Source organism: Natrix helvetica (assembly GCF_964273705.1).
Source record: "Natrix helvetica genome assembly, chromosome: W".
Classification (NCBI taxonomy): Eukaryota; Metazoa; Chordata; class Lepidosauria; order Squamata; family Natricidae; genus Natrix; species Natrix helvetica.
In genome coordinates this window covers 26,404,588-26,476,676 of record NC_138555.1, presented here as the reverse complement: position 1 = coordinate 26,476,676, position 72,089 = coordinate 26,404,588, and the positions used below count along the sequence as shown (strand labels likewise).

Here is a 72,089-nt window from a genome sequence, read left to right as displayed (position 1 = left end):
GTTGTCTTGCTGATAGTCCACATAAAACCGGATGTATTGTTCCACCACCGCATTGGCTCTCTCTGCTGCGCAGTTCATGCTGGGATGAATCTCTGAGCTCAGTTCTTGTGTGGACCCAATGGATCTCAGGACCTCTCTCCAGAACTTGGTTGTGAATTGGACTCTGCGGTCTGAAATGATCCTCTTGGGCAATTCGTGCAGGCGATAAATATGTTTCACAAACATTTTCACTAATTTCTTTGCGGATGGCAATCCTGAGCAAGCAATGAAGTGTGCCTGCTTAGAAACCAAATCAATAACTGTCCAGATTACTTTATTCCCACTGCTGTCTGGGAGTTCCACGATGAAGTCCATTGTGACCTCTTCCCATGGTTGGTTAGGGCTCTCTGCTGCAGGTGCTGCAGGTTCTGGGCTCTTGGATTCAATCATCCACGGCTGGCCCTTTTCCTCCTCCGAGGCCTCCCCCTTGGTAGGAGTCTTTGTCACCTGAAGTTGGGGATCCTCTTCCAGAGGTTGTTGGCCCAGATGATTCTTCTGTGGTGGCAACTGGGGCCCTCTCTTTACCACCATGGCGATTGGTACACACGTTTGTTCTTCGGCAGTTCCCTCCTCCGAGGCCTCCCCCTTGGTAGGACTTTTTGTCACCTTAAGTTGGGGATCCTCTTCCAGAGGTCGTTTCAGCTTTGCCCCCTCCGAGGCCTCCCCCTTGGTAGGACTCTTTGTCACCTTAAGTTGGGGATCCTCCTCCAGGGATTGTTTGCCCTTTTCCTCCTCTGAGGCCTTCCCCTTTGTAGGACACTTCGTCACCTTAAGTTGGGGAATCCTCTTCCAGAGGTTGTTGGCCCAGATGACTCTTCTGTGGTGGCATCTGGGGCCTTCTTTTTACAGCTGTGGCGGTTGGTGCGCACGTTTGTTGCATTGGGGCTGGAGCCAAGCACTCTGACGTTCTGTGGCCAAGTTGACAGCAATGGTGGCATTTTATTGGCCCCCACGAGGAATGGAACCTAGTTACATCTCTAAACTTAGGAACCTCTTCATCACATTGGACTGCTATCCATCTTGCAGCTTCCCCCTTGGTAAACCCTTCTTCCCTTGTGGAGATTGCTTCTCTGTAGGAAGGTGGGGTAAGAACCTGTTCGGGCATTGCAGGTGCACATTTTCCCACCATCCATCCTGCAGGCCTCCCTTTGGCAATACCTTCTTCCCTTTTGGAGATTGCTTCTCTGTAGGAAGGTGGGGTAAGAACCTTTTGGGGCATTGCAGGGGAGACTGGAACTGGTGGGGAGGTCAATCCCTCGGTTGGCCACTGCCCAGATTTCTGCCATGGTGCCATCTGCTGAGGGAGGGCAGGTGCCCACTGGCATCCCTACCATCCATGACCTGGGGTTAAGACCCATCCCGGGGTTGCCTGATTCACAGGTTGCAGCTCAACCAACGATGGCTGGCTAGGGGGTTTGATGTGCCAAGGACCCTTCTGCTGGCTTGGAGGAGCTATGGGCCAAGTAGGTGCCCTCTGCTGGCTTGGAGCATTTTCCCATGTTGATGGCAAAGGAGATGCCCAGTGGCATCTTATCCATCCATACTCTGGGAAGAAAACCCAATCTGGTGGTGCTTCATTCACTGGTTGCAGCCCAATTTGTGGCTGACAAGTGAAAGATGCTGACCAAATCCCTTCTTGCTGTCTGGGTTGAAATTCCCATTTTGATAGGGAACCTGTCTCCCACTCAGTTGCTGGGTAATAAGTCATTTCATTTCTCGCTGTCTGCAAGGAGTCAAAATCTCCACTCCAGGTTTTTTTCCAAGACTTGCTTCAAAGCTGGGGGGAAGGAGGGGGACCATGCACTCATGTTTAGTTGTCCGAAATGGTCCGGGAAGTCCATCAGAGATGATTGCATGGGGATGGCTTGGATCTCCATTCCTTTCATCTTCTAGTCCTTTTCCTCCCCTTTTCACTGTTTCTCTTGCCAGCTGCAATAAATCTTGAAGCAGAAATTCCTTTGCCTTTGAAGATAGAAGCGTTCCATCTCAGCTTCTTATCACCAAAAGCTTACTCATAATTGTTTGCTGATATTTTACGCTGTCCCGGTCAGTGTTGGGAATTCAGCACCCCCTCACCAGCCCCCCCTGCAAGGGGGGGTTGCTAGTGATTTATTTTAAAGGGAGAGTTGGAATAATGTCAGCGTTCCAAATACCATGCATGAAATCAATCAGAGACCAAGGCAGAATCATCCTTAAAGTTCCAATTTAATCATACAGGCATGTTGGCACGTCTGTGGAATTCCAACTCTGATTCTCTTCCTGGAATTCCACCCAGTTCAAAGTTCATGATCTATCCCCACACCCATAATCCCATCACATGTTCCAATCATCATCTTCCACGCTGGCATCTACACCCCTCTGCTTCCGGTCAGGTGTCGAGGTGCAGAGACAAAAGATGACCTTGAGCTTCTAGAAAGAATCACAACAATACATTCCACAATCCTACTCCTTTCTATTTCACCCTCCCAACTACTACACTAATGAAACAGCATAAGAAAATAATAGAAAGTGTGGCAGGCCAAAGATCCTAAAAGAAACATAACTACAGGCCTGACAGGTGGCTCTTGATGCACTGACTCCAGCCTCAGTCCACTCCTTGTGAAAGTCCCCAACACTTTTAAATGGCATTTTCCTGACAATCCCCTCCAGGCTGTGGTCATCCCTGCTGCTTGTGCATTTTTTTCTTCCACACTTTTCCCTTCCACATAACTTTCTATTAATGTGCTTTGATACAGCACTTTGGGAACATCCAACTTCTTTTGCAATTACCTTTTGAGGCTCTCCCTCATTATGGAGGGTGTCAATGATGGTTTTCTGCACAACTGTCAGGTCAGCAGTCTTTCCCATGATTGTGTTTCCTACTGAACCAGACTGAGAGATCATTTAAAGGCTCAGGAACCCTTTGCAGGTGTTATGGCTGAATTAGCTGATTAGAGTGGGACACTTTGAGCCTAGAATATTGCACCTTTTCACAATATTCTAATTTTCTGAGATTGTGGATTTGGGGTTTTCATGAGCTGTAAGCCATAATCATCACAATTATGACAAATCACGGCTTGAACTATCTTGCTTTGCATGTAATGAGTCTATCTCATATATTAGTTTCACCTTTTAAGTTGCATTACTGAAATAAATGAACTTATGCACGATATTCTAATTTTTTGTTTCACCTGCAGATTAATTTCTTCGCTTAGTCTTCTATCTTCAATTTTAATTTAACTTAATTTTTTTTTGGGGGGGGGGGGTAGTCTCTTTTTCTAATAATAAAATTTCTTCACCAATTCGACACACTTTCTCTTTTTGCTTTCTTCCCATTCTGGAGCCATCCCAACTTCAGCAGCTTCATAAGCTGCGTTTCTATTGCTGGAAAAAAAGGCTATTCCTGGATCTTTCCAGGACTTTGGGGTGTCTCTGAGATCAGCAGGCGGTGCCCTTCTCAATCACCGTCTCTGCAGGACGGTTTAGGTCCGAATGGACTGTCCAGTGGCAGAAATATCAACTGCGATCTCAGAGCACCAAGATCGCACATCGTGCCGTCGCGACGTCAGCCCCTTTTTCGGAATGGAACTTTTTCAAAGCATTGAGAAAATATTTGACCGTATAGACCAAAAACTGGAAAATATAATACAAAGAATAATGGACAATGATAATAATAATAATAATAATAATTTAAATTTATTAGCCGCTCCCTTTCCGAAAAGGACTCGGGGCGGCGTACAATGGAGTAAAAAACATATAACATTTACATAAATCCATGACATACATAAGTACAAAGACACACATGTTCGGAGGAGGTTAACAGATACAATACATAGACAATTAAAAACCATTAAAATACCCTAATTACAAAACCCCATGTACAATCCAAATTCAAAATGTTAAAAAACAGACAGTCAGGAGGAGTACGAGAAAATTACGGTTGAGCCAGGCCAGATAGTTGGAAGAGGTGGGTTTTCAGTTGTACACGGAAGGAGCGGAGATCGGAAGTAATCCTGATGTCCCGGGGGAGGTCATTCCACAGGGCTGGGCCCATCACAGAGAAGGCTCTGCTCCTGGGTGTCGCCCCCCGACACTGTTTGGCGGTCGGCACCCGGAGAAGTCCCTCTCTGTGAGAGCGGATTGGTCGTAGGGATGTGTGGGGCAGGATGCGATCCTGCATGTAACTAGGCCCTGTGCCATGGAGCGCTTTAAAGATCATAATCAAGACCTTGAAACGCACTCGGAAGACCACAGGAAGCCAGTGCAGCTCGCGCAGGAGAGGTGTTACAGGGGAGAATCTAGTCCTCCCCATGATCACCCGCGCGGCCGCGTTCTGGACCAACTGTAGTCTCCGAGTGCATCTCAAAGGAAGCCCCATGTAGAGAGCATTGCAGTAGTCCAGGCGAGACGTCACCAGCGCATGGGTGACTGTGCGTAGGGCATCCCGGTCCAATAAGGGGCGCAATTGGCGCATCAGGCGAACCTGATGGAACGCCCCCCTTGCCACGGCTGTTACATGGTCATCCATGGACAGCCGGGCATCCAGGAGGACGCCCAAATTGCGCACCTGTTCCATAGGGGCTAGTTGCACGCCCCCAATGGCCAGAGATGGAAACACCTGGTTGAACCGGGGCGCCGGAAGCCACAGCCACTCCGTCTTGGAAGGGTTGAGTTTCAGTCGGTTGCCATCCATCCAGATCCGTACGGCCTCCAAACACCGGGACATCACTTCGATGGCCTCATTGGGGTGGTTTGGGGTGGAGATGTATAGCTGAGTGTCATCAGCATACAGATGATATCCCACCCCAAAACCACGGATGATCTCGCCCAGCGGTTTCATGTATGTGTTGAACAGGAGAGGCGAGAGTACCGAACCCTGTGGCACTCCACATGTGAGAGGCCTCCGGGTCGATCTCTGCTCCCCTGCCAACACACGTTGCGTCCGGTCAGTGAGGTAGGAGCCAAACCACCGTAACACGGTGCCCCTGACTCCCAACCCCTCCAGCCGGTGCAACAGGATACCATGGTCGATGGTATCGAAAGCCGCCGAGAGGTCTAATAGGACCAGGATAGAGGAACAACCCCTATCTCTGGCCCGCCAGAGATCATCCACCAATGCGACCAAGGCCGTCTCCGTGCTGTGCCCGGGTCGGAAGCCGGACTGGCGCGGGTCTAGATAATCATTTTCCTCCAGGTGGCGTGGGAACTGCTGTGCCACCACACTCTCTACAACCTTCGCTAAAAAAGGAAGGTTGGAGACTGGACGGTAATTGACTAGGTCCGTCGGGTCCAGGGAAGACTTCTTGAGCAGGGGTCTCACCATCGCCTCTTTCAAGGCGGCTGGTAGAGACCCCTCACCCAACGAAGTGTTCACTAGGACCAGGAGCCAGTCACGTGTAACCTCCCAGGATGCCAGTACAAGCCAGGAGGGACACGGGTCCAATAAACATGTGGTGGGTCGCAGACGTCCACGCAACCTGTCCAAATCCTCGATGGCAACCGAATCAAACTCCTCCCAAAGCGGACCCTCAAGACTCGCCACGGGCGTCTCTACTGAACCACTGAAGGGGGTCCATCCCATCCGGATTTGAGCGACTTTGTCATGTAGATATTTCCCAAACTCCTCTGCTCTACCCTGTAAAGGGGCTTCCCGCGGCCTCTCAAACAAGAGGGAACGAGTCACCCGAAACAAGGCGGCAGGGCGGTTATCTGCAGACGCAATAAGGGCGGCGCAATGTTGACGTTTGGCCGCTCTTAATGCCACAAGGTACGTCCTCAAGTAGGCTCGTGCCTGTGCTCGGTCAAATTCGGAACGAGAGGATCTCCAACGACTCTCTAGGCGTCTCCTTTGGCGTTTCATCACCCTTAGCTCCTCGGTAAACCAGGGAGCCAGGGTGGTTCGTCGCCGCAGGAGAGGCCGCAAAGGCGCCACCCGGTCCAGGGCCCCGGTAGTCGCACTATTCCATGCGTCTACCAGGTCCTCCACTCGGGGGCGGGTCAAATCCACAGGAGGTGGCCCAAGCTCCGTCTGGAACCTATCTGGTTCCAACAGGCGCTTGGGGCGGAACCATCTAATACCTTCCGGTTCCGCCTCCTCGCGGTGTGGGGTAGCACCAGGGAAGTCCAGCCGGAGAAGATAGTGATCCGACCATGACAGGGGAGTAATGGCTAAGTCCCCTATTCCCTGATCACTCATCCACCGGCCTGAGACAAAAACAAGGTCCAGCGTGTGGCCTCCCTCGTGAGTAGGGCCCTGAATTAACTGGGTCAGGTCCATGGCTGTCATGGAGGCCATGAACTCCCAAACCCCCTCAGACGCTTCTCCCATCGACGGCAGATTGAAATCCCCCATCACTATAAGGTTGGGGGTCTCAATCGCCACCGATGAGATCAGCTCAAGGAGTTCAGGCAGGGCCGCTGATGTATAGCGAGGAGCCAGGTATACTATCAGCAGGCCCAACTGCCTCCCTGGGCCCCATCTCACAACAAGGGACTCACACCTGGATGTCTGTGGCACGGTGAACTCTCTCGGCTCAAGGTCTTCCCGAATAATCACTGCTACCCCGCCGCCCCTCCCCTGGGCCCGAGGCTGATGAAATGCTCGATAACCTGGTGGGCACAATTCAACGAGGGGTAAACCTCCCTCGGAGCCCAACCAGGTCTCGGTTATTCCTGCGAGGTCCGGCTCCCCCTCCAAGATAAGATCATGAATGAGGGGGGCCTTATTAACAACGGACCTCGCGTTGCATAACAGCAGTCTCAGGCCTTGGGCCTGTGGAACCTGACCACCTAGTATGCAGGGGTTGGTACAAACGACCGGGAATGACCAAAAACCCCGGTCTCCCAACCGACTGCGCGTTCTTAATGTGTCCTCGCACCTGCCCCTCCCCACGACCGTTGGTATCAAAGAGCCCTGTAATGGAATGTTATCCTCCCTTTCCTGATCTGGACAATGAAGAAAGAATGGAGCCACCAGAAGAAACAGAGGGGAAAGTGGAGAGAAACCAGCAAGAAGAAGATAAGAAGGAGGAGATGTTACTAAAACTAATAGTGATTAAGGAATTTAAAAAGGAGGAAAATAATGTAAAAGACCTAAAAAGGGAATGGGAGAAACAGGAAGAGAACAAGGGAAAAGAGATAGGATGTCGAATAGATAGTTGTGGAATTAGACAGTGGGAAAGGGTAGAGATGGGAGAAAAAGTTAGATTGCATAATCAAATAGAGGGAATAAAAGACTTAAGGGACAAATATGGGAGGAAAACTAAAAGGAAAATGAGATTAAATGTTCGGATATGGATAAGAGATGATGGATAAGGGAAAATTGATGTAAAAGAATATATTTATGAATATATTTCAATAATGTGTATTAATATTAGAATTATACAGGTTAGACAATTATTTTAGCAGTGTGATAGATATTAGGATAATATCTATCTATCTATCTGTCTATCTATCTATCATCTATCTATCATCTATCTATCTATCTATCTATCTATCTATCTATCTATCTATCTATCATCTATCTATCTATACACACACACACACAAGTATTAATAGTAGAATTATATGGATTGAAGAATTGGAAAGAACACGAGTAGAAGTATTTTAAATGTATAAATGATTGTGATTGGTATTAAAACTGTATACCGAGATATTGAATAATGGAAGAATGAAGGATGATATTCTGATTTAATGAAGGAAATATGAATAACAAAATAATTGAAAAGCACCTCTTTGAAAATTATAGCGATATGAAGGGGGGTTAAAATAGGGATAGAAAATAGAGGGGAATGATAGTAATTATATATTAAGATATTAAGATATATAGAGTGAGGAGCTACGCATCGCAGCGATACCGCGGCTTTTTTCGGTCACTCCGGATTAGCCGCATAATCTGGATCGTTTGGACGGTCCAATGGGACCCAAGCCGTCCCGAAGAGACGGTGGGAGGTAGGGGAAAACCCAGAGGATCCAGAGACACCCGCAAAGTCTCTGGAGACCCAGGGAAAAACCCCTTTTGCCGGCGATCAAGAGCCAGCCCCTAGGCTGCCGAAGCTGCTGACAGCTCCGCAAAGCAAGAGCAGGAGAGAAAGAAGCATGCCGTTTTTGGTGAGACTACTTAAAGTTTTTTCTTTATTATAAAGAGGACACCCTAAAACTGGAGATTCAAGGAAAATCAAGTATAACCAGAGAACTAGCGGCGGGTTTGAACAGGGTTAATTGAAACTGTCCGGGGTTTCTTTCCCTTTTTAATACTGGAAGCCAGACTGGACTCTTGTTACAATTCAATGTGGATTTGTTGTTGAAGCTTTCTCTTTACTTCCAACTCCTTTTTTTTTTTAGAAGTGATTTGATTGGAACTATTCTCTTTTACTATTTAATGCCTTAAAGATTCCTTGCTTTTTTTCATTTTCATTTTTAAAAAATACTTCTTACTAAAGGCAGCGCTTTAAGGGGCTAGGGACTGGATACATTTTAACATTGCCATCTAGTGGATTTTAAAACAATGTTACTAAATCTTACTGCTGGAATTATTTAGAGAAAAACTCTTCTATTCAAGGTTAAGACCTGATAAGAGGCAAGAATCACAGTTGTTTACTGCAGGCTCTTTCTTGTGGATCTTTAGTGTCTGGAAACTTATCTTGGAAGATGAATGAAAATGTGTAAGAGAAAATTGGAGTGACCTTGGAAACTACATCAAGAAGGGGGGGAAAAACTTTGAACTCTCTTCTTCATGTTTTTGGCTGAGAGTGTTTATATTACTCTGCCTGGGATGTGATGATTCTTTTTCTTTTTTGTGTTGTTTGCTATACTTCATCCTTCGTTTTCTTTTGAAGCCCTGAAGCTCTGAAGCGCTGAATAATTTTTTGTGTGTGTTCACCTTCCCCCCCCTTTTTTTTTTACTTTTTTGAAATATTGGAGATATAACTTTTTCCCTCCCTCTTCCTTTATTCACCCTTATTTCTATAGATTGTCTTTTTGCCCTTTTTGTCCCTTCTTCCCTTATTTTTTATCATACCCTCTATATCCTCTTTATCTTAATCTTGACCTCTCTGCTTACTTTCTCTATCCAACCACTACACACTTTTCCTCTCTCCCCCTTTTTTCCTTCCCTTCTTTCTCCCTTTTTTCCTTTATAGTTTATTGCAACTGGATTGACCTACAAAAAAAAAAAAAGAGAAGAAGAGAGAATAAATTAGCAAGATGAGTAGAAAGCCAACACCAGTGGGCTCCACAACAATGACCCCTGCCTCTTCATCGGCAGGAGGACAAAGGTCAATACAAACTATGATTCAGCAGGAAAAAGAGAAGACTATATCATTAGATGCAATTATGCAAGCAATACAGAAACTTCAAACAAGCTCTGATGAAAAATTTGATACACTTGTAAAGAAGTTGGACAATGTGGAAACAAAGATGGAGACAATGGATCAGTGAATTGGTAACATAGAAAAAAACAGATAAAGCAGAGGGAAAGATAGAAGACATACAACAACGGGTTAAAAAACAAGAAGATAATATGCAAAAAATTGCTGAAAGAGAGGAACAAAGAGAGAAGAGGGATGAAGAATTTGACTCCAGACTGAGTGAAGTGGAAACAGAAAGCAGTGCAATAATCGGATGGGAGATGGAGCGTTCTGAATACTTCTTAAGATTTCAAAATATAATAGAAGAAAAGGGAGAAAATTTGCCACAAATAATATCTGAAATCCTGATAGAAATATTAGAGATACCTCAAGAGAAGATGTTGGATGGCATAGACGAGGCATTCCGAGTAAATACAAGATATGCAACGAGAAGTTCTCTTCCAAGGGAAGTCCATGTAAGATTTACTAAAAAAGCACTAAAACTACAAATATTGCAAAAAACAAGAGATAGAAAATTGGAATATAAAGGCAAGGAGATTGTAATCTTAAAGCAAATACCAAGAAGAGTGAGAGAGAAGAGAAGAAAATACTAATTTTTGACCACAGTTTTACTTAAAATAGGAGTTAACTACAGATGGCTGATACCGGAAGGTTTAATATTTCTATGGAAAGGACAGAGGTACAGAATTGATACAATTGAAAAAGCAGAAGCTTTTTATACAAAACATCTGAGAGGAAAGTCCGGGAAGTCTGGAAAAGAAGAACTACTGGTGCAATTGTTAAACACACCTATAATGGAAACTGAGAAAATGGAGGTGGTACTGGTACTGAAGAAGGTGCTGTAGGGGGTGTAGAGATTAGAGAACAACGGGAACCGAGATCAACCAGAGCTATAAATCCTATATATAAAACATAAGGATGGAAGGAACAAAATTGCTTTCAATTAATATAAATGGACTTAATTCAGCAATTAAAAGATGGAAAATATTTCATAAACTAGAAAAGTTAAAATTAGACATAATTTGTTTACAAGAAGTACACATCCAGCAAAGTCATGGCCATTTATTAATACAACCAAAACTTGGAAAAATTTTTACTTCTTTAGCGGACTGTAAGAAAAGAGGAGTGACCTTTTATATCAAAGATAAAATTCCTGCGAAACAAATCTATACAGATGAAGATGGAAGAATTTTAATGGTGGAAATTATGGATAATGTAAGGAAAATACTTTTAATTGCACTCTACGCACCTAATGAAAAACAGGATGAATTTTATAAAAAACTCCATAAGAAAATCTCTGACTTAGACTATGCTGATACTTGTATGATGGGAGACTTTAATGGTATTATAAACCAGAATATGGACCATAAAACCCATAAAACAACAAAATTAAATAGAAAAACACTCCCAAAGTCCTTCTTCAGGATGATGGATGAAATAAATCTAAAAGACATCTGGAGAGAAAGAAATCCTACTAAAAAACAATACACCTTCTATTCAAATAGACATTTATCATTCTCTAGAATTGATATGATTTGGGCCTCAACGGATTTATTTGGCAGTGTACAAGAAGTGGAAATTGAACCAAATATTTGGGCAGACCACAATCCAATGACAATAAGATGGAGAACGCAAAGAACAAGATCTAGATGGACCCTAAACAACATGATATTGAAAGAGAAAGACTTTGTAAAGAAAATTGAAAAAGAATTGACTTTCTTCTTTAAAGAAAATAAAAAAGAAGATACGTCCTTGCAGAATCTTTGGGACACAATGAAGGCCTTCTCTAGAGGTTTGATAATATACTATGCAAGAAAGAGAAATTCAAAGAAAAGACAAATGTCCAAGGACCTAGAAAAAAACTATAGTATACTGGAAAAAGAACTACAGAAATTTCCACAAAAGAAAGAGATCAAAATAAAAATGGATACAATAAAACACAAAATGGACTTATTGGAAAAGGAGGAACTGGCACAAAAAATTAGAGGTGCTAAACAGAACTACTTTGAAAATGCAAATAAACCAGGCAGGTGGTTGGCATATAAACTGAGAAAGGAGAGAGAGGCCAAGAAAATACAACAACTAAGAGATGAACAAGGACAAATGCACTATGGAAATGCAGAAAAGAAGAAAATTATACAAGACTACTACGCCAAGTTGTATTAACAAGAGAATATAAAAGAGGAAGTGAAACAATACTTACAAAATGCCAATCTCCCCCAAATACCAAATGATACTAGAACTATATTAGAAGATAAAATAACAATGATAGAGTTAACTGAAGCCCTTAAAAGACAAAATAACGGGAAGGCCCCGGGACTGGATGGCCTTCCTGTGGAATTTTATACAACACTAGAGGAATCCTTGGCCCTTCCCCTGCTAGAAGTTATGAACGAAGTAATGAATGAAAGCAAAATACCTAACTCATGGCTGGAAGCATACATTACATTGCTACCTAAAGAGGAGGCAGACCATATGCAAATTAAGAACTATAGACCTATTTCCTTGTTAAACTCAGACTATAAGTTATTTGCTTCTATACTGGCAGAGAGGCTGAAAAATATTTAAATGGGTTTATCCACCCAGACCAAAATGGTTTTTTTACCAAAGAGGCAAATTAGAGATAATATAAGAACAATTTTGGATATCTTGGAATTTTATGAGGCCCACCCAGAAAAGCAAATGGCTTTGATGTTCCTTGATGCGCAGAAAGCCTTTGATAATGTGAATTTGATATTTATGGTACAACAAATGGAACAAATGAACCCTGGAAAGAATTTTATTCAAGCTATACAAACGATATATCACAAGCAAACAGCTAAGATAATGATAAATGGAGAACTGACAGATCCCATTGAAATAAAAAGAGGCACGAGACAAGGCTGTCCACTATCACCGCTACTTTTTGTCTTAACATTAGAAGTTCTAAATAGAAGGATTAGAGAAGAGGAAGAAATAAAGGGAATGACTATTAAAAAAGAAGAATACAAGTTGCAAGCATTTGCAGATGATTTAGTTTTTATTCTTGAGGAGCCGCTTGAATCTGCACCTAAATTGATAGGAAAAATAGAGGAGTATGGAAAAGTCACAGGCTTGAAAATAAATAAAGACAAAACAAAGATTTTGACAAAAAATATACCATTAAAACAAAAAGAAGAATTGGTGGAAATTTTGGAAATGCAAATTACAAATAAAGTTAAATATTTGGGGATCTCTCTAACAGCTAGATGCAGTACCCTTAAAGAAGATAATTATCTTAGATTGAAGCAACAAATTGCAACAGATCTGGTGAAATGGGAGAATCTTCAACTATCAATGATTGGGAGAATCTCAACAATTAAAATGAACATTCTACCCAGAATCCTATACTTGTTTCAGACTATCCCAATTAGGTTGGGGAAAGACTATTTTGAAGACTTAAATAAAATGGTGTTGAAATTCATATGACAGGGGGGAAAAGCAAGAATAAAACGTAAATTGCTGCAAGATGCCAAATCAAGAGGAGGGTTGGGCTTACCTGACTGGGAGCTGTATTATCAAGCAGCTAGTCTGATGTGGATCAAGGAATGGTTAATGCTAAGAAATGTTAGGCTTTTGAACCTAGAGGGTCACAACTTGTTGTTGGGATGGCATGCATTTTATGGTATAAGGGAACTAAAGCACATGGTTATTTTAGAAGGCATTATATAAGAGAGGCTTTGTTATTAAATTGGGAGAAGGTTAAGAGGTTGCATTACTTAAAAATTCCAGTCTGGATATCAACCATTGAAGCTTTTTCATATTCAATAATATATAAAAAGGAACAAACAGTTAGATGCGCTGAATTATTAAATACAGAGGGTGAACTCAAATCTATACAAGAATTGAAACAGGAAGGTATTGAAGTTAATTGGTATTCATATGTGCAAATACATTCTAGATACAATGAAGATCGAAAAAAGAAGGGTTTTTATGATAAAATGACTGAACTAGATAAAATCTTAACAGGTAACAATGAAAAAGTAATTGAAAAACTCTATGCCTACCTATTAGAGGTGAAATTACAGGAAGAACAAGTCAAAGAAACTATGTTTATATTTATTTATTTATATTTATTTATTTATATTTGATGCTTCTAGACTGCCCCCTCTCCCAAAAGGGACTCGGGGCGGTGTACAGTCCATACAGAATATAACAAAATACAATAAAAAAGTTAAATATGTACAGTTGGCATGGAGGAGGTTAAAATGCAATTAAAAGAACTGTACAAAGCTGATATAAATATAAGTTTTAAACCCCTAAAATAGACACAATAAATTAAAAAACCCCTAAAATAACCCGATGATAATACATTTGCCAGGAGGGACTGTTGTAATTATGCCAGGCCTGCTAATCGGAACAGGTGGGTCTTCAATTTTTGCCGGAAGGAGCGGAGGTCAGAAGTGGTTCTAATGTCGGGGGGGAGGTCATTCCAGAGGGTTGGGCCCATCACAGAGAAGGCCCTACTCCTTGGTGTCGCCCGTTGGCATTGCCTAGTGGACGGCACCAGGAGAAGTCCCTCCCTGTGTGAGCGAATTGGCCGCAGGGATGTATGTGGGAGGATGCGATCCCGCAAGTAACTAGGTCCCGTGCCATGGAGCGCTTTAAAGATGGTAATCAGCACCTTGAAACGCACCCGAAAAACCACAGGTAGCCAGTGCAGCTCGCGCAGGAGAGGTGTTACGTGGGAGTACCTCGTACTCCCCATCACAGCCCGCGCGGCTGCGTTCTGAACTAACTGCAGTCTCCGGGCGCGTCCCAAGGGCAGCCCCATGTAGAGAGCGTTGCAGTAATCCAGGCGGGACGTCACCAGCGCATGAGTGACCGTGCGTAGGGCATCCCGGTCCAGTAGGGGGCGCAATTGGTGCACCAGGCGAACCTGGTGGAACGCCCCCCTCGCCACGGCTGCCACATGGTCATCCATTGACAGCCGGGCATCAAGGAGGATGCCCAAATTGCGCGCCCGTTCCACAGGGGGCAATTGTTCGCCCCCTATGGCCAGCGATGGGATCAGCTGGCTGAACCGAGGTGCCGGTAGCCACAGCCACTCAGTCTTGGAGGGGTTGAGTTTAAGTCTGTTGTCCCCCATCCAGACCCCGACGGCTTCCAAACACCGGAACATCACTTCGACAGCCTCGTTGGGGTGGTTTGGGGTTGAAATATACAGCTGAGTATCATCAGCGTAGAGGTGATACTCAACCCCAAAACCACGGATGATCTCACCCAGCGGCTTCACATATGTGTTGAACAGGAGAGGCGAGAGGACCGACCCCTGTGGCACTCCACAAGTGAGTGGCCTCGGGGTCGACCTCTGTCCCCCTGTCAACACACATTGCCTCCGGTCGGAGAGGTAGGAGCCGAACCACCGCAAAACGGTACCTCCGACTCCTATCCCCTCCAACCGGCGCAATAGGATACCATGGTCGATGGTATCAAAAGCCGCCGAGAGGTGTAATAGGACCAGGATAGAGGAACAACCTCTATCTCTGGCCCTCCAGAGATCATCAACCAACGCGACCAAGGCTGTCTCTGTGCTGTGCCCGGGTCGGAAGCCGGACTGGCGTGAGTCTAGATACTCGGATTCGTCAAGGTGTCGTGGAAACTGCTGCGCCACCACATTCTCAACAACCTTCACTAGAAACGGAAGGTTGGAGACTGGACGATAATTAGCTAGCTCCATTGGGTCGAGTGAAGGCCTCTTAAGTAAGGGCCTCACCACCGCCTCCTTCAAGGCGGTTGGTAAGGAACCCTCACCCAATGAGGCATTCACCAGGCCCAGAAGCCAGCCTCGGGTCACCTCCCAAGATGCCAGTACCAACCAGGAGGGACACGGGTCCATTAAACATGTGGTGGGTCGCAGCCGTCCACGCAACCTATCCAAATCCTCGGGGGCAACAGAATCAAACTCCTCCCAGGATGGTCTCACAAGACTCGCTGTTGGCGGCCCGTCCGGTCCACTGAGGGGGGCCCATCCGCTCCGGATCTGAGCGACTTTATCCTGCAGATATTCCCCAAACTCCTCTGCTCTGCCCTGCAAGGGTGCCCCCTGCGTCCTCTGTGACAAGAGGGAGCGGGTCACCCTAAACAGGGCGGCAGGGCGGTTATCCGCGGACGCAATAAGAGCGGCGCAATATCTACGTTTGGCCGCCCTTAATGCCACAAGGTAGGTCCGTAAGTAGGCTCTTACCTGTGTTCGATCAGATTCGGAGCGTGAGGACCTCCACCTGCTCTCTAGACGTCTCCTATGGCGCTTCATCACCCTCAGCTTCTCGGTATACCAAGGAGCCCGGGTGGGTCGCTGCCGCAGGAGAGGTCGCAAAGGCGCAACCCGGTCCAAGGCCCCAGCCGCCGCCCTATTCCAGGCGGCCGCTAGGTCCTCTGACCGAGCGCGGGTCAGGGCTACAGGTAATGGCCCAAGCTCCGTCTGGAACCTATCCGGCTCCATCAGGTGCTTGGGGCGGTACCAGCTTGGACCATCTGGTCCCGCCTCCTCGCGGTGGGGGGTAGCGCCAGGGAAGTCCAGCCGGAGACATGAGTGATCTGACCATGACAGGGGTGTAACAACAAAGTCCCCTATACCCAGATCACTCGTCCACTGCTCAGATACAAAAACAAGGTCCAATGTGTGGCCACCTTCGTGTGTGGGGCCCTGAATTAACTGGGTCAGGCCCATGGCTGTCATGGAAGCCATGAACTCCCGAGCCACCTCAGACGCTGCTCCCGTCGACGGCAGGTTGAAATCCCCCATAACCACAAGCCTGGGGATCTCAACCGCCGTCTCCGAGATCAGCTCGAGGAGCTCGGGCAGGGCCGCTGATGTATAGCGAGGAGCCAAGTATACAATCAGCAAACCCAACTGCCTCCCTGGGCCCCATTTCACACCAAGGGACTCACACCCGGATATCTGAGGAACAGTGAACTCCCTCGGCTCTAGACCTTCCCGTATAACTACCGCCACCCCACCACCCTTACCCAGGGCCCGAGGCTGATGGAATGCACGGAAACCTGGTGGGCACATTTATGTTAGCTTGGGGGGAAAACTTTGGGCATGGGATTGATTTAGAAAAATGGCAAAAACTGTGGACTCAAAACTATAAAATGACAATGTCAACTGCATATAAAGAGAATTTGTATAAGATGTTTTACAGGTGGCACTTATCCCCAACGAGAAAAGCAAGAATGTCTAAGAATAAATCCGAAATATGCTGGAAATGTCATCAGACGCCGGGCACATTTTACCACATATGGTGGACTTGTACTGAAGCTAAAAGATACTGGACTAAAATCCACAGGTGGCTGGAGAAAATGATACATAAACACATAGACTTAAAACCAGAACTCTTTTTATTGGGAATAATACCAGAAACATACAACAAGGACTTGAAATATCTGATTATAAATGTTTTAACAGCTGCTAGAATTGTATTTGCCAAAAATTGGAAAAATGAGAAATTACCAACACGGGAGGAAATTATTTGGAAAATAATGTAATGTGCTGAAATGAGTAAGCTCACATTTGAAATTAGAGAACTAGAGGATGAGCAATTTTATAGAGTATGGGATTTGTTTTACCAATGGTTAGATTAAAAAAACCTGGAAATGAAATTGTTTTTTAATGCAATAATAGAAAGTTATATTTACTGCTATGAAAGTTTATTTTATTTTATTTTTTATTATGAAATAGAGTACTTATTTACACGATATATGAAGAACAATAATGAACCTAATGTATAAGAGTGGGATGATTTGAACTTTTTTTTTAAAAAAAACAAAGTTTTATTCGTTTTTAAAAAAAATAAAAAGGAAAGGGGTAGTGGAATAAGTTACAAATTTTGGCAGTCACAATATGTAGAAGGTGTCCCCTTCCCACGTGCTCATAGTTTTCATTTATAGATTAGTTTAATACTAAATAATAATATTTTGTCAGCATATAAATTCAAATAATAATTTCAATCAGTTTATATCAAGCAGATTTTCATTTTTGTGATCTGAGTTTTCTTGGTATTGCCCCTTCTCCCCCAGTCAGCAGAGCTCCGGCCCCTCCTGTGTCCTGTAGGTCTGGTATAGGATCATCGGATTTATCTAGGAGTTCTTCATTTTTTTCCATAAAGGCCTGAGCCTCTGCGGTTGTGTTGATTCTAACTCTTGTATCCTCCCAGAATACTAACATGCCTTCAGGCATCAACCATCTGAACCACACCCCTTTCTGGTATAACTTCTTCGCAAGTTGCGAATAGTTTTTTCTTTTCTCTCTCACTTTCTTAGGGATCTGTTTCAAGATGGTTATTTCTCTATCCTGATATTTCAAAGCTTGCCCCCTTTGTGCACTCAGAATCTCATCTCTTGTAGTCTTTCTAAGAAATTTAATATGCACCTCCCTTGGGACATTATGTGTTCTAGCGTATGCTGAGTTTACTCTATAAACCAGGTCCAAGTCCCACCCCATCTGTTGTTTTTCTTTTTGGATATATTCAGCCAAAAGGTTTGTCATAATGTCCCTTAAATCTTCATCATCTGCCTCAACCACATTTTGAAACCTAAGGAAAAAGGACATTCTTTCAAATTCCATTTTTATCTGGTGGTTCTCAATCTCTTGGTTCCCCTTCTGCACCCCTTTCACCTCCCCCCTCATCTCAGCCGTCCCCTCCTCCAAAAGATCCAATCTCTGTGAATTTTTAATCGCCCGGTCTTGGTTCTCTTTAAGCTGCTCATTCATCTCCCTTAGTTGTGTTTTTAAGTCCTCCTGTCCCTTTAAGATTTGTTGAAACATCTGCTGGAAGTCCGTCTCAGAAGGTTTGGGTTGCAACAAAGAAGTTAAAGTCTGTTGTCCACTGGGACTGGACGCTGAAGATGTCGGGGCGGAGACAGCAAAGCCCGGCTTCCCCGGGGGTGGTCTTTTAGGTGGCATTATGATGAGCAGTAAAAGTACAAAGTCAATACAGAGAGGAAACAATTAGAGAGGAAAACCGCCAAGAGAGATAAGGAGGCAAGGAGTCCAAGCAGAAGGGAACCTTTTCTGGTTTCAGCTTCTGGTAATAGAGTAAAAAAATCCTTTGTTCCAAGCGGAGTCCAGTACAACAAGGGATTTATCTGAGTGTCACGGAGACAAAGACAGGATGCCTGAAGCTCCTATGGGTGGAGTCAGATTTCAGTGTCTGTGGGGACGACGGAAGTATGCCATCTTGCCCTGCCAGCTTCGGAGTTGGGAGGCATAACAAAAAGTTTTCAAAGTTTTCAAAGTTTTCAGAGGGATGATTTGAACTTCTAGGTATAATTGTAGGTAGTGACCATTCTATACTATAAAGATTTCTGCTATACTAAATGGACTAATGATGATGTAATGAACAATGGATACACATATGAATTGAAATACTTAATGACTATATGGATTGATAATTAACAATGGAAAATTATATTTGGAGTTGTGGATGATTGATGACATTATGGTTAACTGAAAGTATAAATGTGCAATATGAATTAATGGGAATCTTTTGTTTTAATCTTTGTTTTTACTCTCTAGAGATAGGCGATATTATAATTCTACATAGACTTATTGTTGCTTAATAAATAATTATGGATTCAAGGAAATAAGGGCTGTCACAAATAAAAGAATATTAATGGTAATTTGAACACATAATACTCAATGAAATATTTAGTTATGTTGAATGGATAACAAGTGACTTTATTTTTAATTGTAAAAACTGTTGCACAAAAACTTGTAACCAAACGACATGCCTGATGAAATTGAGGAAAGTTGTTTTTTCGCCTTGCTTTTGTTCTGTATATGTTGTCTTGTTTTTTTAAAGAAAAATAAATAAATAAAACATTTATTTTAAAAAAAAGATATATAAAAGGACAGAAACAAGGTTTAGAAATGAAGGGTGATAACAAAAGACATGTATAAATAATATGAAATAATGGAAATGAAATGTAATATTTAGGAGTAATAAGATTATGTTTATGTGTACTGAAATGTATGATACCTAGATACCACACCATTCATGCAGTGATATGTTTAAAGAATATAAAAAATAAAAATTTGATTGGAGAAAAAAGGATATACATTCAATTTTGCAGGTAATAAGATTGTTGGCTGAGCAGGGACAAAAATTGCCAGGGAAATGATTGAAGCCTGTGAAATGGGCCCCTTGTCAGTCAACAGAAGTGCTGATTTACCACCATCTTATCAAAGTACTTAGGAGCCTTGAGGGCTTGACAGCAGAAGGAAACAACAGTATTAATAGCCAGCCATCAACACTCCAATCAAGAAGTAAAAAAAACCACATACAACCAGACACCACATAAATACTACCCACAGAATAGCCCAAAGCACACATTCTGCTATAGAGAACTTCCCCGAGGATGGGCTCTAGTACACATCCGAAAGCTCAGAAGACTAAACCTTTGGGCCCAGTGACTTACCCAGATTGGATCCTGCAATATTATCCTGGGACATGTATGTTTGCCTTCATTCATAGGAGATATGAATGTTGGAGTACCGGCAGCACGCAGTACACAAGGGTCTCCCACGACTAGGCCAGGAGAGACACCCACCAACACACAAGGGATCAACAGTCCCTCCTGCCACCCCTAGGGAGAACCTGCAGTCCCTGCCTGGAGCCTGCTTCCAATGTAGAAAAGTGGACCATTGAGCAGCAAACTGCCCAGCCCCACAACCCATGTCAGCAACAAGTGGCCCAGCCGAAGGCCAAGGAGGTGCAGAGGAAGGGAAAAGAGAAGATGTGGGTGGAACAGCAGGTTGTGGAAGTCTCTTCCCCCTCTAGAGAGGGGGGGGTACTCTGACCCCCAGCATGCCTCCATCAATAACCAAGAAAGAAAACTCCCAACTCCATTGTTTGTGGAATTAAAGATACTTTTACTGGTTATGAAAAGATAGCAGAGAAAGAAAAGCAAGATCTGAGTCAAAAAGGTGTGAACAAGAATATATCAAACGATTACTCAGCACCCTCCCCCCCAATTACCCCAACCCAATGTCCAATCTGTAACTCCCTAAGGTGTCATGTGGGGTGCATCTTCAAAAGCCTCATCAAGTTGGCATGCGAGACAGTTGGCCTTGACCAAGTCCAAACACAGGCCATCAGCATGCGCAGAAGATGGTGAGAACAAAACTTCCTTCTGCATAACTCCTCCAGTACCATACGATTCCCTTCCCAAATGCCATAAGCCCACACCCGCCCCATTTCTATGGCAGCTGATAGCAAGCAAGTGAAACAGAGTCTGACATCCAACCTGGTCTTCTACGAAAGTGATGACAAGGGGGCGAATGATCCGATGGTAAGTGGAACCATCACCCCTTTGACTGCCTGGGTGGAGATACTTGTGCCTCATTCAGGGGCAAGAGGGGTCTTTACGACCCTGGTAGACTCAGGTTACACCCGCTGCATGGTCAGCCTGAGAACAATGGAAAAGAGCCTTAAAAAATTGAAGCAACCTATGAAGTTTGAGCAAGTTGATGGCTCCCTTACTGGGTGTCTACCAGCCACTTGCCTAACCGAACCAGTAACTCTGAGATCAGGAAGCCACGAGGAGACTATATGTTTCATAGTAGTCCCAAAAATGGCAGAGACAATGATATTGGGGTTGGCATGGCTGAAAAAGTGGAATCCAACAGTTGACCGGAAAGACAACAACTGGTGCTAGAGGAGTAGAGCAGGTGGACTGCAATGTGTAGGGGCAAAGTACAGAGGCAGTGAAAGCCCTGTACTTTGAAAGATAGGGGAAAGATAGAACCCATCAACTCATTAACCGAGGGGGGCCAAGGGGGGCCGACCATCCCTAAGGAATACCAAGACCTAGTGGAAGCGTTCAGCGAGTGAGAATCAGCTGTACTTCCTCATCCCCACTGACTGTTCCATTGAGATACTGCAGAAGGCAACATTACGTAAGCCAAAGATGTACTCAATTACTCCAAGAGAGATGGAGGAGCTCAGGAATTTTGTGGATAAAAACCTAGCTAGGGGCTTCATCCAACCAGCAAAATCTAGGATGGCAGCCCCAGTGCTCTTCAAAGTGAAGAAAGATGGGTCAAGGACATAGAGAACTGTTCTGACCCCCCGTCTCCGAAGTGAGGCGTGGGAGGAGTCACATATGGGTATTAACACAGCCCTTTTGCCCTGGAGGCTGAGGTAAATCTTGAGGCCACACCTCCATACCTCCTCTGACCTCCCAGATTAACTTCAGCCTTCGGCCCAGAAGGAGTGTTTTTACCTGACTCTCCCTCACTTCGAAGACTTAGGTTTTTTGCTTGCAGGTTTTTTGGATTTTTTCCTTTTTTTCTACTTTTACCTTTTTTCCCTCGCTGCTGGATTTTACACCCCTCCTCTACCGTGCTCAGCGCGGCTAGCGCAGAGCCTTGCAGCCTGCTAGCGCGCGCTCCCCAAGTGGCCGGACGGTCGCGAAAAGGGGAAGAAGCCCCCGCACCACGCGGAGCACATAAATCGGCTCCCGGCGCCCAGAAGACCTTCGGAGGATCGGGGATCCGGCTGAGATCGCCCCAACGCTCCCCAGCTGCAGGAGATCGGGCCGCAGATTGGCGGCCGCCATCTTGAAAAAAGAAAAAAATCGCCATCTTGAGCACGTGAGTGAGCGCGTGACCGGCTTCCTCCTACGGACGCCGAGAGCGCTCAAGAAGCACCACCGAAGCCGGAAGAGGATTCGAAGGGCCTAAACTCCGCCGGTCCTCTGGGGAGGGCCGTGGATCGGTGCCTGCCGGCTATTCGGGCCGCGGATCGGCGGCAGAGAAAAGGAGCCGGCTAACAGAGAGGAGGTTGGTGACCAGCAGAACCGTGAGTACGATGGCGGAGGCGGTGAGGAGCGGGGGGGCGAGGACCAGAGCCACAGGGGATGCGGATCCCGGCGAGGGGACCTCCAGGAAGGTTCCCCCAGTCACCAGAGGGAGGTCCCCTGCTAAGAAAGGCCAACCCAGGGCCCATAAGACTGGCTCCTCTGGGAAAGAGGCTCGGGAAACCAGGGCTTCTTCCAGGAGATTCAGGGCTACCATCAGCCCCTCACCTTCCAGATCTCGCTCCCCGTGCAGGCTCCCGGCCTTGGAGGAGGCCCAGGTGGCCCCCCCTGGCCCTACAGAAGGTTCAGGAAGAGGGTGTAGCTCCATGTCGCCCCCCCCCCTATTGCATGACCATCCTCCTGAGACCAGACCAGACCCCTTTGGGCGCAGGGTCTCCAGTCAGCCTGGCCACTGACTGGCACCGCAGGTCCCCGATCCAGGGGAGCCGCTGCTACCCCCAGAGCTGCACCTCTCCCTCCCAGAGCTTCCTGATAGCTTCCAGGAGGTGTTAGCCAGGGCCATAGCCCAGGGGATTGCCTCGGGGATGAAGCACCAGTCACAGGGTGCCAGAAGTAGGTCTTCCAGGGACCAGTCCAGGGGTCATCTAGATCACCCCAGGTACATCTCCAACAGAGAGTCCAGGTCATCCTCTCCCTCCACGGCCAGTGAGGCTTCGGATTTGGAGGAGGGGGAGTTGAAGGAGGTGGGGTTCTCTGAGGATGAAGATGCCCAGGCTCCCAATGCTCCTAACATCACCGGGCTCTTCCCCCTCTCCCTTTTTAGTTCCTTACTCCGTAAGGCCAGGGCCACGGCGGATCTGGACCCTCCCCCAGAGTCCACCCCTTCGACTGCCACCCCCAGCACTAGCGGGGGGATTAAGAAGGGGCCCTTCCACAGGCCCCAGGTGGAAAAGGAGGAGATCCCCACTCCAGAGATGTTCCTAGAGGTCCTTAAATCCCAATGGGTTAAGCAAGGATCCTTTCCCAACCCGGGGGGCAATGAGCGTAGATTCTAAAATCTTAATTCTACCTTCGCCCAAGCTCTGCAGGTGCCTTCGGTAGACACACCAGTGGCCAGCCTGGCTTCTTCCTCTGCGGTGGTGACTGGAGATATTGCCAACTGCCTCAAGGCAGAGGACAAAAAGGCGGAAATGATCTTGCGTAAGTCTTTCCAGGCTATATCCTGGGCCATTAGGGCGGCTGCATCCGCCTCCTTTTTTAACAGGTCCACAGTGCTGTGGCTGGAACAACTGAGAGACAGGACCTCGGCCTCAGAGGTGCGTTTACTGCAAGACATCTCCAAGGTGCTGGCAGCCACTCAGTTCTCGGCAGACGCCACGCTGGATGCAGTTAAGTATGCCTCTCGAGCTTTGTCGTCCTCTGTAGCTTCCAGGCGTCTGTTGTGGCTACGCCACTGGCAGGCGGAGTCTCGAGCTAAATGGGACCTGGCAGGAGCCGACTACACTGGGGACAAGCTGTTTGGTGCCTCACTAGATCCAATCCTGGTGGAGGACAAGAACAAGCAGAAGGTCTTCCCGTCCACGACCAGGAGGTCAGAACACCGACTGGCCCCGTACCCTAGGAGAGCATCTTACCGCCCGCCTGACATGGAACTCCAGAATCAGAGGTACCCGGTTTCCAGGTTCCACAGGCAGGGGGACAGACAGTTCTCTAGGGACAGATTCAGAGGTCAGCAGCAGGGCAAGCGGCCCTTTTGAGGAGGGGGCGGCCATCCTTTCCGCAGGTCCAAGTGATCCTTGCGGGGATCACCCCATTGGCGGTCGCCTCTCCTTATTTGCGGATGCCTGGGATCGCATCACCTCAGACGAGTGGGTCCTCCAGACAGTCAGGCTCGGGCTCCAACTGGAGTTCCGCTCGCAACCCCCGAATAGATTCCGCACCTTCGCCTCCTCCAGAGATCCGGTCAAGCGGGCCCTGATGGCCAAGGCCATTAAGCACCTGTTAGACATCAGGGCTATAGAGAGAGTACCAGAGGGGGAGAAGGGATCTGGATTCTATTCGAACCTGTTCCTGGTACCCAAGAGCTCTGGGGGGTGGAGGGCCATCTTGGACCTTAAACTGCTCAACTCCAGAGTGGTCTACCGTAGGTTCAAGATGGCCTCGCTGAAGTCCATCCTAGAGGGCATCAGGCAGGGCGGCTTCCTGGCTTCCATCGACCTCACGGAAGCTTATTTACATATCAGAATAGCCCCTGAACATCATAGATTCCTCAGATTCTCCCACGAGGGCAACCACTTCCAGTATAGAGCCCTCCCCTTCGGGCTGGCCTCGGCTCCCAGGACCTTTACCAAGGTGCTGGCCGTGGCCGCGGGTCACCTTCGTTCCTTGCCAGTCCGTCTCCATTGTTACCTGGATGACATCCTAGTCCTAGCCAGGTCGCCAGTCTCGGCGAGGCAGGACCTGGGTCTCACCATCGACACGCTAAGGTCCCTGGGGTTCTCGATCAACCTCGAGAAGAGTCACCTAATCCCTACTACCAGGCTCCAACACCTAGGGTCCATCATAGATTCAGTGTCTGGGGAGGTCTTCCTCTCCCGGGAGCGTAGGGACAGCATCACCCAGCTGGTTCAGGAGATTCGCAAGTTACGCTCTGTTCCTGTAGTTCATTTCTTGCATAGGGATCGTGCCTTGGGCTCGTCTCCACACCAGGGAGCTTCAGTGGTTCCTGCTCCCACACCAGAGAGCCAGGACAAGTGACGCCAGCTTCAAGGTCCAGGTGTCACCCCAAGTTCTCCTATCGTTCCGTTGGTGGTTGACCCCAGCCCTAGACAAGGGGTCACTCTTCAGAGAACCAGTAAGGAAGGTACTCACGACGGACGCGAGTCTGTTTGGCTGGGGAGCTCACCTGGAGGCTCAGATAGCCCAGGGCCGCTGGACCCCAACCGACCTACGCAACAACATCAACTGGTTGGAGCTGAGGGCCATCCATCTGGCCCTTCGACACTTCAGGGCTTCGGTGACCGACCAGCATGTCCTGGTCCTGACGGACAATGTGGCAGCCAAGGCCCACGTAAACAGACAGGGAGGCACCCACTCCAAGGCTCTACGCGACGAGGCTCTCTGATTGGGGAACTGGGCAGAGAGGAACCTCCGATCCATCAGAGCAGAACACATCTCGGGGATAGAGAATCAGCAGGCGGACTAGCTCAGCAGGGAGACAGTCGACAATGGAGAGTGGCAGCTCCACCACGACATCTTCCTGCAGATCTGCGAGAGGTTCGGACGCCCGACGGTGGATCTCTTCGCAACTCCAGCGAACGCCCAGCTACCGACCTTCGTGTCGAGGTTCCCGTCCAGAGGCGCCATGGACACGGATGCTCTTCATTGCAGATGGCCGCCCGGCCTCCTCTACGCTTTCCCTCCCCTTCCCCTCATTCCCGGGGTTCTGAGGAAGTTAGTGACAGAGAGAGCAGAGATGGTTCTAGTAGCCCCCTTCTGGCCAGGACGCCCCTGGCTAGCAGACCTGGTGGAGCTGTCCTCAGCCCCCCACTGGAAGCTCCCATTGGGGGAGGGGTCCCTTTACCAGGGGTCCCTGGACCATCCAGACCCAGAGTGGCTCCAGCTGACCACCTGGCGATTGAGCGGGAGCAACTGAGAGGGGCACACTTTTCCGCGGAGGAGGCTTCCAGGAGGCAGTCCACCACTCGCATTTACAACGCCTCCTGGGTCGCCTTCGCGGACTGGTGCCAAGCTAGGGATCTCGTCCCGACTTCAGCCTCTGTGCCCCAGGTGTTGGACTTCCTACAGGAAGGCCTAGAGAAGGGTTTGGCTCCCAGCACCCTCAGGTGGCAGGTTTCTGCCCTTTCCACGGTCCTGGGGTGGACGGGGGGTGGACTCCCCGCCTTTGTCCCAACATCCGGTCCTTAGGCGTTTCCTTAAGGGAGCGGCGAATCTGAAGCCCCCCGTAGTCCATCGCTTCCCTACCTGGGACCTTCCCACGGTCCTCCAGGCTCTAACGGAGGCACCCTTTGAACCCTTGAGGGAGGTCTCCCTCCAATTCCTGACCCTTAAGGTCGTCTTCCTGGTTGCCATCACTTCAGCCAGGAGAGTTTCCGAGCTCAACGCTCTATCCAGCAGGGCGGACCTCTGTTCCTTCCTGGAGAACCGGGTCGTCCTCAGACTGGACCCCACGTTCATGCCCAAGATCAACTCCCCATTCCACAGAGGTCTAGAGATAGTCCTGCCGGATTTCTGTCCCCAGCCGTCCAGGGATAGAGAAAGATCCTGGCACCGGCTGGACGTCAGACGAGCCCTGCGCATCTACCTGAAGCGCACGGCGCCCTTCAGGCGTTCAGAGGCCCTCTTCGTCTCCTTTCAGCATTCCACCCGAGGAGCCAAGGTTTCTCCGGTCACCATTAGCAGGTGGATCAGAGCGGCCATTTCTAAAGCCTACGAGGCACGAGGTCTTCAGGTTCCAGGGGGCATCACCGCACACTCCACCAGGAGTGCGGCGACCTCAGCGGCCTGGGCCACTCAGGCTCCCCTCGAGGAGATCTGCAGGGCTGCCGCTTGGTCTTCCCCATCGCCTTTCATTAGGCATTACCGACTAGACGCGTACGCATCTGCGGACGCGGCCTTCGGGAGGAGGGTTCTGCAGGGAGTCTTAGACTCTCGTGGGGCTCAGGCCCAGTAATCCCTCCCAAGGACATCTAGCTTTGGTATGTCCCATATGTGACTCCTCCCACGCCTCACTTCGGAGACTGTCAGTTGGTCTTACCTGAACTGCATGTCTCGAAGGTGGCGTGGGAGCAGTCACTTCCCCCCGTTAGGGCGCCCCACGCCAAGGGCCTGAGTTAGCTCAGCGGTCAGTCAGGAACCAGGCAGGAAGGATGTGTGTGTTTCTCATCTGTCCCTTCCTTTTCCAGGTTCTTTGCTACGACCATCGGTTAATCTGGGAGGTCAGAGGAGGTATGGAGGTGTGGCCTCAAGATTTACCTCAGCCTCCAGGGCAAAAGGTCTGTGTTAATACCCATATGTGACTGCTCCCACGCCACCTTCGAGACATGCAGTTCAGGTAAGACCAACTGACATTCTCGTATACCAAAGCACTCCAAAACAAGGTCTCTGCAAGACGTTTTATTTACATACAGTTTAAACCTTGGCAGCAATCCAGCCTGCCAAGGTACGACACAGATTTGAGAGCGTCTCCAACTCTAATGATAAGTTGATTCCTGCAAAACAACTTTCAGAAAGTCCTTCCTTAAATAGCCTTGAGAGGAGCCTGATTACGATCACCTGAATCCAATCATCTCTTGTAAATGCGTAGCTGTTCTCTACCTCTATCAGCTCTTCGTTGCCGGGCATCCAGAAACCACTCCCTTGTCTCCTCCCCACTGCTCCAAGGCATGACGTCAGGAGCACACTCCTTTTGGCTTTTACCACTGCTCCATGCCTCAGGCGACTCCTGGTGGCCAACCAGCCTCTCTGATCCCTGCTCGGAGTCGGAACCCTGTCCAGGGTCCTCCACATCCTCCAGAGCCAACTCACAGGGACCCTTGCTGTCGGAGTCTGGTAGCAGCTCCAACGGCTCCTGCTGGGCCACAACAGAGAACTATGTAACCAGCTGTCTATGAAACGATTGCCAGGGAAGACCCCTGGGTTGCTAAAGCCGGTGGCTAATCCGAGAAGACCATGGAAGGAAATTGCCATGGATTTCATAGTGGAACTGCCGGAGCGTAATGGGAGCACCATAATCTAGACTGTGGTTGACCTATTTTGAAAACAAGTGCACTTCATCGCATGCCCGAAGCTTCCTTCAGCCCAGATGTTGGCCAAAATGTTCATGCAGCACATCTACCAGCTGCATGGAGTCCCAAGGCGCATAATTTCAAACTGGGGGTGCACTTTACAGCAAAGTTTTGGCGGGAGTTCCTAAAGCAAATAAAGCTCAGGGTCTTAGTTCGGGGTTCCATCTGTGCACCAATGGGGTGGCAGAAAAAACTAATGCAATGGTGGAGCAATACCTATGTTGCTATGTAAACTATCAGCAAACCAACTGGGCAGAGCTCCTACCTTTTCCAGAAGTGGCTTATAATAACTCAGTGCATAGCAGTACTGCATTCACCCCTTTTAAAGTAACCACAGGGATTGAATTTGTACCAATGCCAGAGTTTCCCAGGGAACTTCCTCCCTCAGTAACAATAGCTGAATGGATAGAGAACCTGAAAGCTGCTTGGGGAAATGTGCAGAAAGCCCTGAATAAGGCCAGGGAGTCACAAAAGAGACAGGCTGATCAGAAGAGAGCCCCTCAGAAGAATTTCAGAATCGGGGAGAGAGTTCACCTGTCTATGAAATATTTAAAATGAACCAACCTTGCAAGAAACTGAGTCCTAAGTACATAGATCTGTTCCCAATTGTTCGAATCATAAACCAACTTACTGTGGAGTTACAGTTGCCTAAGGTACTCAGGTGAGTCCACCGTGTTCTACGGTAGCTTATTTAAGCCCTTCCAAGGCTCCAAGTTAAGGCCAGTCAAGGACAAGCCGCCATGTCCTGCAATGGGGTGGGGGGTGGGGGATGACACTATGAGATAAATAGGATACTGGACTCAAGGTACTTTAAGGGGAAATTACAATATTTAGTGCAGTGGAAAGGATATCCCTCAGCCGATGCGGAGTGGGTAGGTGCCAACAACATTTGCTCAGACAAGATAGTAAAAAGGTTCCATGCAAAATACCCCAAACAACCAAGAAGATTAGTGAAGGCTAAGACCACCTAAGCAACAATAATTAATCTGTGTTTAATATTTACCAGGTGCCCTTTCCTTCAGAGGGTCTGCATGTCAAGATTGAACCGCTTTGCTTCTTTCAACCCTAATGTTTTTCAACTTGCCAATGAACTAGGGGGAAGGAAATGGTATGTAGAGAATGTATGCAGAGATCTTTGGAGCATGGAGTCAGCAAGGTCACTGCTGCAGGTGCTCAAGAAAGAGATGGACCATTCTCATAACATAAGACCAAATTGGACAGTGTGATCAACCAGGGGTGGGGAGAAGGAGAAAGTATTGTTCAACAGCAAGAATTTGCGCGGGAAACCAGAGCTGGTTTTGTTTCTTCAGTACCAACATGGTGTATCCAATAAAGTTTTACTTTTGGGAATTCAATTCTCCTGAGAGTGTTTCCTTGTTTTGGGTTCGCTAATTGGACAGTTGACAGGAACATGTGCATTATAAACCAGTATTTCACTGTGTTTGCACTGATAACTATGTGAAATCTCAGTTTTTATGGTTTTTTTTAAAAAAAAAGCATGAGTAGTAAGTAAGGAAATCAAAGTTTGGTAAAACATCATTTAACAATATACAACATCACAATTAGTAGGTAAGAAAGAAAAACTATTTCTTAGACTGCGGGGAAAAAATGTATGCACACAGGCAAAAATGGGTGCTTAGAAGCATTTTTGCAGGCTTACCTAGTTCCAACCGCTTTAATCCATACCCTTGTTTGTCCTTGCATGACTGTTTCCCCTCCTAACAGGCATACCCAATGACTTGTCATCCTCAGGGTTATAGTGGCTGCACAGTCCAGGAGATTTCGGAGGATTTCTCAGTGGGCTTTGTGTCAGCTGTACAAAAGTTGTGGAATTTCTCTTACTTTCTCTCAGGCATCTTGTTTCTCCCCCATCCCACCCTGCCCCACCTGCTACCCCCAAGTTGCATCCATAAAGGGGGCGAGGGGCAGGAAGCCCTGCCATGCCCAGCAAGAGGGGGGAGAAGAGATGGTAAGAATCGCAGCTGCTTTTGCAGCCAATTGAGGTTGCAAAAGCAACAGGAGGCCCCATGCACCTCGCGCACCCTTCAAGAACAGTCTTACCTGCTGTCTTCGTGTGAGGTGGACACACAGCCACCGCACAAAGTGACCCGGATCCGTGACTCGAGATGGCTCAAGGGACGGTTCCAGTATTTGGTCGACTGGACGGACGAGGGGCCGGATGGGGGGACCTGGACCAATGTTATGGCTGTGCATGCCCCTGCTCTGGTGCGAGCCTATCATGTGCAATTTCCTTCGAGGCCGCATCCCGAGCGTCAGACCCGGGGGAAGGGCCCTGCGGTGAGGGATAGTGTTGTGGCCCAGCAGGAGCCGTTGGAACTGCCACCAGACTCCGACCGCGATGGTCCCTATGAATCGGCTCTGGAGGATGTGGAGGACCCTGGGCAGGGTTCTGACTCTGAGCAGGGATCAGAGAGGCTGGTCGGCCACCAGGAGGCGCCTGAGGCATGGAGCAGTGGTGAAATCCAAAGGGAGGGTGCTCCTGATGTCATGCCTTGGAGCAGTGGGGAGGAGTCACGGGACAGCGAGTCAGACATCAGCAGTGAGTTATTAAATGCTCGTTACCGGCGCGCTAAGCGGCGTCAGGAGCAATTGTGCAGTTACCGGAGGTAATTGCGCTCAGCTGATGATAATTAGACTCCTCTCCAGACTATAAAAGGACTGCTTGTGCACACGTCCTTTTGCAGAAGTCAACGCAGGAACTATTGTGGGAGTACAGTCTTGTGAGCGTGGCAGGCTGGATAGCTGCTATTGCGTATCAGTGCCAGAGGGTTCTGAAGGTCGAGTTGTGTTGGATTGCTGCCAAGGATCTGTCTGTCTGTGCAATAAACCTCGTGAAGTATCTTTGGCTCGGAGTGTGTCTGTGTTGGCGGGGGAAGAGGGGGGTCAGAACAGAAACCTATATGATTCGATGTTTCTTTTAGATTGGAGTGATGATGATGAAATGTTTGCTGTGTTTACGTTGCCCATGGACTCTCAATGGGGTGCATATAACGGGTCATGGAGAAGCTACATTACAAGGGGCACAAGAAAGCGAATTAGAAGGTGTGGTAGTTATTTTACAAGCATAAGTATTGTATAAAAGATGTAATGTGTTAGGGCTTGCAATAAAGGGATGCCACTAAAAAATAATATTTGTGGATGTGATTATGTATAAAGCTAGGTTCAGTAGTATTTATTGTAATAAATGTGAGAAACCAGTACCTCATTGCTGTACATTCCTTTCAGAATGGTGGAATGGACAGATGCAAGCCAAACTCCCAAGTTGCATCGCTTCACAGCATGTGCAATTGTAAGTACGGTAAGATATAATAAGTAAGAATCCTAACCTAACTTAATTATTTGTGAGCCTACAGATAGAGACAGTGATCAGTTCTCCGCAGAAGTACCAAGGCCACAAAGCATTCGACAGAGTATTGTACCACAGCAAACCCAACCATGCAATGCATGGGATGTACAAAGACAGGAAGTTGAACCCCAGCCATCCACATCTCGTGAAATACAAGGTTAATTAAAATGTACAAGTATTGGTAAATAGGGATGTTTGTATTCATTAAACAGTGACAGATCTTCAATATAAATAAATAATAAATAAATAAATTTGGATTTATTAGCCGCTCCCTTTCCGGGCAGGACTCGGGGCGGCGTACACTAAGACATATATAAACATACATATATACACAGACATACATGCACGGAGGAGGTAATAGATTAAAACATTTAGACAAATTAAAACCATTAACATGCCCCGTTGAATAAAAACCCAATATACAATAAAAATTTAAAAAAGACAGTCAGGAGGGATATGAAAAAATTACGGTTGAGCCAGGCCGGATAATTGAAAGAGGTGGGTCTTCAACTGTACACGGAAGGAGCGGAGATCGGAAATAATCCTGATGTCACGGGGGAGGTCATTCCACAGGGCTGGGCCCATCACAGAGAAGGCTCTGCTCCTGGATGTCGCCCCCCGACACTGTTTGGCGGACGGCACCCGGAGAAGTCCCTCTCTGTGTGAGCGAATTGGTCATAGGGATGTGTGGGGCAGGATGCGATCCTGCATGTAACTAGGTCCTATGCCATGAAGCGCTTTAAAGATCATAATCAAAACCTTGAAACGCACTCGGTAGACCACAGGAAGCCAGTGCAGCTCGCGCAGGAGAGGTGTTACAGGGGGAGTATCTAGACCTCCCCATAATCACCCGCGCGGCCGCATTCTGGACCAACTGTAGTCTCCGAGTGCATCTCAAGGGAAGCCCCATGTAGAGAGCATTGCAGTAGTCCAGGCGAGACGTCACTAGCGCATGGGTGACTGTGCGTAGGGCATCCCGGTCCAATAAGGGGCGCAATTGGCGCATCAGGCGGACCTGATGGAACGCCCCCCTTGCCATGGCTGTTACATGGTCATCCATGGACAGCTGGGCATCTAGGAGGACGCCCAAATTGCGCACCTGTTCCATGGGGGCTAGTTGCACGCCCCCAATGGCCAGAGATGGAAGCACCTGGTTGAACCGGGGGGCCGGAAGCCACAGCCACTCCGTCTTGGAAGGGTTGAGTTTTAGTCGGTTGCCATCCATCCAGACCCGTACGGCCTCCAAACACCGGGACATCATTTCGACGGCCTCATTGGGGTGGTTCGGGGTGGAAATGTATAGCTGAGTATCATCAGCATACAGATGATATCCCACCCCAAAGCCACGGATGATCTCGCCCAGCGGTTTCATGTATGTGTTGAACAGGAGAGGCGAGAGCACCGATCCCTGTGGCACTCCACATGTGAGTGACCTCCGGGTCGAACTCTGCTCCCCTGCCAACACACGTTGCGTCCGGTCAGAGAGGTAGGAGCCAAACCACCGTAAAACGGTGCCCCTGACTCCCAACCCCTCTAGCCGGTGCAACAGGATACCATGGTCGATGGTATCGAACGCCGCCGAGAGATCTAATAGGACCAGGATAGAGGAACAACCCCTACCTCTGGCCCTCCAGAGATCATCAACCAATGCGACCAAGGCCGTCTCCGTGCTGTGCCCGGGTCGGAAGCCGGACTGGCGCGGGTCTAGATAATCATTTTCCTCCAGGTGACGTGGGAACTGCTGTACCACCACATTCTCTACAACCTTCGCTAAAAAAGGAAGGTTGGAGACAGGACGATAATTGGCTAGGTCCGTTGGGTCCAGGGAAGGCTTCTTGAGCAGGGGCCTCACCACCGCCTCTTTCAAGGCGGCCGGTAGAGACCCCTCACCCAACGAGGCGTTCACTAGGCCCAGGAGCCAGTCGCGCATAACCTCCCAGGATGCCAGTACAAGCCAGGAGGGACACGGGTCCAATAAACATGTGGTGGGTCGCAGACGTCCACGCAACCTGTCCAAATCCTCGATGGCAACAAAGTCAAACTCCTCCCAAAGCGGTCCCTCAAGACTCGCCACGGGCGTCTCTACTGGACCACTGAAAGGGGCCCATCCCATCCGGATTTGAGCGACTTTGTCCTGTAGATATTTCCCAAACTCCTCTGCTCTGCCCTGTAAAGGGGCTTCCCGCGGTCTCTCAAACAAGAGGGAGCGAGTCACCCGAAACAGGGCGGCAGGGCGGTTATCTGCGGACGCAATAAGAGCGGCACAATATTAACGTTTGGCCGCTCTTAGTGCCACAAGGTACGTCCTCAAATAGGCTCGTGCCTGTGCTCGGTCAAATTCGGAACGGGAGGATCTCCAACGACTCTCTAGGCATCTCTTGTGGCGTTTCATCACCCTTAGCTCCTCAGTAAACCAAGGGGCCAGGGTGGTTCGTCGCCGCAGGAGAGGCCGCAAAGGCGCCACCCGGTCTAGGGCCCCGGTAGTCGCACTATTCCATGCGTCCACCAGGTCCTCTACTCGAGGGCGGGTCAGATCCACAGGAGGTGGCCCAAGCTCCGTCTGGAACCTATCTGGTTCCATCAGGCGCTTGGGGCGGAACCATCTAATGCCTTCCGGTTCCGCCTCCTCGCGGTGGGGGGTAGCACCAGGGAAGTCAAGCCGGAGAAGTGAGTGATCCGACCATGACAGGGGAATAATGGCTAGATCCCCTATTCCCAGATCACTCGTCCACTGGCCAGAGACAAAGACAAGGTCCAGCGTGTGGCCTCCCTCGTGAGTAGGGCCCTGAATTAACTGGGTCAGGTCCATGGCTGTCATGGAAGCCATGAACTCCCGAACCTCCTCAGACGCTTCTCCCATCGACGGCAGATTAAAATCCCCCATCACTAACAGTTTGGGGGTCTCAACCGCCACCGATGAGATCAGCTCGAGGAGTTCAGGCAGGGCCGCTGACGTATAGCGAGGAGCCAGGCATACTATCAGCACAGTGGCACAGTGAACTCTCTCGGCTCTAAGTCTTCCCGGATAATCACTGCTACCCCACCACCCCTTCCCTGGGCCCGAGGCTGGTGAAATGCTCGATAACCTGGCGGGCACATTTCCACGAGGGGTAAACCACCCTCGTGGCCCAACCAGGTCTCGGTTATTCCGGCGAGGTCCGGCTCCCCCTCCAAAATTAGATCGTGGATGAGGGGGGCCTCATATGTCTTTTTTATTTATGTAGAACCTGTTTGTAAAAACTCAAAAATGGGGGTAGACACCCAGCAGAATATGGTCACAAACAGTGATATTACCAGTGAAGAGGATGATATGTCAGAAACCCAATCAGGAGAGGAATGGGAACCCTTGGAAGATTCTGACACGCTAAGTACAACAGAAGCAACGGATGTGTACCTGGAGAACATTCAATCATGACATAGACACGTGCAGAATTTCAGAGCATTAGAATACTATGAATGTTATAGATTTGTAAATATGGAACATGTTCAATCATTCACACAGGCTATAGACATTATTCATAAAGGTACAGAACCTTTTGAATCGTATTTCCAGGGAGATAAGGCCCAATGATTTTGTACAATTGTGGCTGGTTGCTGAGAAATTAGGCAGACCTCTATTTAGTGTTACGAGACCTCTGGAGGATTTAAATGCTGACCAGTTCCTTAGTTATGTAGATAATTTATTTCAAAGCAACGTTGAGCTCTTGTGGAGGAATTCTTTGGAATTAACAGTCACTATTGTGAAGAACCACGAGGGGGCTGATCTTAGGAAATTAGGAACAGTTCTATTCAGTAAGATTTTGAAGAATAAAAGACAACACCTGATTGATTTCAATGTGGAGGGGATGTTTCTGTGTTTTGCAGGCAACCTGCTGTCATTGTTAGATAACGGTATGTCTACTAAACAAGAAATTATTACCAGAGCCATGCACCTACATAACACTCTCGGTATTTCTACAGATCACAGAATTGATTTTTCACAGATACACTTATTTGAGGACTACTTCGGTATAACTATAAAGATTGTGTTTTAACATGAAGGGAGTTGGAGGTTTTTTGTAACTGGGTTAAGAAGTGGAAGAGTGGAGTTTATGCTGTTACATGACAGTCATTACTATGGGATAAAAAAACATAAAAGGTTTCATGGGTTTACATTACTTCTGCAAGCTGTGTCACACAGTGCATCACCACAAATTTAGGCATGATTGTCAATATTTTTGTCAAGCCTGCATGGGTTCAGAATGCCATGAAGTGAATGGCGGGAGTGTAAGATACCGTATGTGCAAATTGCTTTGCCGGTCTAAGCCGTGTCTTGAAAGGCACAAACAGCTGGCTTTGGAAGGAAAAATTATTTGCAAGGATAATGTATTTTGTTCCAGGTGTGGCATCTATGTGCCTGCCCCACATGATGAATGTAAGAAGGTGAAGTGTGGACAGTGTGATATCAAAGTAGATAGCCTGACAGATCACTTATGTTTTTTTAAAATGATTTTAAAGCCAAATACAGGTAACAGGTACATTGAATATGATTTTGAATGTTGTCAAGAAACAGGGACACGGATACCAAATTATGTGTATGCCATGGACATGCTGGATGATGGTGAAGTTAGGAAATGGGAATGATACAGTTATAAGTGTCTGGAGGAATTTGTGAAAATGTTTGTGCAGCCTAAATTTAGAGGTTCCACATTCATAGCTCACAACTCCAAGAGTTATGATGGTTACCTAATCCTCAGGCAGCTGATTCGTGAAAAGGTGAAGGTACAACATTTAACTCAGGGAGGTAAACTGTTATGCATAACCCTGCCTCTCTTTTATATACAGTTTATCCACAGCCTTTCTTTTTTACCCATGAAATTGAGTAAAATGCCCAAAGCTATGTGCTTTCAAGGATCCAAAGGTTATTTTCCTCATTTGTTCAACACTGCAGAGAACCAAGATTATGTTGGAACTTTGCCAGATGCCAAGTATTATACTCCTGAAACCATGATGCCCAGTGACAGAGAGGAATTTGAGAAATGGCATGCTGCTAATAAAGGTACAGCGTTTAACCTCAAAAAAGATCTTGCTTACTACTGCAAAAAAGATGTTAAGATACTGAGAGAGGCCTGTAACAAATGATGCAAATGACAGTAAGGTTTTTTTCACAGGGATGAAAGGGTGGAGAGATTCTTGAAGAGAAAGAAACTCGCTGCATTGACCCTTCCCAGTATGTATCATTATTATCTATTTGTATGGCACAGTACTGGTTCATGTTGTCAGGGTTCCAAATAACATCCAAAATTAAACCAGAGTCCAAGGCAAAGTATTGCTCAAAGTTCCAATTTATTAAGAGAGTCATGTTGGCACATCTGGGAAAACCCGAATCTGAGCTTCCTGGGTTTTCCCCACCCAGTTGAGAGTTCATGATCTTGCCCCCACACCCACAGGTCCATCACATGGTCCAATCTTCCACTGCCATGCTGCCAGTTCCACCCATCCAGTTCCGGTCAAGTGAAGAGGTGTAGAGACAAAGGATAACTTTGGATTCTAGAAAGGAATTTTATATTGACAACATCACATTGTACTCCGTACTATTCCCCCTCCCAATTCCCCACTAATGAAACAGCATAGTAGAATAGAATATTAGTGTGGCAGGCCAAAGATCCCGAAAGGAACTGGCTGCAGGCCTGATAGGCAGCCTCTCCTCAGAAGAAAAACGTTTCCTGAAAAGAGAATAATGTAGGAGTTAACATAACAGAATTAACCACCTCTCCCCCCCCCCCCCCCCGAGACCCTTTGGCTTATCAGGGAACTTATTGTTGCAGCAGGTTGAGGCTTTCACCACAATGCTCAATAAAAAAGGGTGTGAGACCACGAAGGTAAAAGAGATACAGTTTTATTGATGCATCGAGTTCAGCGTGTTCACACACCAAATTCTGAACTGCCTGGGCTCCGCCCAGGATGCTACTTTTATGCCGTGTTCCACACTGAGCATTCTCAAGGCTTTTCCATACACGAGACAAACATGACATTTCGAAAAGGAGAAGTTCATTTTGGAATGTTACAAACAGAGAAGTACATAGGAAAAATACAAAAAGAGAAGTTCCTATAATGTCTTAAGCTATTGGCAGTTTCACCTCTGTTCTATCTTACACCCACGCTTGGCTTCCTGTGCCCCTCCTTTACAGCGTCTTGCCCCACTATTCCAGTAAGGTTTATTGCAACATAATAAAAGTCCATATTAAGTCTATATTGATATTCAAAAGCTAGTAAGAAGTTAGAGCCTGGGGTGCTCATATACCCAGGTGATATGGTGATATTTTTGGCGATTTCTCCCAGCTGCCTCATTGTCTCCCGGCTGCCTCATTCCCCCCTTTTGAAACTTCACCCTAATCAAAGGATTAATGTGTAGTTTCATAAATGTTAGGGTTTTGTTCATACCCACCCCCTTTCAACCAGTATTTCCTTTTTTGGACCTCATAAAGAGTTAATTAAGTAGGGGTATTATGCAAAGGAGAAAGGCTTAGCCTGCGATCCCACATACCAAAAGAAACAGCCTCTGTTTAATCCAACCTGTTCCCGGTAGCCAACAGAACCATTCATCTGTCCCTTGCATTCTTTGACCAATTGAGGAAGCTCAGTCTCGTAGTTCTTTAACCACCACCCCGGACTGCCCCTGATTTATTCATATAGAAACAGCAATCTTCTCCCAGGAATACACATAGCCCACCCTTTTCGGAACATGTCCTAGGAGGGGGACTGGGAGAGTGCATTCTCCACAGGATAAGATGTACCAAAGTGCATGTCCCCGTCCAGTTACTTGGTAGGCATAAATATGCATCTTTCCCACATAAGAAAAAGACTCTATTCTCCCCTACACACACTCCTATGTTCATAGAAAAGGCAAGGGCTCAAAGGGTCCCTTCATAAGTCCAGACCTGTAAGGTTCCTGCCAAGTACATACCAGTCAGGGGCTGTAATGGAACTTCCTGGTTAGGGTCCATTTGCCTATCCCTGAGAACTGGTCCTTCAAAGAGATAATGGGAACTGGTGTTTCCAGGGGGAAAGTGAACACAAAATGCCATGGTGGATTGTATTGAAAGCCATACAGGAAAGCAGGGTGGCTGGAATGGCCTTGGGCACCTTCCAGTAGTCAGATTCCCCTCCCAACGGTTAAAAACGAGTGGGGCGTGAGCGCGAAAGTGACCTCCTATTTGAAGAGGTTGTGTGCAGAGGGAGACATGCTGTGAGTTACTTTCATGTCCACAAGTGTTTTCCTAGAGGCAAGGTACATTTCAGATGGGCATTGTTCTCTGACAGTGACCCCACAGGAATGCCAGGTTCCTGATAGCATTTGACACACAAGGAGGGTGACCCTATGATGTCTACACCAACGGCTATGGGGCCAATGATGGGGAGACAGCCCATCCCCAGTCTTTTGAGTGCCTCATACAGATCACCATGCAGCTGGGCTTCTGCCATTTTGGTTCCCCATCTATCTCCCTTATCAAAGATTATCGTAGCTTTGGTCTTTTCCCAAAGATCTAGCCCAACTGGAACAGCATTGTAAGATGAAGGGGTTGCAGACACGCACAACCAGCATTTTTGGCCTAGGTCAGGATCAGTCTGATTAATTAGGCTTTGACCTAACTCAAGCATTCTTTTTTTTTATTGTTTTAATTAGACAAATAACACACACACAAAACACTCTTCAATACAACTGCCAGCTAGCATGTCAATTGGTTACATTTGAGTTCCTTGCATTACTACAATCATTCTTTATACTTCATTCACATTAAATTGTGCATTTTAAATCAAAAACGATACCCACATTCTCCTTTAGCTACATTTGTTCTGAGAGTACTTTTATCAAGAGACATTCGTATTTATATTATTCAGTGGATAAACATTTTAACACCGACAGCCATCTATGAGAGCTACCACGTTCTATTTATTTATTGCCTAGGATTCCTATTTCTTTCCTCCATCCACCTATACCATTTATCCCATATCTTATAGAATTCTGATTCTTCTTTTCCCTGTATTTAGTTAATTTGTACATTTTGGCACAGTCCATCACCTTTCTTATTATTTCCTCTTCGCTTGGGGTTAGCTTGTTTTTCCATTTCTGGGCATAGGCAATCCTTGCCGCCGTTATTATATGCAATATTAAGTACTGGATTTCTTTTTTGTATTTTGTAGGCAGTAATCCTAATAAGAAAATTTCCGGTTTCCAATCTATTTTAAATCCTGTTATTGCCTCCAGACACTTTTGGATCTTTTTCCAAAACTTTTTAGCCTCCTCACAGGTCCACCATAGATGATAGTATGTTCCATGTATTGATTCGCATTTCCAACACTTTGGGGATGTATTTGCCGATATTTTGGCTAACCTTGGTGGTGCTAGGTGCCATCTGTAAAACATTTTATACTGGTTTTCCTTATATGCGACCGAGAGTGTCATCTTTAAGTTTGTTCCCCAAAATTTTTCCCATTTGTCTAATTCAATATTGTGTCCAAAGTTCTGTGCCCATTTTATCATTTGTTCTTTCACAATTTCCTCTTCCATTTTGTATTTCAGGAGAAATTTGTATATTCTCCCTATCAATTTTCTATCTGGGCTTTGGATGATTTTATCCAATTCGTGTGATTCTGTTTCAATGTCATATAATTTGGTATCATTATTGTATTTTGTTTTGATTTGAAAGTAGGTTAACCAGTCCACTTTCATGTTCCGTTCTGCCAATTCTTCAATTGTTTTTAAGTTTCCCTGTCTATCAATTAAGTCTCTATATCTTAGTATTTTGTTCCAATCTATAAAATTTGGATGAGTCGTCCTTTCTGTTGGTGATAGCCAATTCGGGATTTTCACGTAATGGATTTTTTTTTTATTCTGAGCCATTTTTGCAATAACGCTCTTCTAATTAAATGTTTTTGAAAGTATTTGTGTGTTTTATTTTTATCATCCCATAGGAAAGTGAGCCAGCCTGCTTGCAAATCATGGCCTTCCAGGGTCAAAATTCTTTTATTCTTTAGCTCTATCCAATCCTTCACCCATGTTATTGATACTGCCAATGCGTATAAATCCCAATTTGGTAGTGCTAAACCTCCTCTCTCTTTGCTGTCCTGCAATGACTTTAGTTTGATCCTCGCTTTTCGTCCCTGCCAAATAAACCTAGTGGTTATGTTCTTTAATTCTTGAAAGAATTTTTTACCTGGGTTAATAGGTGCGGCTTGTAACAGGAATAGGATTCTTGGTAATATATTCATTTTGATTGTCGCTATGCGTCCCATGAGCGATAGTTGAATATTTTTCCAATTTTCTAAGTCTTTCTTTATTTGTATCACTAATTTGTTATAGTTATCATCTTTAATTGTGGAACATTTTGCCGACACCCAGATCCCCAGGTATTTTACTTTCTTAGCTATTTGCATATTGGTTATTATTTCCAGTTCCTCTTTTTGTTTTTTGGTCATGTTTTTGGTTATCATTTTTGTTTTGTTTTTATTGATCTTTAATCCTGCCACTTCGCCGTATTCTTCTAATTTTTGAATTAATTTTCGACTAGAATCTAAAGGGTCCTCTAATACAAATACTAAGTCATCGGCATAGGCTTGTGCCTTGTATTCTTCATTTTTGAGTCTTAGACCTTTTATTCCCTGGTCTTTCCGGATTTCATTTAGTAAGATTTCCAAAGTCAGTATGAACAGCAAAGGAGAGAGGGGGCATCCCTGTCTGACTCCCTTTTTTATTTTGATCTTCTCTGTTAGTTCTCCATTCATCAGAACTTTGGCTGTCTGGTTATTATAAAATCCTTCTATCATTTTTATAAATTTTTCACCGAATTTCATCTCATCCAATACTGTTATCATAAATTTCCAAACTACATTGTCAAATGCTTTTTGTGCATCAAGGAAAACCAGTACCATTTGTTTTTCTGGGTGCGCCTCATAGTACTCTATTATGTCTAGGATGATTCTCGTATTATTTCTAATGTGCCTGTGCGGTAGGAATCCATTTTGGTCTGGGTGTATTCGTTCATTTAACACCTGTTTGATTCTTCCTGCCATAATTGCTGCAAATATTTTATAGTTGGAATTTAATAATGAAATTGGTCTGTAATTTTGAATTTCTTGTTGGCTGGATTCTTCTTTTGGGATTAGCGATATTATTGCTTCTGTCCATGTTTCCGGTATCTTGGCTTTTCCTAAGATTTCATTAAACATGTCTACCCCTAATTCTTCCAGTATTATTTTATTATTTTTGTATAGCTCCACCGGTATTCCATCTGGTCCTGGTGTTTTATTACTTTTCTGGTTTTTCAGAGCTGATTCCACTTCGGCTAACATTATTGGCCTGTTTATCGCCTCCCTTTGCTCTTTTGAGATTGGGTTTATCTTTGCTTTGTTTAAGTAATGCTTTATTTTATTTTCCTCCATACTGTCTTGTGTGTATAATTTTGTGAAGTATTTATGTATAATTTTCTTCTTTTCTTCTGCTTTGTATTGAATCCTTCCATTCTCATCTTTCAATTGGTATATCATCCTTTTTTCTCTTTCATTCTTCAGTCTATATGCCAGCCATCGTCCAGGTTTGTTGGCATGTTCAAAATAGCTTTGTCTGGCTGCTTTAATTTTCTGCGCTAATTCCTTTTGATTTATTAGGTTGAGCTTATGTTTGATCATCTCTCTTTTTTCTTTTTTCTTTTTATTCTTTGGGTCTTTCTGGAGTTCATCTTCGGCTTCCATCAGTTCCTTTTGCATACTTTCTTGTTGCTTTTTTTGGTTTCTAGTTTTCCTTGCCATATAGGCAATCGTAAGGCCTCTTATGTATGCTTTCATAGTGTCCCAGAGATTTTGAATTGAGGTATCTTCTCTTTTATTTATTCTAAAAAATTGTCTTAATTCTTTCTCCAGCATTTGAGTGTATTCTGTTTCGTTTATGACGCTTGAATTCATCATCCATCTTTTTCTTCTTCTTTGACCTTTCCATCTTAATTTTATTGGATTATGATCTGCCCACTCATTTGGTTCTATTTCAATTTCATCTATTTGATTGCATAGTCCAGATGAGATCCAAGCCATATCAATTCTTGATAGTGACTGATGGGGGTTCGAATAAAAGGTATATTGCTTTCTTGTTTTGTGCCTTTCTCTCCAAATATCATGTAATTTGTATTCGGTTGCCATCTCGAAGAAGGCTTTGGGCAGCATATTTTGTTTTGTTTGGTTTTTCTTTTTGCTTTCGTAGTCCATTTTTATGTCCGCTATTGCATTGTAGTCCCCAATTAAGCAAATATTTTCATATTCCAATTCGTTTATTTTGTTGTGTAGTTTCCTATAAAATTCCTCTTGTTTCTGATTTGGTGCATATATGACTATTAATAGTATCGGTTTTTCTGTTGTCTCTAATTCAATCATTAGTATCCTACCTTCTTCATCAGCGGAGACTTCTTTGGAATTTATTTTTTCTTTTATGTAGGTTGCTATCCCTCTTTTCTTTTTTTCTGCTAGTGTTGTGTATAATTTCCCTAGTTTTTTATTTTCCAATAAGTTCTTATGGTCCCTTTTAATATGCACTTCCTGTATGCAGATTATATCTACCTTTAGTTTCTTCAGTTTGTTAAACATCTGCACTCTTTTTTTGGGTGCGTTCAATCCATTCAAGTTTAGTGAGATAACTGTTATTTCCTGGTCCATCTTTAGATGGGGTTTTTCTTGTTACTTCTAGTTTGTATCTGACTCTTCCCTCTCGCACCCTCCTTTTCTGCTCTCTCTTTCTTGCCTCTGCTCTTCTTTCCTGTTTCTTTCTTTATCTTCTGTTGTTTCCTCCTCTTGGCCTCGCCTTCCCCTTTCTAGCTCCTCTTTACTTCCTTGTTCTTCTTCCCCTGTACAGTATTTCTCATAAAATTCCTACGCTTCCTCTATATTCTCTATCTTATATCTTTTCCCTTGCCATGTCACCAATACCCCTTCTGGGATCAGCCATCTGTACATTGTTCTGTTTTTATTTAACTGGTTTGTTAGGAATTGGTATTGTCTACGGCGTTCACGGATTCTCCGTGGGATCTGGTTAAGCGTGATCAACTCTTTTCCCTGGTATGTAAACGTCCCTTCTCTGGTTTTTTTATATATCTCATCTCTGGTTGTTTTTTTGGCAAACCTTACATGTACTTCTCTTGGGAGCCTGTGTCTTCTGGCATAATTAGTATAGACTCGATAGGCTTCATCAATGTCTCCTCTCAACTCGTGTTCTTTTCTCTGTAACATTTCAGCGAAGATTCCGATCATCTTTGCTTTCAGCAATTCCTCTTTCTCTTCTGGTATGTTTTGGAATCTTAAATAGAATGCAGCTCTTTCATTTTCAAGTCGCATTATTGATAACTCTAATTCTTTATTCAATTGTCTATATTCTAGCTCCGTTTTTTCCACCTTCTGGTCTGTTTGTTCAATTTTTGTTTCAATATTCTGGATTTTCTGCTCGTTGATTGCTAAGGCGGTCTGTATCTTTTCAATTTTATCATCCACGGTTTTAATATCTCCTTTTAGTTTTCCTATTTCAATTTTCACTTCTTCATGGTTTCTCCTTGTCTCTTCATGATTTGCAGCTGTCACTCCTTGGTTTTTTAAAAGCGTCTCTTGTATCGCTTGGAGTATTAATTGCATACTTTGCAATGTTGGTGCTGGCTCTGTTGTTTCTGCCGTCTTTCCACCTTTCTCCAGACCTAGTGCGCTCTCAATCGATCTTTGGTTTGAGGAAGGAGGTGTTGCCATAGTCGTATTAGATGTGGGTTTTTTTATTAGCTTTCCTGAGGTTGCCATTTTTATCCCCCTAATTATCCTTGTCCACACTTGCATATAAGTTCTACTTTGCTTCTACGTTATCAACAGTATCAATGTTATCAGACTTATCACTTTTATCAATAGATTTTCTATCTCACTATTTAGTAATAGTTAACCTTCCTTAATATCACGTTTCAGTATCTACACATTCCTATGTATTATTCCATTCTATTTAAATCCTTAATTATCATATATCTTAACGTTATATTCACACAGTTTTCTTATACAGATTAATATCTCTCCCGTGTAACAGGTATAAGGTTAGTAGGTAATAAAAGGTTACTGATTTTTTCCAGACCACAGGTTCCAGTTTTGATCCACTAGATGTCACCCTCTATTCAGTATCAATGTTAGTATCAGTCAGTTTATATAACCAGTCCAGCTGCCAGGGGAAATAAGGGGGTGGAAAGCGGGCCCCTCTGATCGTTCCAGAAGAGCAAAAAAGAAAAAGTCAACAAATCAACAACCAACCCCAATGATGAACAGTTCTTTCGTACTTTCCAAGTCTTTTCAATAATTCCCAGTCCTATTTAGCCATGCCGGGATTTCACTTCCTCTCGGGGCTATTTAGTTCAAGTTATTTACGCTGGGAATTCACAGATCGTAAATCAGCTCTCACAGCTTTTCGGCAAAAGTCTGATAAAACCTCCTTCTCAGAGCTTCCTTCTTTCCAGCTCACCTTTCTGCCCGGTGTGTATTGCTCCTTCTTTTTTGGGTTGTAGTAACGGCTACCTCTGTCCCAGCTGTTCTTTATATTCGCTCCCTTCTTACGTGGGCGCCATTGTTCAGCCCTGACAAAGTGGCAGGGTGAATTCCTCGTCTGTTTAGTGGGTTTCTCCTGCCACTGGGAGGATGTGCCTTATCGTCCCAGTGTCTTCAGAGTTTCCCCCTTAATCTGTTGGTCCCTACAGGATCGACAGCACTCAAATATGAGCCCAAATGAAGAAGTTGGAGATAAAGATCAGGAGAGCTCCCGTTCCTCTGCTCCAGACACGCTGACGTCACCACAGGAAGTCCCCAGCATTCTTAATATATAGTTCCCTTTTCTCAATTGGTGCAGGGGCCCATTTTCCCTATGCTCTGCCCTGTTTCTTACAGGGTTTGTCAGATAATTTACTTTAGGTGGTGGGATTGGCTTACGGCTCCATCCCCAAGCATAAATGATGTGCTATTGACGGGAACGGATCTGTTCCACATCCTGTACCTTGATTCCACCCTGTTCTCTGGGACTTTTAGCATCCTCGGATCTTTCTTCAAGAGCAAGGGGTGTTACTCGGGTATTTTTGCAACATTGGGAACTACTATTCAGGACGTTATCACCTAGCAAGTCTTTTGCCAATAACAGCCAGAGCCACAAAAAGCTTATAATCATCCCTCATGCAAAACTTCTCCTAACACAATTCTTTTAGTCTACTGAATCACCACATCAGGGAGAAGGCAGGGGTTATATATAGTTTGAGGAAGGGCAATATCAGCTTTGGGCAATCCACAAAACCAAATCTTATTTGCTAAACACATCACCCACAATCCAAAAACTCCTATTATACTGCAAAGAACCCATTCCCAAGGTTTCTCAAACATAAGTGTCATCAGAGGATTCGCACTCCTCTTTGTCACAGTCAATGATTTTAGCCTCAGCACCTGTCTCTTTCTGGAGGGGGCAATTCCTGAGGGATAAATATGCAATACAACAAATAAATACATTCACTAAAATGAGAGATAGCGCAGTTATGACTATGAATACTTGGATTGCCATTTCCTGACAGGTGCTCAAACTTTCTAATATCTCTTATGTATATCTAATAAATAGAACATTGTCTTCCTCCTCCAAATCTTCAGCAGTACGTCGAGAAGTCAGCTTCCAAGGGGTGACTTCAGTAGGGCCTCTTCTGCCCCGTATATTCTGCCCGTTGCCGGTAGGGCAGTTTTTAGGGGGCGTTACTTTAAGCATATCACTAGTGGATGGGCTTCATCCTGGTCTGCCTCCCAATACTCATCAGCAGCTGGCTTAACTCGAGTCCAGTGAATCCAAAACTGGGATTCCAACACTTTTACTGCAAGTGGAGAACACATGACCACAGTATACGGGCCTTTCCATCTAGGTTTCAAATTCTTCTCCTTTCCAGTGTTTTACCTATACTTTTTTCCCACCTGAATATTATGACTGGGGTGGTCAGAAATGGTGGACTAAGGGACACACAGTATTGCTGGATTTCTTGTATTTGCTTGTTTAATTCTCTCACCATCTGACTTACCCATGAGGCCCCTATTTGGCCTAGGTCCCCTACATGGTTTCTCAAATTAGTACTTATAACTGGGGGTCTCCCAAACATCATTTCCAAAGGAGATAACCTAATTCCCTTTCATGTAGTGCATCACACAGACCAAAGTGCCAGTGGCAATGCATTCACCCATTTATGACTAGTTAATAGAGTAATTGGCTGCCTAAAAGTCAATTTGCTAAGCTGTGGGGTGTTACCACTTCCCTTTTCTGGCGTCAGGACTCCAAGTGCTATTTTACTCCATATACAAATTGAAAGATTTCTCAAGGTTGGTAAGTTGAGACAATGATTACTCTAAAATTTCAAATACCTGTTTTTGTTAATGCTTGTAGTAGAAAATATGACTGCTTGTTCTCTTCTCTTATCTATGTCTCTTTTATGGATTCATACAGTGGTTTAGCTAGAAGGGCAAAATTCAGTATCCATATTCTACAATACCCTGCTACAACCAAAACCCCTCATAATTGTCTCCTATGAGTTGGTTTTGTTGTTAAATCAAATCATTACATTTTTCAACACCACTACTCTGTGAGGCAGCATGAAGTTTCCACTTAATTCCAAAAGCCTAGGAAACAGTTTGTGTCACCTGAGCTGTGAAGTATGGGTTCACATGCTTCAGGAGCGAAATCAACAGGTGAAATCATTTAAACACACAATAACTGCAAGGATGAAACTTTTCTTGTAAATGAACTTAAAACATCTCCTGAGTTGTTAATTTAAGGTGTACGGAAGGAAGGAAAGGGAAAAAAAAATAGTTCTCTTTACTCTGTTTCTGTTGGCCAAACAAACACAAAGTAAAGACCCCCCTCCACCCTTCACTCAGTTTTCTGGGCCCGACAAACTGAGCGAAGGCAATTTCTGCCAGTTTAAAATTCTTGTCTTTTGGGATTGGAGACATCTTAGTTACAATTACCTTGAGGGTACACCAAGACTTAGACACACATACACATAAGGACAAGGAGCAAGAAACTTTTTTCTTTTTTTTTCTGCAAGCCATCAGGTTTGGAAATGATAACACACATGCATACACACGCATACCATTAAACAACCTTGCAACTTACTGTTTCTTTATATGAAAGGGAATCAAAGTACATTCACATCAACTTTTACCATCAACATACTCACATTTGCACTGCAATCAGACTGCTTGTGTAAATTAATTTCACATACAAAAATCCCATTTCATTGTTTCTTCATGCAAAGCAATTATTACAATTATTTCAGGGAGCTGTACATAAGCCAATGAGCTCCATTTTCTATTATTAAAGGATCTCAACCTCTCTCCAGGTCTGGAAATGATTACACACACCCACATACATGCACAAATACCATGAAACAACACTTTCAGGCCTGGGGAGGTTCCGTCCCTTTAAATCTTCAATTTTCTTTCCTTGGGAAACATGTGGCTCATTCTCCAAGCATGGGAAAACTCAGAGAGCAGTTTAAATCCTAACTACACTACCGTTCCCCACAACTTCAAGCTCAAGCTGAGAAGCTTACTTATCTTGCCAGCTGGTCAAACATATCAAAATCAATTCAATGCCATTCAATTCTACATGTTATTAGTATAGATACACACCTAAGAATTTCAACAGACATTACATCAAATTAATCAAGTCCAATTACCTAGGTCTTCCCATTCAATAGGCTTTACCTTTTTACAATACAATACAATACAATACAATACAATACAATACAATACAATACAATACAATAGTAGAGTTGGAAGGGACCTTGGAGGTCTTCTAGTCCAACCCCCTGCCTAGGCAGGAAACCCTATACCGTTTCAGACAGATGGCTATCCAACATCTTCTTAAAGACTTCCAGTGTTGGGGCATTCACATCTTCTGGAGGCAAGCTGTTCCACTGATTAATTGTTCTAGCTGTCAGGAAGTTTCTCCTCAGTTCTAAGTTGCTTCTCTCCTTGATTAGTTTCCACCCATTGCTTCTTGTTCTACCCTCAGGTGCCTTGGAAAATAGTTTGACTCCCTCTTCTTTGTGGCAACCCCTGAGATATTGGAACAATGCTATCATGTCTCCCCTAGTCCTTCTTTCTCTTGAGCTAGACATACCCAGTTCCTGCAACCGTTCTTCATATGTTTTAGTCTCCAGTCCCCTAATCATCTTTGTTGCTCTTCTCTGCACTCTTTCTAGAGTCTCCACATCTTTTTTACATTGTGGCGACCAGAACTGAATGCAGTATTCCAAGTGTGGCCTTACCAAGGCATTATAAAGTGGTATTAACACTTCACATGATCTTGATTCTATCCCTTTGTTGATGCAGTCTGTATTTTACTGTATTACCTGCTATTTTTTTTTACTTTTGCTCGAAGTTATGCCCATTGTTCTATCTCCTTAAGCACTAGATTGTTAATACCTGTCTCTACCCTGGGGTGTTCTGTTTCTAATTTGGATCTGCCAGTGGCCAGAATCTGAGGCCCTATACAAAGGCACCCCAAATCTTGGCACAATGTCTTTTAGTACACACAAAACCAAGAGATCTCTAAATCCCAATTTCTGGGAAAATTGTGGGGAAATCTATTTGCCACAAAGCACCTGGGAGCCCTGTAGAAGGACTTCCAAAGGAAGTTTCCATCCTGTCTTTGGGTTGTTTTGTCACAACAGAGACAGGCTGCAGCAACCTGATTAACAACAGCATGTGTGCCTCTAACTACCGATCCCCGCAAACAACCTCCTCGACAATTCTTCTGGCAGGTCCCATGGCCTTCCACTCTGTCTAAGAGCTTTGGTGAGAAAAACATGCGTTTCCTCTTGCCTTTTGAAGTTCCTTCTTCTCTGAGGTTTTGAGCCCTAAGTAATCTATGCTTTTTATGCTCATTCCACAAGTTCAGAAATGCCTTTCCTGGGACATATATCCTGCCTTAAAATTCTGTAGCATACACTGTAAGGGTGTAGGGGGCACACTTCCACCACCTCACATTTTCCTCCCAGGGCACCAGACATAGAAATTGGGAGTTCGAAACAGTCGCACGTCCGACCCAGGGAGCCGGATCCACACGGTCTCCGATGGGAACTGCGAACGCCACACACACACTAGCTACTGGCCCTGGGTGCCGGATCGACACGGTCGCCGTAGGGAACCGCAGTAGCCTTGCAGTGGGAAGACACAGGACAATCCTCCCACCAAACCTTACCACCAAGCGAGGGAGATCGGGCCTTGCCTTCCACTCAACAAGGAGTCCGGGCCTATTAAGGGTCCCCACAATACTTACTCTCTGGCCCTTCTCCGGTGGTTCTTGGAGGTGTCAGCCGCCACTGCCAGAGCCCTCTGTCACCAGAAAGTCCCACGGACCAATTGGTCAGTTGGCACCAGGGAGGTTCCTCCTGACAAGATGAGGCCCGACACTGGGGTGGACACTCCAGAGGGTCCCAAGACCCCTTAAAGTCGCAGTGGAGTCACCAGAAATGTTGCAGGAGGTTGAGGCTTTCGCCACAATGCTCAATAAAAACGGGTGTGAGACCACGAAGGTAAAAGAGATACAAGTTTATTGATGCATTGAGTTCAGCATGTTCACACACCAAATTCTGAACTGCCTGGGCTCTGCCCAGGATGCTACTTTTATGTCGTGTGGAACACTGAGCATTCTCAAGGCGTTTCCATACACGAGACAAACATGACATTTCAAAAAGGAGAAGTTCATGTTGGAATGTTACAAACAGAGAAGTACATAGGAAAATGCAAAAAGAGAAGTTCCTATAATGTCTTAAGCTATTGGCAGTTTCACCTCTGTTCTATCTTACACCCATGCTTGGCTTCCTGTGCCCCTCCTTTACAGCATCTTGCCCCACTATTCCAGTAAGGTTTATTGCAACATAATAAAAGTCCATATTAAGTCTATATTGATATTCAAAAGCTAATAAGAAGTTAGAGCCTGGGGGCTCATATACCCAGGTGATATGGTGATATTTTGGCTGTTTTCTGCCAGCTGCCTCATTTTCTCCTGGCTGCCTCATTATCACTGAGTTGTTTTACTAACTTATCCACTTTTAGGTTCCAGCTTTTCACCCAAGTAGCTTCAGACAAAGGGTACCCCTTTCAATGCACTAAATACTGTAAGCGACTCCTATACAGCCTGGAGTCACCTCATAATGTGTTTCCCATTCTATCACTACCAGAAGAGGGGGAGCTTGGGTGGACGGTCTTATGCTGGACCCAATTACTTCAACAAGCTGCAAATACACCAAGCTGCAAATACTGGGTAAATTTTCCCTAAAATTCTTGGTAGACTGAGTTGAACTGTAACTGGGTTAGTTATCTTCACTATTGGGAATGGACCTAGAAATTTTGGGCCCAATTTCTTGCTAGGCATTCTTAATCTTATGTAATTGGTAGATACAAAAACTTTGTCCCCCACACGAAAGGGGGTTTGGAGCGAGCGGTGTTTATCAGCTTGCTACTTGTAGGCTTCTGCCGCTTCCGCTAGAGACTTCTTCGTATTTTCCCGTCCTTTCTTCAGCGTGTCCATCCATTCAGTCAGAGATATGGAGGAGGGAGGTTCTCTAGGCAGCTCAGGCATGGGGAAAAATTCCATGCCACTGGTAATTTGGAAAGCAGTTAATCCAGTGCTGCTGTGGACCGCGTTTTTGTATGCCACTTCAGTGAAGGGTAGCAAGTCCGACCAGTTGTCTTGCTGATAGTCCACATAACACTGGATGTATTGTTCCACCATCGCATTGGCCCTCTCTGCTGCGCCATTTGTGCTGGGATGAAACGCTGAGCTCAGTTCTTGTGTGGACCCAATGGACTTCAGGAACTCTCTCCAGAACTTGGCGGTGAACTGGACTCCGCAGTCTGAAATGATCCTCTTGAGCACTCCATGCAGGCGATAAATGTGTTTCACAAACATTTTTGCTAATTTCTTTGCAGACGGCAACCCTGAGCAAGCGATGAAGTGTGCCTGCATGGAAAATAAATCAATAACTGTCCAGATTACTCCATTCCCGCTGCTGTCTGGCAGCTCGACGATGAAGTCCATTGCGATCTCTTCCCATTGTCGACTATGGCCGGCCACCTGTTGTAGTAGTCCAGGGGGCTTCCCCCAGCTGTATTTTCATCGTTGCGCAAGTAGCACAGCTTTTTATGTAATCTTCCACTTCCGATTTCATCTTTGGCCACCAAAATTGATGCCTGGCGAGGTGAAGCATTTTTAGGACTCCAAAGTGGCGTCCTAGTTTCGCCTCATGGTTTCGCTGTAGAACTTCCAGCCTCAACCCCACGGGGACATAAAGTTTGGGCCCCTTCCAGGCTAAGCCATCTTTCATCGTTAGGATGTCTTTGTTATTGTTGAGCCATGGGTCTGCCAGGAGCGTTGATTTCATTGCTGTCATCAGCTTATCCTGGCTTCGGTTGGTGACTTGGGCTGCCTTTTGGTGGGAGGAAGAAAGGATGGGGTGAACAACTTCTTCCTTCTTACTGTCGTACTGCGGTTTTCTTGACAAGGCATCCACCAACAAGTTCTTCCCTGCAGGGATGTGTTTCAGTTCGAATTGGAACCTTTGGAAGTATTTTGCCCAGCGAACTTGTTTTGGGGATAGTGTTAGGCATATAACGCTAGGCTTGGCTTGGCAATGTATATAAGCTATGATTACTTTACTGTTACTTTAAATGCTTAAGAGATGTAATTGGTTTGTTACCTCAAGCAGCTATAAGAGGGAGCCAGAATGGCTGTTAGCTCTCTTTTTTGTTAGATGCTGATTGTGGATACTGTTTGATACTGCTCATGAGTTACTGAGTCTTGCTACTGTTAGCTATATTTTGTGTGTTAGACTGACTATTTTGATAACTGAATTACTGAACCGTGTATGACTTGGACTGTTAAACGGACTCTGAATACCTCTATATTTCTACATAGTAAACTACTATATTTTTATACTATTCAGTGTCTCTGTATGCTGGTTTGCGCGTGTTATTCCATATCACTCTCATTACGCTTCTCTGCATACTCGCTCTCCTAACGGGGAGCTTAATTACTTAACAGATAGCCTTTGATGGGCTTTGAGAGCTTTGAGGTTTTTACGGTCAGTCCTGACCTCGAACGGCATATTCCCCTCTTCCAGAAAATGTCTCCAAGTGAGCAGGGACCACCTGATCACAAACGCCTCTTTCTCCCAAATGGCCCACCTCCTTTCAGTAGTGGTGAGTTTTTGGGAGACGTAAGCGCATGGCAAGAGGTGGTCTTCTTTATTCTTTTGCAGTAGCACTGCCACTACCGCTACATCACTGGCATCTGTCTGGATTATGAATTGTCGCTCTGGATTGGGATGTTGCAGTATGGGCTCTTGGGGAAAGAGCTGTTTTAATTTCTCAAAGTCTTTTTGACAGTCCATTGTCCACTTTAGGGGTTGGTTTGCTTTTGGCTTTGTTGGGGAAGGCCCCGTTTTTAATAGTTCAGTCAATGGGAGGGCTTTTCCTGGATCCATTTCTATACCCGCATTGGAGATGCGATAATCCAGGTAATCTAGTGAGGTTTTGTGGAACTCACACTTTGACAACTTTGCGTATAGCTTGGTGGCTAAAAGTTTTTCCAGGACTTTTAGTACCAGCTTCATACGTTCTTCCAGGGTTTCAGAGAAGTTCAAGATGTCATTGAGATAAACGAGCACTCCACAGTACGGGTGCTCATGTAGCACCTCATTTATGTACTGCATGAAGACTGCAGGTGCTCCTTGTAGCCCAAATGGCATGACTTTGAATTGAAAGCTGCCAAGGGGGCAATTAAAAGCTGTCTTCCACTCATCTCCCTCTCTGATTCGTATGCGGTAATACACCTCTCTCAAGTCCAGTTTGGTGAAGACCTTGCCTTTAGCCAAGTGGTTCAACATATCTTTCATGAGGGGGAGGGGATAGGTGTTCTTCACGCATACCACGTTCAAGGCTCACAGATCAATACAGAGACAAACCCTGCCATCTTTCTTTTCTCTGAAGAGCACTGGGGCCGCTACTTTCGACTTCACTGGTTCAGTAAAGCCCCACTTCAAATTGCTGTCGATGTACTTCCTCAATTCAACCATCTCCTTGCGAGTCATGGAGTACATTTTCGGCTTTGGTAGGGTAGCCCCAGGTTTGAAGTCTATTGTGCAATCTGTGGGCTGGTGAGGGGGAAGATAGTTGCAATCTTCCTCACTGAACACCTCCGCCAAGTCCCAGTAGTCTTTTGGTACTTATTGGATTACTGGTGGTTTTGGGCTCTTCTGTTCAATCATCCCTGGGTGGCCCTTTGGCTCCACCAGTGGCAGTGGCCCAAATCCGATAATCAATTTCCTAACGCTGTCTTCCCACTTTATCGTAGGCATCCACTTATCCAGCCATACAAGCCCCAAGTTAATTAATTCCGGCATCTTTGGAGCAACAATGAATCTGAGGAGCTCATAGTGGCGGCCTATTTGTAACTTTACCAGTTCGGTCATTAGCATGGCTGAGGTCCCCCCAATTAGCATTTCATCTACCTGCTCAAACCGAATGGGGTGGGCTAGAGGTCTTGTGCATATGCCTAGTTGCTTTATAGTTGACATGCTGATTAAGCATCAGGTGCAGTCGGTGTCCATGACTACTTCAACTTCCCCTTCCACCCCCATTTCGGGTACTTGGAGCTTGGCTTGGATGGCAAAGGGACCGACAGGTGCACTCACCATTGGGTCATCTACACTATTCTCTTCATCCGAGGTTTCCCCATTGGTTGGACTTTTTATCACCTTAGGTTGGGGATCAGCTTTCTGAGGTTGTTGACCCAGATGACTCTTTTCCGGTGGCTTCTGGGGCCTTCTCTTTAAAGCACTGGCGGTTGGTGCACGCGTTTGTGAGATTAGGGCTGGAGCCAGGCACTCTGATGCTCTGTGGCCAGGTTGACAGCAACGGTGGCGTTTGATTGCCCCCGCCCCCCCCAAGGGAAGGAACCGGGTTGCATCTCTAAACTTAGGAGACACCTCATCACGATGCTCCTCTATCCATCCTGCAGCTTCCCCCTCATTCATCCCTTCTGCCATTTTCGAGATTGTTTCTCTGTTGGAAGGTGGGGTAAGAGCCTGTTGGGGCATTGCAGATGGGACTGGAATCGGTGGAGGGGTCAATCCCTGGGTTGGCCCCTGCCCAGTTATCTGACATGGTGCCATCTGCTGAGGGAAGGCAGGTGCCCACTGGCATCTCTCCCATTCATGATCTGGGAAGAAAGCCCATCCCGGTGGTGCTTGATTCACAGGCTGCAGCCCAAACATCGGTGGCTAGCTAGGGGGGAGATATGGCCCAAGCCCCTTTCTGCTGGCTGGATTGATTTCCCCATGTTGATGGGGGATCTGTCTGCACCTCATCTGCAGGGTAATGGGTCATTTCACTTGTCGCTGTGTGGAAGGAGTAAAAATCTCCACTCCAGTGCATTGCAGAGCCTCTGCTAGGGAAGGAGAACATGGGGTGAGCCAGGGTCCATGCTGGAAGTTCCATCCATCCAGTTCCAGTCAGAGGTGTAGAGACAAAGGATGACCTTGGATTCTAGAAAGGAATTGTATTTTGACAACATCACATTCTACTCCTTACTATTCCCCCTCCCAATTCCCCACTAATTAAACAGCATAGTAGAATAGAATATTAGTGTGGCAGGCCAAAGATCCCAAAAGGAACCGGCTGCAGGCCTGACATATGTTTTTGAAGAAGGATACCATATCACTAGCCCCTCTGAACAATTACCAGAAGAGCAAGAAAAGCTTTTCTGCTTGCTCTATACAGTGGTTTATGTATATCGAACATACTGAGGGGATCAACATCCAATATGCTCTGTAAAGCGGTGAAAAGCAAGTAGGTATTTACTTTTTGGATGGTTTTTTTGTCATAAACAGGGTCCCCACAGCATTTGAACTTTATGGCTGGTTTTTTCACGATTGCCCTATATGCTACAAATTCCAGGACTTCAATAGTCTGCTTGATTCGACCTATGGCCGAAGGAGTAATTATCTCCACTCCAGTATATTTCTGAGCCTTTGCTGGGGATGACAGCATGTTGCATTCGCGCACTATGACAAGAGAAGATTACCTGCATATTTTAGGCGTTGTAGTACACAGCATCTGGGAACATGAATGGAGCGATATGTTCAAGAGTGATGAGGGTTTAAAACGATTTCTAACAGATAGTAAACACCCAATTCCCTTGAATCCCAGAGATGCTTTTTTGGGAGGTAGAACAAATGCAACATATTGAAGTCAATCCTGCTAAAAGACAGATTACTAAACTGTTTTTAAACTCTTTGTGGGGTAAATTCAGTCAGAGTACCAATCAGATGACAACCTCGGTGATGACAGAGCCTGAGGACTTATTTAAGTATCTTTTTGTTCCCTATTATGAAGTGTCCTCCTGTGAATTTGTGGATGATGAAGCAGCCGTTGTAACATGGAAAACCGCCAAAAATCAACCTACTAAGTCAACTTGTACAAATGTGTTCATTGCCAGTTTTACAACTGCTTATGCACGGTTAGAATTATACAGATTATTGGATCGCATAGGGGACAGATGTCTCTATCATGATACCGATTCTGTAATTTTTATTACCAGAGAGGGGGTGTGGTCACCTTCATTAGATTCCTCCAAACACTTCAATCACTGAGTTTGTGGCTGTTGGTACAAAAACCTACGAGTATGCTTTGTTAAACGGGGCAACTGTGTTAAAGGTGAAGAGTCTAACGTCAAATAGTGCCAACTGTGTTAAGGTTAACTTTGAAAGCCTGAAAGATCTGATTGATGAGTATTGCCTAACAGTGGGTGAGGAAAAGAAAAAGATCAGAGTACAGCAGCCTGGAATTGTTAGGATTAAGAAGCAGTGGTCTCTGGAAACACAGGTGCTCAGGAAAACTCTAAAAGTTGTCTATAATAAAAGGGTTCTCAATACAGAGGATTATTGTATGCTACCTTACGGCTATTAAGTATGATGAAAAGCAGTGTGCAGTTTGTACATCCCTTCTCATGTATTATAAGCGGACCTTCCAATTCTGGAAAATCTTATTTTATAAAACAAATGTTAGAACACAGTGAACATGTATTATCTGAAATGCTTCAAAACATTATATGGTTTTATAACTGTTGGCAACCTCTGTACAAAGAACTGCTTAATAAATTTCCTAATATTAAGTTTATGGAGGGGCTTCCCGACTCTTTTGAAGATACCGACTTGTTTCCGCTGAATCAAACCAATTTAGCGGTGGTAGAAGATCTCATGGCCTCTGCTGGTGGCAGTGAGCAAATAGAGAAAGCTTTTACACAGTATGTTCATCACAAAAACCTTAGCATTATTCTCATACTTCAAAACCTGCTTTTTCAAGTTAAGAAAATGATAACAATAACAATAACTAAATGCAAAATATTTGGTGTTATTCCAATGCCCCTGTGACCAGATGCAAGTGGTCACCTTGGCATGTCAAATGTATCCGTCTAACACGAGGTTCTTTTTAGAAGTGTTCCAAGATGCCACTAGCAAACCCCATGGGTATCTTTTAGTTGACCTATCTGCCACTACTCCAGAAAGCTTTAGGCTAAGAACTGGGATCTATCCACCTGATTGGCCGGTAGTTTATACTATCAAAAAGAAGGGTAAAAAGTAGCTGTTATAACTGGAGAGCTCCCAGTTCATCCAGAATGTCTGAGAGGGTGCGCAGAAATTGGGGGATTTAAAAAATCTTAGTAAAGGCTGGACCAAAACAGAGAAAGGCCATCTTATGCAATGCTAATAATGACCTGGTGGGGGCCATTGCTGAAATAGCTCTGAACACTTTAAAAGGTAACCTTACCTCTGAAGCCTTCACAATATCGAAATTTAAACAGAAAGAAAAACTGGATTATAAAGCTGAGTGATATTAAGCTCTCCCTGAAAAAGAAGAAACAGGTTATTCTTCAGTCAGGTGGTTTTATAGGACCATTACTGGGGGCTGTTATACCATTGCTGACTAATCTGTTAGTCCGGTAAACATGGAACACACAGAGAAAATGTATTTGGTGTTGAGGCATCAGATGGAGCAGTTACATGATCGGACACCTACAATAGGCACTACTGCTGTTAGCTGTTTGGACGATGACATGAGGACCATTCTTCAGAGAGCAGATATAAGTGAGGATGACAAGATAAAACTGTACAACTCAGTGCTGCAGAGATTTCTACAGCTGACCAGACAAAATGACTCAGAAGGACATTCTGAATCTTATTCAATCTCCAGAAGCGTTTAAACTAAATCCTGTTGTACCAGAGCCTGCACCACAGCTCTCGCCTCTGGACCCAACTACGCAGGAGATATTAGAGTGAGTGAGCACATGACACAAGAAAAATGCTTCTCTTTTGTTGAACAAAATGAAACAGCATCAAGACATTTTGGGGTGGGATAATTACGGAACCATTTTATACAAGGGTACAATGGTTCCTGGTACTAACATTGTAGACCTGGTCAAAGGGGTTTCTCAACACCATTCACGTACTACGAAATATTATCCTAAGGGGTGGAGCGAGTTTATGTCAGCTATGGCAGAGTTAAACTTTCCAATGGTATTGCTAGGTTTTAACACTGTTAAAGAACAACTTGAAAACCTGAAAAAGACAGGTACTTTTAATGTTGTACGTTCTACAAAATCACCCTCTGCTATGTCTTTACTTTATTTCAAATTTATAAACCGCTCCCTCTCCCCGAAGGGACTCTGCACCTGGTGCAAGGTCTATACTAGTTCCTAAAAGTGTTCTAAATTTTGGTGACTGGCTCCAGTTGTAAATGAATAAAACACTGTGAAACAGGCAATGCTTTTAACGTTTTGTGTTTATTTTATAATAAATGTTTGCATACATTGGTAAATATTGCACATTCCAGGCATTCTTCCATATTCATATTTCATATTTACTACAAACTGTTTCACCATTTGATCATTTTTGACATCTTTTTCACAGTATAGGTTTAAAACATCTTCGTAAGGTAAAGCTTTAAAGCATTTAACTAGATAAAATAAACAATGCTGTCCACAGGTTATTGCCAGGGGGTGCTGTACTTGTGTACTTCTTAGCTTGCAGTTCTAAAAATCTCACAATGTCAGCAGGAAAGTCAGAGTCGTCGAGCTCTTCCATAGGAGTCAAAAAATTCACCATTGCTGTGAGTTGGAAAGTAGAGCGCCAACCAGTATTCACCAGATAGAGTGTGGGGGTGGGTATTTACAATTAACCTAAAAGGCCTCTTGGAGATTTTTCTCTTGGGTAACAAATCACAGGGGTGTATGCCTAAAAAGAGCTCATTTCCAGACAACACCCATAGTATCTGCATGGTGTCCATTCTCACATATCATCAAACAACACATTCCTTGTGTGGCTTATTTCAAAGAGATTTTCAAATATTGCATAGAGTATCATGTTGACTGTATTGGGGAGGGGTACAGCAAATCTAATTTCTGCTCTGAGGTTTCCCTTCTTGATCAGGGAATAGTGCTCTGAGCAGCCTTGATTGGGACTCAAATCAAAACAATATAACGTATAACCGTTGTTAAAGTCCTCATGGTTGATTAGCACAGAACGATCTTTCATGGCTTTGCCAGACATCTGTAACAATTGCATATATTCTCTCATAAAAATGTTATGTTCATAATCAGGCTGAAGGGGTTTAGCAGGAATTTGTTCACCATCACAATACAGGGCACAAAAGTTGACATTATAGTGCTGAAAATTGAAAGGAACTCTTTCATAATTATCGCTAAATGCAGCATTGTCCACGAAGCCAATCACTAACTGCTTAGGTAACTCCTAGAAATAGGTTTTCCTGGTTACACACAAGACTGCCTGCAGGAATGCTGTAAACTTTCATACTAACACGATCAATGGGGTATTTGGCGTTGGAGGTAAGCAGCACTTCTTGTTGTGGCCCAGCAGGTGCCGTTGCCGCTGCCACCAGACTCCGAGAGTGAGGGCCCCTACGAGTCAGCTCCAGAGGAGATGGGGGACCCTGGACAGGGTTCGGATGCTGAGCAGGGATCCGAGAGTCTGGTCGGCCACCAGGAGGCGCCTGAGGCATGGAGCAGCGGTGAGAGCCAGAGGAGGGGGGCTCCCGATGCCATGCCTTGGAACAGCGGGGAAGAGTCACGAGACAGTGAGTCAGAACTCAGCAGGGAGTTTCTGGACGCCCGTTACCGACGCGCCCATAGACGCAAGGAGCGTGGGCGTAATTATAGGTGGTAAAGAGCTCTCAGCTGCTGTTTGGGAGGCTCCCTTTCCAGGTTATAAAAAGGGTTGACTGTGCATACGCCCTTTGCAGCAGTCAACAGAAGACTTATGCCAGAAGTTCTAGTCTGGAATTCTAGCAAGCTGGATAGCTGCTTTTGTGTTCTGTTCTTGTGAGTTTTGTCTTGGTGGCTTGCTGCCATGGAACCTTCTGTTGGTTTGTGCAATAAACCTTGTTCCCTTGTACTGTTCCGGAGTGTGTGTTCTGTGTGGGCAACGGAGGAAGGGGGGTCAGAACAGTTTGACTGCTGCCCCAAACGAACCTCCATTCAGCAATAATGGAGCAACTCCAGGCGGAGAATGCCCTCTTCGCACAGCAACTTGCCTTGTTAACAGCGCAAGTTGCGCAGCTGTCTGCTCCTGTCAACCCCCCACCCCCCCAGCAGCAACGGAGGAAATGCCCAGTGGCCATGCCGGATAAGTTTGATGGCAGTCCAAAATTTTTCTCGGCGTTCCTGGGCCAATGCCGGCTGTTTATCGGCTTGAGAGCGGAGGACTTTCCTACCGACCAGACGAAGGTGGGATTTATTATTAGCTTGCTCTCAGGCACAGCAGCGAGGTGGGCTACTCCTTTGCTGTCTCAGCCGAGCCCCCTGCTGAACGACTTCCAGGGCTTTTGTACTCATCTTCGGCTGACGTTTGAGGATCCCATCAAGGGAGAAACAGCCACCAGACTCCTGAAAGAGTTGCACCAAGGGCGTGGTTCTTTACTGGACTACGTTAGCGAGTTCCAGTTGCTCAGTCAGGACTCTGAGTGGAATGAGCCAGCCCTTATGGATGCTTTTCAGGACGGCCTGTCAGATGACCTGCAGGACGAGCTGGTGAGAGTGGACAGGCCTCCAACGTTTCACGCGTTGGTTCATTTATGCCTCCGGATTGACGGCTGGCTGCAGAGGCGGAGGCCTCGCCGAGCGTCCCAGGAGGTTACGAGAGTGCCAGTTCCACGAGAGACTCCTGTCCCACGGGAGGAGCCCATGGAGTTGGGTGCAGCCAGACCCCGCTTGTCACGCACGGAGATGGATAGACGGCGTGCAGGGGGGTTGTGTTTTTACTGTGGGGACCCGGGACATCTGGCTACGGTTTGCCCCAAGAAGGGAGGTAGAGGGGCTGCACGGTCTACGGCCTCCCCTCAACGACGGACCTCTGTCTCGGGAAACGGGGAACGCCCGATCTGAGGGAGACTTCGGGTCGGGCACAGGCCGGAACAGAGGCGGAGGGGCCTCCACGGCATTTGATTTTAGCAGCGCACATTCTCTTGTCGGGTAGTCCGCAGGGAATTCCAGCCCATGCCTTGGTCGATTCCGGGGCTACCACAAACTTTATGGATGCAGCGTTTGCCACAAAATATCACGTCCCTCTGTGCCCGGTAGTTACCCTCCGATGCGAGTGGAGACCATTGACGGTCGGGTGCTTCTGTCTGGGCCCATCAAGAACGTCACGCAGCCTTTGTGCCTGATCCTCGGGGAGCATGAGGAGGCCATCCAATTTTATGTGGCTTCGGGTCTGCATTTCCCCATGGTGTTGGGCTTGGCTTGGCTGCGGGCGCACGACCCCCAGATCCACTGGTCGCAGAACCAGATCTCGTTCCCATCCTTGCAATGCGTCGACCACACCTGTCATGTTTGCGCTGCTCAGGTGCCCAGTTCGGCCGAGGTGACAGTGCCGCCGGATTTAGCGGAGTTCGTGGACGTTTTTAGCGAACAGGAGGCGGATCAACTGCCACCGCACCAGCCTTACGACTGTCCCATTGACCTGGTACCTGATGCGAAACTCCTGACGGGCCGCTTATACTCCATGTCTGAACCGGAGTTAGCCGCAATGCGGGACTTTATTGACAAGAACCTTGCCCGGGGGTTTATCCGGCCTTCGTCTTCGCCCTTCTCTGCCCCGGTTTTGTTCGTCAAAAAGAAGACCGGGGATCTAAGACTCTGTTGCGATTACCGGCGCTTGAACGCCATCACGATCCGTAATCGCTACCCGTTGCCTCTGATTCCCGAGTTGTTGGAGCGGCTCCGGGAGGCAGCGGTGTTTAATAAATTGGACTTGCGTGGGGCTTACAATCTGGTCTGAGTCAGGGCGGGGGACGAATGGAAGACAGCCTTTGGCACCCGATACGGACATTTCGAGTACACGGTCATGCCGTTTGGGTTGACCAATGCCCCAGCTGTCTTCCAACATTTTATGAATGATATCTTTCGGGACCTTTTGGATCAGTTTGTCGTCATTTACCTGGACGACATCTTGATCTACTCCACGTCTCGGAAGGATAATCAACATCACTTGCGTCAGGTCTTGCAGCGACTTCAAGAGCATCGCTTATTTGCCAAGCTGGAGAAGTGTCAGTTCTGGCAGACCACCATCGAGTTCCTGGGACACCGTATATCCCCTGAAGGAATTGCGATGGAGCCAGGCAAGGTTGAGGCGTTACGAAGTTGGCAATCTCCTCGATGGATGAAAGACGTTCAGAGACTCCTCGGGTTTGCCAACTGTTACCGGTCCTTCATCCCCGGCTTTGCTTTCTTGACCGCGCCCCTCACTCGGCTCCTGCAAAAGAAAGTGCCGTTTCACTGGGGGTCCACGGAACAACAAGGGTTCGTCGCCTTGAAGCGCGCTTTTACAAAGGAGCCGATCTTGAAACACCCTGATCCCCATCGCCCCTTTGTAGTCGAGGCGGATGCGTCCGACATCGCGGTGGGGGCAGTGTTATTGCAGGCTCACGCTCCTGATGGCACCCTTTTCCCTTGCGCCTATTACTCTCGGAAACTCAATCCTTCCGAGCGCAATTATACCATCTGGGAGAAGGAGTTGCTGGCTATCAAGGCGGCGTTCGAAGCCTGGCGACATCACCTGGAGGGGGCCAGGCATCAGGTCGAAGTCCGGACAGACCATCGGAATTTGGAGTTTTTGACAACAGCTCGTAAACTGAATCAACGCCAGATCCGGTGGTCTCTGTTTTTTGCCCGGTTCCATTTCAAGGTCACGTATATCCCCAGTGCCTTGAACCAGAGGGCGGATGCCCTGTCTAGAAAGCCGGAGTACTCAGACCCTGCTGATTCACTTCCCCCCCGGACGGTCCTACCCGTCGAGTCCTTCGCGGCAATCCAGGAACCCGTGGATTTACGGTCTTTGATACGGGATGCACAGCGGAACAACGAGTGGGTGGAACAACGGCAGGCAGAGGTAGGGCCGACATCCCCGTGGACCTTTGACGAGGACCTTTTGAGGTATCGGGATCGGCTCTACGTGCCTGCAGGACCGCTCCGTGGATTGGTTCTCTCCCAGTGTCATGACACTCCGGCAGCGGGACATTTTGGCCTGTTCAAAACCTTGCTCCTGGTTTCCCGTACGTTTTGGTGGCCTCGCCTGCGACACAACGTGCAGACATACGTCACGTCATGTGTGCAGTGTCGACAGGCCAAATCAGCAACGGGAGCTCCTCCAGGCTTGCTACAGCCATTGCCGACCCCGGACAGACCCTGGGGAGCTGTGTCCATGGACTTCTTGACGGAACTGCCTCCGTCGTCCGGTTTTACTATGGTCCTGGTGGTGGTGGACATGCTCACCAAGATGGCGCATTTCATCCCCTGCCGGAGATTGCCGACAGCCCACGCCACCGCTCGCATGTTCATCCAGCACGTGTTCCGGCTGCACGGCCTACCTGACCGGGTCGTCTCCGATCGTGGTACACAATTCACGGCCCTAGTTCTGGAAAGGGCTGATGGCCGCTCTTGACGTCCAAGTTTGTTTGTCCTCGGCGCACCATCCCGAAACCGATGGGGGGACGGAGAAGGTGATTGGGATTCTGGAACAATATCTGCTCTGCTTCGTGAACCAGCAGCAGAAAAAATGGGCGGAGTACCTCGCCGTGGCGGAGTTTGCGTTCAACAACTCGCAGCACTCCTCCACACGGACGACGCCTTTCATGGCGAACGTCGGGTACCACCCTAATTTTTTCCCTCTCACCCCAGTGGACTCTCCGGTCCCCGCAGCGCAGGATTTCCTCTCTGAGCTTCAGGCGGTTCACCAGATGGTGCGCCGCTATTTGAATCAGGAGAAGGAGGATTACAAGCGAGTAGCGGACAGGTCTCGACGTGCTGTGCCGGAATTGGATGTGGGTGATCGCGTGTGGCTGTCCACGCAGCATCTTCCGTCCCACCGGCCTACGAGAAAGTTAGACCACCGGTATCTTGGGCCATTCCCTGTGGAGGCCGTTATCAACAGGGTGGCTTATCACCTGACCCTCCCACGCTCGATGCGAGTACACCCGGTGTTCCATCGCTCGCTCCTGATCCCTGAACGGGCGGTCCGAGCGGGAGGAAAACCACCCACGAATATGTCCAAACCATCCTTGGTCACCCAAGGACCTACCAAAAGGCCAGAAGCTTTCTATGCCCGTCTAATAGAGGCCTACCAAATGTATACCCCGATAGACCCCACCCTACCAGAGAATGCCCGAATGTTAGCTATGGCTTTTATCTCTCAGAGCACCCCCGATATCCGCCTGAAGCTACAGAAGCTCGAAGGGTCACTGGGAAAGCCCCTCAGCAAGCTAATGGAAGTAGCACGGAAAACTTTTGCAAATAGGGAACTTTTGGAAGAGAGGAAAAAGGACCTTAAAATGCATAAGAAAGCGGAACTCCTGGCAGCCGCCATCATGGCGAGGCCAGGCGTAGGGGAGGAAGCTAAGGACAGAGATAGGGCTCTGCCCCTGGGATGGAACCAATGTGCCCTGTGTCACGAGCACAGCCATTGGAAAGGGGAATGTCCCCAGAGGCGGAGAAAGCCGAGTGACGAGGGCAGAGAAACTAACCGCAACCCCTTCCTGGGGAACCCTCGACAGCGTCCAAACCCCGGCTCGAGACAGAGACGGGTGAGGAGTGGCTTTGCAGGCACCCCTCTTACGGAATTAGCAGAGGCCGACGAGTGGGATTGAAACAGACCGGGTTCGCCTTGCCTCCCAGAACCTGTGGTCTGAATTAACGTAGGAGGCAAAAGTGTCCCCTTCCTCGTCGATACAGGAGCAACCCGCTCAGTCTTGACCCAACCCTTGGGCCCCATCTCATCCCACTCCATTAACATACTAGGGGCCACTGGGGACACCCAGAAACGTCCCCTGCTGGAACCCCTATGCTGCTCAACAGCAGGCCAAACAATTACTCACCAATTTGTCTACATTACAAGTTGCCCAATCCCACTGCTGGGCCATGATCTGCTATGTAAACTTAGGGCACAGATATTCTTCGATGAAAAGGGCTCGATGAATTTAAAATATGGCAAGGTAAACCTAGAGTTACCCAGGGAAGAGGCCTGGAGGATCATGTTGGCTAGGGTAACCCTGGATGTAAAGTGGAGGGAGTTCAGAGTTCCTACCCTATGGGCGGAAGATAACCCTCCCGGGTTCACGGCCCACCACACCACCATCATAGTTGAGGAACTCCCAATGAGGACCCCTGTCTGCATCAGCCAGAGGGCGTACCCCAGACCCATTATAAAGGCCATCCAGGAAGTTATCCAGCTCCACTTGACCCATCACATCCTGGTCCCCATAGATTCCAAGTGGAATACTCCTATCTTGCAAATCCCCAAGGGAGAGGGGCGGTTTAGAATGGCTCAAGACCTTAGGCCCGTAAATGTGGCCACTGTTACCATCCACCCTACGGTACCAAATCCGTACATCCTATTGGGACTGATTCCACCCAAGGCAAAGTGGTTTTCAGTAATTGACCTTAAGGATGCATTCTTTGCTATCCCTATTCACCAAAAAAGTCACCATTTGTTTGCCTTTGAGTGGTAAAGCCCTATGAATGGCCAAAAGCAACAGTATACAGTACTTGGACGCGCCTGCCACAGGGTTTTAAAAATTCACCCACCCTCTTTGGGGCAGCCCAAATGTTGGGGTTGTTGTGGAATAGGTTGACCCCTGAGATATTGGAGCACTGTTATGATGTTACCCCTAGTCCTTCTTTTCATTAAACTAGACATACCCAGTCCCTACAACTGTTCTTCATATGTTTTAGCCTTCAGTCCCCTAATCATCTTTGTTGCTCTTCTCTGCACTTTTTCTATATTCTCAACATCTTTTTATATTGTGACAAACAAAACTGGATGCAATATTCCAGGTGTAGTCTTACTGAGACATTATAAAGTAGCATTAACACTTCACATGATCTTAGAATAGAATAGAATAGAATAGAATAGGAGAGTGGATGGGATCTTGGGGGTTTTCTAGTCCATCCCCCTGCTTAGGCAGGAAACCCTACACCATCTCAGACAAAAGCTTATCCAACATCTGGCAGCTGTGGCACACTCCTGGCTTTTATTTAAATGATTGTACACTAGGACTCCAAGATCCCTCTCACAGTTACTATTATTGAGCAAAGTACCACATATACTGTATCTGTGTATTTTGTTTTTGTTTTTCTTGACTAAATGTACAATCTTACTTTTTTCACCATTGAATTTCATTTTGTTAGATAGCGCCCAATGTTCCACTCTGTCAAGATCCTTCTGTATCTTAAGCCTATTGTCTGGAGTGTTGGTTATCCCTGCCAGCTTATTGTCATCTGCAAATTTCATGATTTCCCCATCTATTCCCTTAACCAAATCATTGATGCAGATGTTGAAAAGTTCTGGGCATAAAACAGAGTGTTGAGGTACTCCAATGCATACTTCCCTCCATGTAGATGCAGTTCAATTGAGGACTACACATTGAGTGTGATTGATTAGCCAGTTACGAATCCAAATCTTGGATCACTTTGTTAATGTAGCCTATGACTGCACTGGCCTTTTTTTTTTGGCAGCTGCAGCATTCAGGGAGTTGATGCTCATACCTCTTTTTGTAGCTGAGGTTTGGGAAAGAAATGAATTAACGGATTTTTTAGGTGAATTTAAAACACTAAGGTTTGATGAGCATGTGAAAAGTTTGGGCATATAACTGATGAAGTGAATACACCCAACCTATAAGTTCTTTAAGTGAAAGTGTTCTGATTTTATTTATGAACAGACTTTGCCTCTTTCCATCTGTAATGAAAAATGTCCTTTTGGCTACAGCAAGGTAAAAATAGAAGGAAAATTATCCTGCTGCTATGACTGTAGACAGTGTCCAGAAGGGAAGATAGCTGACCAAATGGGTAAGCAAAGGAATATATTAAATATATCAATAATTTAATAAATATAATTGGGGTTAAATTTTGGGGTTGTATAGATGAGTAATGAAAAACGTGAACCACTTGCTTATAATTGAAAGAGACATTTAATGTCTATGGAGATTCTGAATCATCCAAAGTCCTTTTTGTCCTAAGGTAGCTTTTTCAAAAGACAAGTTAAGTTCATTTTTTTCTTGAAGATGTTTTACTTCTCATCCAAGAAGATTCTTCAGTTCTGACTTGCTTCACTGAGAACTGTAGAAGTTTCTTGGATGATACACAAAATGTCTTCATGGAAAAACAAAGAAAACCTAGTTGCTTTTTGAAACAGCATTTTGGGAAATTATTTAATGCAAGAATCCACCAGTTCACATTAAATAGCATAATCTCTCTTAAGGATCAATAGATTTCTCAGATTTGAATTATTTTACTTATGGCTTGTAGACATTTGGCAGGTAATTATTGCATGTTGGTAAAGAATCCAGAAGGTTTTTTTATTGTAGATTTTTGACTTTAAGGTAATTTCCCATCAAATTTAATCTGTACAACATTTTATCCTGCTATTTCATTCTTTTTCCGTCCTATTTAATCTGGAGAGTAAGTGTCATATAAACATTTTGAGATAGCTGTATAACTTGATGAATATTGCAACTGAACACTTCATTATATAATTTCATTATAAATTATGTTGAGAAAAATAATATAAACTCACAGAATCTTATTGAATCTAATATGTTATTACTTTTTCATGCTTAAAACTTATATTGGGTCTGTGAAACAGTTTTAATTGTTCTTTTCCCCCAGACTTAGATGATTGTTTTCCATGTCAAAAAGATCAACACCCAAACAAAGGTCAAGATCATTGTTTTCCAAAAACTGTAATATTTTTGTCTTTCCAAGAGCCTTTGGGTATTTCTTTGGTAATCATTGCAGTTTCCTTTTCGGTCATCTCGGCTATTGTGTTGGGAATCTTCATTAAACACCAGGACACTCCCATTGTCAAAGCCAACAACAGGAACCTCACCTACATTCTTCTCATTGCTCTCCTGTTCTCCTTCCTTTGCACTTTTCTCTTCATTGGGCAACCGGATCAAGTGAAATGTCTCTTGCGACAAACTACTTTTGGCATCGCTTTCTCTATAGCCCTTTCTTGTATTTTGGGTAAAACAACCATAGTAGTTCTTGCTTTCATGGCCACCAAGCCAGGCTCCAAAATGAGGAAATGGGTAGGGAGAAGGATGGCCAACACTATTGTCCTATCTGTCTTTATGGCTCAATTCACCATTTGTGTAGTTTGGTTGGCAATTTCTCCCCCATTTCCAGATTCAGACATGCACTCCATGGTTGAAGAAATTGTCTTGGAATGTAATGAAGGATCAACCACAATGTTTTACACCATGCTTGGCTTTATGGGGTTCTTGACTGCTGTCACCTTCACGGTGGCCTTCTTGGCTAGGAATTTACCTGACAGCTTCAATGAAGCCAAATTCATCACCTTCAGCATGTTGGTCTTTTGCAGTGTCTGGGTGTCATTTGTTCCCACATACCTGAGTACAAAGGGAAAATATGTGGTTGCTGTGGAGATCTTCTCCATTTTTGCTTCAGCGGCTGGATTGCTGGGCTGCATCTTTTCTCCCAAGTGCTATATCATTATTCTGAGACCTGATCTGAATAAGAAGGAGCAATTAATAAAGAAATGAAAATGATGTTTAAACCAGACTCCTTGAATAAATACTAATTGATTATTTTCAATATAATATAAAGGGTTATTTTGTACTTTGGGGGATCTGTATTATTCCCTCATATCAGCACATCAAATTGACATACAAGGCAGTACCATGACATATAGAGACACTAATATAAGTCCTATTACATTCACTCTGCAAAACTATGACGATAATGTAGCATGTTACTCTTGTTCTGCATGAAGATGCAGTGAAAATAAGACAACCTTGGAAATTAGACAGTACTCGGAAAATAAACATACAGCGAACCCATGTGCAAACTCTCATTGAACATACATAATTTTTTTCTCCCCATAACTATTCTTTTGTCATTTTCAGGATGTGTCGATAGGTAGAGATGTAGAGTCACACAAGAAGGTGATTTTCAAAGCATTAGCTGTGATTATCTTTTCCAAGTTCACTTAAGAACCTGGAGAGTTTCCCTGCATCTTTTCTTTGAACTATTAGATCATTATTCTGAGCTTCAATATGAAGAAATGATAATAGCTAATCAAGAACATTAAAAAAAATCTAAAAATCAGTTTTAATATTGCAATGTGCACTCTTTTCATACTTACTGGTCAGCTGTGGTCAGCTTCACCTTGGGGGAAATTATGTCCCCCTGTATGAGGCCAGGATATGTTCCAGCCTTTTAAAAATGCCCAGGTTTATAGGGTATTGGTCCAACAACAGATCTCCCCCGCCTGACCTGCTGGGACAGATACTATAAATATAGAAGTAGCAAGATATAGATGCAAACTGAAATGATTTATATATACAGATGTTTGTTTGTGTGTGTGTGTGTGTGTGTGTGTATTTGGCAGTTCGAATCCCTAGCGCCATGAAACAGAGTGAGCTCCCTTTCCTTGTCCCAGCTTCTGCCAACCTAGCAGTTCTAAAATATGTAAAAATGCAAGTAGAAAAATAGGAATCACCTTTGGTGGGTGGGTAACAGTGTTTCACACACCTTTGGCATTTAGTCATGGCAACCACATGACCATGGAGACGTTTTTGGACAGCGCTGGCTCTTTAGCTTTGAAACGGAGATGAGGACCACCTCTAGAGTTGAAAATGACTAACACATATGTGCAAGGAGAACTTTTACATACATACATTCATGCATATATACATACAGGCATACACACACACAGACACACAGGTGTGGCCAAGTGGTCATGTGATTGGGTGGATGTGGCCAACCATCATCACTCATCACACCCCACCTCTCGGCCACTCACCTCAAAGGCAGAGGTGGAATTCAGCCGGTTCGGACATGTTCGGGCTACTCCCACCACTGTCTGGCTCATCCCAACCCCCTTTTTGGCCCATTTTGAAAGTCTTAAAGTTGCCAAAGTTGGATACCTCTAAGATGTTCTTTAGATCAGTGTTTTTTTTCAAATTTGGCAACTTTTAAGATGTCTAGACTGCAACTTCCAGAATGCTATCTGGACAATTCTGGAAATCCAGACATTTTAGGATTGCAAGTTTGAAAAACCCTGTCAAAAATTAAGATCCTTGTTAGGAATCTGTCCTTTGGTTTACCCTAAAAAAGAAGATTTTGATTTATTTACAACATGGGAACTATTCTACAATTGGTAAAATGACAGATATTGAAGTTAGAGGAGTGGAATTAGGTGAAATATTGTCTCATGAGAAAGAAAAACAGATGACTAAATATTTTAATAGTTGCATAATCAACACTATAAGGGAAGATAGTATACATTGTAAAGATGATTGATATTATTGCATACTTGTTTATACATTATCACATATTGGTTTAGATAGATATACATATAGATATAGGATTATAATGACAATGATAATGTTTGTATGTTAACACTTTGGGCTCCTAGAGCACACACTGTTCAACATAGAATAGGAATGTATGATATAAAACAATAAAAATATTTTTAATAAAACAAATTTCATTTAGTCTGGACATTTCCCCCCTATAAATAAATATAACTGGCAATGGCAAGTTATCGGATAGTTGTAATATATTTTTTTGAATTATAAGGGATACAGAGATAGGCGGCTATAGAAATGGAAGGAAGGAAGGAAGGAGGAAGGAGAATATACATGTCCCAGGATAATGTTGCAGGATCCAATCTGGGTCGGTCACTGGGACCAGAAGTTTTCTCTTCTGAGTTTTCAGACTTGTGCTGGAGCCCATCTTCCGGAAACTTCTCTCTAGCTGCCAGAGAGAAGCACAAGTCCAAAAGCTCATAAAACAAAACTTATGATTCCAAATCAACAAATTTAACTCTCTTCTCAAATTCTCTGACTTCTTATAAGTGTAACTGCAGCTTACTTTCATGGAATTGTTTCCTCAAGTTGTCTACGTAGGTTATATTTATGTTTTTGTTCCATTTCTCATATTTTTGGATCTAACTATTCTTTCCATTCATTATATTCTATTTTGTTTTGCCATGAATGCCATTAAAGGCCTAACATACACTTCATTTATTCACCAAAGGGTGGTACCAACAAATGTTCTCCTGATTGCTTCAGGGTCTGAAGAAGAAAAGGTAACAGAAGCAGCACTCTGAAAATGTTCACATGCTGTTTTGGGGAACATAAGTCCACCATAATAGCCTGAGCTCCATTTCCTATTGACTCTACTTTGATGTACTTCCAGGATGATTTCCTTTTAGAACAGGGCTGTCAAACTCATGGCCCATGGGGCAGATGCGTCATGCACTGGCCATGCCCACATGCCCAGTATAGTGAAGAGGAAAAAGTCCCAATAAATTAAGTGACATCACCATGATGCCACAAGTGATAACCCAATTTTAGAACCTAAGCAATTGTTATAATACAAAACATTGTTTGAAATTGTTACAGTACTACTTTTTAAGGTAGACCCTGTATTAAGCAAAGGGGAGAGCAATATTACCTCAACAGATATATTTCCATATACTTTCCATTGCTTTCTTTTCTTCTTTTATGTATATGAATTCCCATTCCCCCACATTCTTTTAATGTATTCAATCCAAAAGATCATAATTACCTGATTCTGTTGTTACATCTTCAAATTTCTATAACTTTAACCTTTAATAGCAGAACCCAGAAGCGTCACGGCAGAACAACAGGGAAATAGTGAACTCCTTCGAGCCTCGTGAAAACCCCAGCCTGCAAACCATCATCAGGAGGTCTTTTGGGCCAAAACTGTCCTGAAGGGATGGCAAAGAAAGAGAGGCATTCTTGTGACTGCAAGGAGCAAGGCAAGTTTCTCGGCAGGTCTGGAACAAGCTCTCTAGACCGGCGGCGGGGGTGATGGCCATCTTCAATGAATGCTCTGAAGCCAGGACATCCAGACTAAGTTTAGAGCAGGAGCAGAGAGCAAGAGAAAATGGTTAGGAAAGGAGGAATGTAAAAAAAGAGAGAGATTGGTAGAAAATGAAGTGTGTTGATACTGCTAAAGATATATAGCTAAATATGATAATATTGTAAAGTGTGGGTAATCTATAAAGTAAAATGTTTGTTATATTAAAATGAATTTGATGATATATGCTGCATATAGAAACTAGA

At 45.4% G+C, this 72,089-nt stretch overlaps 1 protein-coding gene and 1 long non-coding RNA gene across 2 annotated transcripts; both read left to right on the top strand.

Moving 5' to 3' along the window:
- Positions 1–21,622: 21,622 nt before the first annotated feature.
- Positions 21,623–29,331, top strand: LOC309400471 (lamina-associated polypeptide 2, isoforms alpha/zeta-like). The gene is made up of 2 exons (XM_081968988.1): positions 21,623–23,835; positions 24,848–29,331. Exons 1-2 carry the CDS (start codon positions 23,360–23,362, stop codon positions 24,924–24,926), a joined length of 555 nt encoding a protein of 184 aa, XP_081825114.1. The 5' UTR covers positions 21,623–23,359; the 3' UTR covers positions 24,927–29,331.
- Positions 29,332–29,948: 617 nt separating this feature from the next.
- LOC309400472 lies at positions 29,949–52,346 on the top strand. The gene is made up of 5 exons (XR_014176664.1): positions 29,949–31,039; positions 31,223–31,286; positions 36,274–36,381; positions 36,494–36,552; positions 51,339–52,346. It is a non-coding gene; the product is annotated as an uncharacterized lncRNA (long non-coding RNA).
- Positions 52,347–72,089: the final 19,743 nt, after the last annotated feature.

Coding starts and splice junctions, on each gene's coding strand:
- LOC309400471 (XM_081968988.1), top strand. CDS start 23,360: ATGATCTTGCGTAAGTCTTTCCAGGCTATATCCTGGGCCATTAGGGCG. Junction 23,836..24,847: donor ATGGAACTCCAGAATCAGAG/GTACCCGGTTTC, acceptor TTTCTTGCATAG/GGATCGTGCCTTGGGCTCGT.